Genomic DNA, 72,089 nt, shown 5'->3' with positions numbered 1-72,089 from the left:
TGTCAGCCCTTTGTTCATTGGAATTTACATGCCTAACTTGGATTTGCCCATGTTCAACACACTCACGGATGAAATAAAATCGGGTATCAATATGTTTGCTTCGTGCGTGGTGAACTGGGTTTTTTATCAGATCCATGGCCGATTGATTATCAACAAAAAATGTTGTCTTCAGTGGATGAGACCCGATCATCTCCTTGAGAACGCCCATCAACCAAATAGCCTGACAAGTTGCAGCAGCTGCAGCCATAAGTTCTGCTTCACAAGTGGAAAGGGCGACAGTGCGTTGCTTCTGTGATGACCAAGATACAGGACAATTGTTGAAGTAGAACACCATGCCCCCTGTACTCCTTCTATCATCTAAGTCGCCTGCTAGATCACTATCAGAATAACAACAAAGATGCACACCATGATCTCCTGCTGTGTATTTAAGACCAAAAGATATGGTACCTTTCAAGTACCTCAGTATGTGTTTCACTGCCATGTAATGCGCCTTTGTAGGTCTCTCCATATATCTACTGACCATGCCAACAGCAAAAGAAAGATCTGGTCTTGTATGTAACAGATATCTTAGACACCCAATGATGCGACGATACTCTGTGGCATCAACAAGTTCACCATTAAGATCCTTGTGCAGTCGAAGTTTATGTTCCATAGGATGTTTGGCTGAATTACATTCCAATAGCCCAGTCATTTGTAATATTTTCTTTGCATACTGAGACTGCTTGAGAGTTGTTTCTCCATATCTTTGTTCTACTTCAATGCTAAGATAATGAGTTAGCTTGCCTAGGTCACTCATTTTGAACTTGCACATCATCTCCCTCTTGAATTGTTGGAGTTCATTGGTACACCTTCCAGTGATTATAAGATCATCCACGTATACTCCTATGATGATCTCAGCCTCATCCTTTCCTCGGATATAGAGTGCATACTCTTGTGAGCATCTTCTGAATTTAAGATCCTTTAAGCTCTCATCTAAGTGTGCATTCCAAGCCCGGGGAGCTTGACGCAGCCCATACAGAGCTTTAGACAGTCGATAGACCATATGCTCTTTTCCTTTCACAATAAAACCCTCCGGTTGAGCCACATAAACCTCCTCAGCAATGCTCCCATTCAGAAACGCGGACTTCACATCCATATGATGAACTTCCCACTTGCGATTCACAGCCACTGCGAGTATTAATCTCACTGTATCTAGACGAGCAACAGGAGCAAACACTTCTTCAAAGTCGATCCCCTGGCGCTGTGAGTACCCCTTTGCAACCAGTCTTGCCTTGTGTTTAATCACATTTCCCTTTGAATCCCTCTTCAATTTGTATACCCACTTTAACCCAATGGCTTTATGCTGGGATGGCAAAACAGTAAGAAACCATGTTCTATTCTCTTCTATAGATTTCAATTCTTCTAACATTGCTTTCATCCAGTCACCACTCTCAGCAGCTTCCTGAAAAGTACTAGGCTCATCAGTATCCACCATTAAGAGTTCATCAAATGGTTGCAACTCTTCAGTTTCATCATATAGATCAGTCAAAGTACGGTAGCGGTGAGCAACTTCCCAGTTTGTTGGTGACAGTTCAGTTGATGAAGACTCAGTTGAATTAAATGAAAGTGGTGTGGGTTGTGATATGGGACTATTTCTTATGTCTTCCCTTGAGCCAGTTGCAACATCATTTCCTTCACTTCTAGTACTTGTTGTGCTTTCCTCTAGGTTAGTCGGTGTTGGCATGTCATCATTTGAGGATTCTCCGAGTGTAGTAATGACAGTAAAAGCTGGTGGGGCATGTGCACCTCCTTCACGATCATTACTCCACTTCCACCCTACATTTTCCTGAAAAATGACATCACGACTCACAATAAGCTTACCATGAATTGGATCAAACAGCCGATACCCTTTGCATCCTTCTTCTGAGCCGAGATACACCAGTGTTTTCTGCTCCGGTCGTCAAGCTTTTGTATATGAGGTTCAGTCACTTTTGCATGCGCAATACACCCGAATACTCGGAGATGAGAAAGTTGTGGCTTCCTTCCAGTCCAACACTCGAATGGGGTACAATCCTTAAGAGACTTAGTTGGCAACCGATTGAGTATATATACAGCATGCCTTACAGCTTCTCCCCATAATTCACCAGGCACTTTCATGCTCTTCAACATAGATCGTGCCATCTCCATCACTGTCCGATTCCGTCGTTCAACAATGCCGTTCTGCTGTGGTGTGTAAGGGACAGTCAGTTGTCTTTCAATTCCCCGCTCTTCGCATAAATTTACAAGTTCTTTTGAAAGGAATTCACCTCCACGGTCAGATCTGATCGTCTTAACCCGATGCCCAGATGAGTTCTCCACCCAATTGATAAATTTTCTAAGCTCCAAAAATGTTTGACTCTTTGCTTTCATAATATAAACCCACATCATCCGGCTATGATCATCAACAATTAACATGAAATAAGCATTACCGACAAGTGTCTGGGTGACACGGGTCCGCATAAGTCTACATGCAACAACATCAGTGGCACTTCTGCTCTGTAGTGTGTTTGTCGAGGAAAAGGAAGCCTCGTCTGTTTGGCAGCCAGACAATTTTCACAAACTTCATTTGGATATTCAATGTCTGGTAAGCCTAACACAAGGTCCTTTTTCACACAACAATCTCAAGATATGGAAGCTTGTGTGACCAAGCCTCGCATGCCGGATCTAAAGCTTTGGATTCTCCAAGTTCATCAACGGACATGCGAGCTCACCCCTTTCGAGCTTAATTTTTATATAGCCTGTTCGGTCATGCGCTCAACGAGACATTAGTAACACCCCATTTTCATCATGTACCTTCGAGTATATTACCCACCATTTTTACTTCAACTCCGTCTTCAGTTAACTGACCAAGACTAATGATATTGCTGCTCAGTCGTGGAATGTAATACACCTCTGGTAAGACACGATGATCACCGTTCTTGCACTTAAATATAACCGAACCTCTTCCCGCGATCCCCACTGTAGAACTATCTCCAAATCGCACAGATCCGGTAATATTCTCATTCAACTCTTGAAATAAGGCCCGATTCCGATCATGTGAGTTCTCGGCACCATTGTCCAGATACCACATGTCCGAATGATCATCATGATCTTCAGCTACAAATAGACTTGGAGTTATCCTTTCTTCATTCAATAGCACAACACCTTGCACCATCTGGTCATCGAACTCCTCTTTCAAAGTCTGAGTTAAGAGTAAGGCTGGTTCTTCATCTAAAGTTTGGGTGAGATTAGTCTCTTCATACCGGCGTTGACTCCGAGCACTCGGCGCATAGTGACCTAACTTGTCACAATTAAAGCATTTGATGTGGCTTTTTATCTCTTCCACTCGAGTTACCTCTCCCCTGTATTTGGTGCGGATGAGCTTCCCCCTCCTCGAGCTCCTCTCCCACGTCCAGGATATCTGTCTCGACCTCTCCCATCTACACTTCCAGCGTTTTGCTTGGATTGCCCTCCACTCTCCTTCTTTGTACGTGCAACCCATTCCTCATGAGTGAGGAGAAGTCGCTCGAGTTGCTTCCCATCTCGCTTTTACACGCTCCTCAAAAGCTTTGAGTCGCCCGACTGCTTCTTCAAATGGCATCACATCAATGTCCAGTACCTGTTCAAGAGAGGCAAGCACTGGCAGATAGTTACTTGGCATAGAATTGAATAATTTCTTAACAAGTTCAGCACTGTCAAGTGGAGCACCAAGCTCTCTGAACTTGTTAGACAAAGCTGACATTTTTCCTGCAAACACATCCACAGTGTCAGTTTCCAACATCTTTAGATTTTCAAGTTCACTCTTGAGTGTGAGAACCTTGGCCTTCTTAACCCTATCAACACCAACAAATATTGTTTTTAAACAATCCCACACTTCCTTTGCGGACTTTTTTTCAGCAACTTGAAGCAACACATCCTCAGGAACTGATTGAAAAATGCATGCAATGGCTGCCTTGTCTTTCTTCACATCCACCGCCACTCCGGCAGTTGGTTCCACCACCTCCCACACACCTTGGGCATCCATATTAGCCCGCATCTTGATTGCCCATGTTGTATAGTTTGTGGAGGTTAGCATAGGATACTGAAGGGGAATAACACTGTCTCTCGTCGCCTGCTGCGTTGAGATGGCCATGTCCTCCAGCCGGAGGTACTTAGGCATACAAACACCAACCTGGCTCTGATACCAGGTGATGGAAGCCTCCCCTGGAGCTGGAAGACACTCACTGTTCTTCTTCCTCACAGTTTCGATCACACAGAGAAGAATCGAAAGAAGGAAATATGCTTTCTTTAATTCATTGAAGAAAAACATACATATACTCAACACTATAAAGGAACACGAAAAACAAGGAAAATAAAATAACAAAGATGCTGAAAAACAAGGCAATAAATGCCAGTCAAACACGCCTTTTCAGTCCGGAATCACCGCTAGCTCAGCTGACGCACTGCAGCTGGACAGCCCCACAATAACCTGCTAATACGTACTTAGATAAAGATACATACATATATGTCATCCAGTCAGGATTACAACCAACAAGCTTGGCCATGTACAAGGTGCTATGGGAGGAGGGGCGTTACGCTTCCGATGTTCTTGCCGGCATGGACCAAGCCATTGCTGATGGCGTCGATGTTATCTCTATATCAATGGGTTATGATGGTGTTGAGTTGTATGAAGATCCAATAGCCATAGCTTCCTTTGCAGCAATGGAAAAAGGAATCATTGTTTCCTCTTCAGCTGGGAACTATGGGCCGGACCTTTCAAGCCTACATAATGGAATCCCTTGGGTGTTGACAGTGGCAGCCGGCACGGTCGACCGGAAGTTCTCAGGGACGATGGAACTAGGTAACGGTCAGAGCATCATCGGCACCACTATGTATCCGGAGAACGCATTGATCGTGGACGTTCAACTTGTCTACAATAAAACAATCTCAGCATGCAACTCGTCCTCGTTGTTATCTTCTGCAGCTGAAGGGTCAATTGTTATTTGTGATAACACAGTAGAAGCATGGGAACAGGTTCATTATGTGACTGAATCCACGGCAGGAGGTGCTGTGCTTATAACCAATGACACTGAAAGCGTTTACCACTTCCGATGTCCAGCCATCCTGGTCACCCCTAAAGCAGGTAAGACGTTGATAAAGTATGCTAAAAAGCAACCCCAACGCTACTATTACAATGAAGTTCAGGCAAACATTATTGGGCATAAACCAGCTCCAGCAGTGGCATCATATTCATCAAGAGGGCCATCACCGAATTACCCGGGAGTGCTGAAGCCTGACATACTAGCTCCAGGGAATAACATCCTTGCAGCTTGGTCACCTGTTTCTCCATCTGCTGCAATTGGCAACGCTCTTATAGCTAGTGAGTACAACATCATCTCCGGAACATCAATGGCATGTCCGCACGCATCCGGTGTTGCCGCACTGTTGAAGGCTGCGCACCCGAGTTGGAGCCCAGCTGCTATTCGTTCAGCCATGATGACATCTGCCAGCGTGCTAGATAACACACACAAACCGATCAGAGATATTGGGACCAACTTTGGTTATGCCAGCCCTCTTGCCCTTGGAGCAGGACATGTGGACCCAAACAAGGCTTTGGACCCAGGGCTTGTTTATGATGCTAGCCCACAGGACTACGTGAACATGTTATGTGCTTCCAATTACACTCACAAACAGATGTCAATGATCACGAGGTCGTCCACTGCGTTTCACTGCTCTAAACCTTCTACTGATCTTAATTATCCTTCATTCATTGCCATATTCAATAATTCTATGCATTACTCTCGTACGTTTGGGAGAACAGTGACCAATGTCGGTGATGGGCCGGTGATTTACAAAGTGACTGTGATGGCCCCGGTTGGGATTTCGGTTGTTGTTCAACCAGAATTGCTTGTTTTCAAGGAGAAGTATGAGAAACAGAGTTACAAGGTTTATTTGAAGGCAAGGTCAAAGGGGAAAGAGGCTGCTTATGGATCTCTTGTTTGGGTTGATGATAAGGGAAAGTACACTGTGAGGAGCCCTCTGGTGGTATTGTTTTAGAATTTATTGTTTTATCAAGTGTTTAAATATTAGATCCTCCCTGATGTTCACATCTTAGTCAACTTAAAGATGTCTTATTTTAAATTAATATAATAAAATTCTCATGGACAGAGAAAGTTTTTGTCAAAAAGTGGAGGTTATAAAATTGAGATGCATCATTTTCTTATCACCTTCATCTTTGGTATGATAAGTCTTATTTTCTAAAGGTTAACGATCAAGAAGATCAGTCCTTTCTGATTCTACATTTATCACGGAACCAGCGAACAATACATTGATCTTAAGAAGATGCCAGCCAATTCAAGACACTAGCAGTAGCCGTTCTTAGAGTAAATAAATCAAAACATGACCCTCAACTTTCAAATATTTAGTTTTCAGTCAACAACGTTAAGTTTATGCAAAACATTTGACATACGATGTATAATTACAAATGGGGTAAAAGATCCACAACTTTTAGGTATGTTTCAAAAAACACAGTAAGTTGCAACAAAAATTTTACTTATCAAAAGCTTCCAAGGTACAATAAAACGATATTCATTCTTTTTAATTATATGAATTTATTTTTTAAAAATTTTTAAACCCGGCTCAGGTATTGACCTGGCGAAGCGCAGATATCAAGGGGTCAATCAGATCGACCGCCGGATCAATAAAATATAAAATGTAAATATTATAATAATTAATAAAAACAAAATATGATAAAAATACGATGATGATGATAATAATAATAATAATAATAATAATAATAATAATTAGTTAAATTTAATATTTAAATTTACACCATAATCAAAATAAAAATATGATTAAATTATCTATATTTATAAAATTTATTTTTTATACATGAATTTTTTGTAATATATTTAAATGTTAAATATATTTGTAAAAAAAATATATTTTTGTTGTTTTCAAAATTTATAATAATATTTTGCCAAAAGGAAGTTTTCAAATTGACAAATTTAATTAGGTTTGTTGAAAAATTAATAAATAAAATAGGTTTATAAAATAATTAAAAAAAATCACTATGATCCCTTTCTTGACTCTTGAGACGCTTGTTAAGGAAGCTTATCCTCTTGTACCATAAACAAAGGCCTTCACTACAAAAAACAAAAAAAAAAAAACAAAAAAACAAAAAACCCCTTTTGCCATGAACCCATTTCGTTGCCGAAAGTCCCTTTTTCATTGCTACAACCCATTAGCGCGATAATTTGCGTCACTCCATTTTGTCGCAGTAGGCTCGTCACTAACCTACATACCGCGACGAAAAATTGACTTTGTCGCCAACATTTTGGTGGGATAATAATCATAATTCGTCGCTAAGTTCGTTGCTGACAGTTTCAAGGCTTCGGCTCAAACAAATTTGCGCCAAAATTCATCGCAAAAACTTTCGGCGATGAAAAAGTTTCGTCACTGAAGATATCAGGCGTTACAGGCTTACAACAATTTCAATTTCTGCGACGGAAAAGAGATGCTTTGGTGATGAAATATGTTGTCGCTAAATAAAAAAAACCATTTTTTCAAAATTATTTTTTGTTTGCATATATAATTTCATTTCAATTCTAGCCGTATGCTTCTACCATAAATTCAATTTCATAAACAAAATTATATTAAAATGTATAAATATACACCAGTTTTATAAAACAACATTTTGAAATAAGTATTCCCAAATACTTAAATAACAAAATATGTTAGTCTTGCTATTCCAATATCTAAGAGGTCCCTATCTATCATCAAGGTCCTTATAATATGTTAAGTCTTGATACTCCAATATCTAAGAGCTCCCTATATATCCTTAAGGTCCTCATAAAAATCATCACCACCATCATCACCATCACCATCACCATCACCATCACCATCATCATCATTAGGAGGAGGAAACTTAGCTGCACATCGAGCTGTTATCCTCTTAACAGACCGTAGAAGTTTATTGAGTGTCGCTTGGAACTAATTCACCTGTCCTCGAAGCATCTGCACTTCTTCCCTGGATGCACCGATAGATGTAGCATGTGAGGAACTCCCTACATTCAAGGAGCAGCCAAGGCCCCCACATTTCTTCATCTTATCTATGAAGATACTAATCTGAACTGAAAGAGGAACCTTAATATCTTCTAGTGAAGTCCCTGATGTCTCAGCTAATTTCTGATTGATCTTTAATAACTCTTCATTGTAATATTTCTACAAGAATTAAACAAAAAAGATAATTAGCTGCCATAATTATCCTAACCAAGTTTCAGAAATATTTCAGTGCCTCTATTTATTATACTATAGAAGGCCATAAGTGCAAAATGAGGAAATTTTCTTTCCAAAGCTCTCACCAAACCAGAAATTAAAGATTTGCCTATGATATGGATAGTTCTAATTAAGCTTCAAGGACATTAAAAAATATCTTAACAATAATGAAATTTCATTATTGTTCATGTTAAATTGTAAATCAACCAAATAGAATCAGACGTTATTATTATTCTTACCGCACTTCTCTCCACCTCCGGACTTATGTAAGTGCCTTTACGCTTAGAATAGTGCGTCTTTTCCCAAGCCTCGATAAGATTACCCTAATTTTTATTTGACAAAGAAAAAATATAAAGTGAGTGATAGACATTAGTATCATCAATATAGAAATGACCCAATTTAAACTTTAACTAATTAAGTACCTTGGCATGTTCCACATGTTTGATTGGAGAGCGGGATCCTCCATAGTGAGGAACCACAACCTTCAGCCTATTTGCTGCATTAGCTAGGCATGCTTTCTACAAGATCAATATAGTGAGAATATTTCTAATACTGACTAATATCATGGAAATACAATTAATATACCTTATATTGCTCATTAGTGTACATAGTGTCAACTAGGTAATTCCACTCCTCAATTTTCTTTTTTCCCCGAACAATTATGGTTCTCATCATTTAAATCCACAGCAAACTTGAACTAATATGATTAGACATACACAAAAAAGGGCAAAGAAACATAAGAATTTTAATAAATGGTTAAGAACCAAAATTTATGAGATCATAGAAATAATAAATAACTAACCTTTAACGCATCAGCAACATCCCGCTTCACCGCCTGATCAACCTGGCTCCAATCTCTATCGACACCAATTAATGGAGCTCCACTTCGAGTAACACACCCAATTTCATTGGTGAATGCCTTGTTTACCTCAATAGTTGCAATCGCCTTTTGTTCATAGTCCCACTGAATAGGAATCAATCCAGACCGAGCTCTATCACAATTGGCTAGGCCTACAGATGGGCCATGAACTCTCTGGGAAATGGTAGAACCTGCACAACATTCAGAGCAATAAAGTATAAGAAATGCAATTAAGCAGTCTGAACCATGTATATGCAGTTACAGAGAATTAGAATGTTACAATAATTTCAATTGATTTTCTTCTTAGATACAAGTATATAAACAAACTTCTGTATATTTAATTAATACCTGTCTAGAACAAAGGTGTTAGTCCTCTAGCTAGTTTAGTGTCTTTATCTATTAATTTATACCTATCTAGCTAATAGGAGAGAGAGAGTGCAAGTAAAGTTGGCTAACCTGAATTCTACAATGAACCATCTGCACGTGAACCCTAGGATGAGGTGGAGGCCTACTCATGGATTGGATCCTGTGGTTGCGATTGTGGCTGGGGCTGTGGTTGTGGTTGTGAGTTGTTCTTCTTTTGCTACCGTGGTGCAGTGGGTCGTGGTGTGGTAATGCTGTGATTTGCATGGTTGCTGACTATGGCGAGAGGTGGTTGTGGTTGTGGTTGCGGCTGCTGTTGCCGTGACCATAACCGTGTCAAAGGTGATGGCGGTGCTTGCCGATGTGGGGGTTGGTGTGGTTGTGTTTGGCTCGAACCGTCCTGTTTCTTCTTACTCTTTCCTGGGCTAAATGCTTTCCTCAACATCCTGCACATTACCAAATTGAACAAATATATATCTGCAAAAATAAATATATACATATCATGACGTCATTGAAGTTGTAAATAGATCAAACTCCAATAGTTTAAAGATATTGAAACATTAGAAACTAAGGCACAAGCAGAACAAGCTATCAATCTAAATCACTATAGTTATCACTATGAACACTATTTTCTTCATCTTGAAATGATAAGCCTTCATCATCATATTCATCTTCATCTTCATATTTATCTTCATCTTGATCATTGTTTAAGCCATCATCAGTTTGATTTGAGCGTAGATCAACTTGGTCAATATCAGTGATTTCTTCTAGTTCTGCATTCCACCTATGAAGTTATGGGATTGGTATATCATCTTCTTGTGGTTCATGTGTCTCATGGATCTCATCTACTTCATCCATACAATGAAGATTCATTAGTTTTGCTTCATGAGCATCTTCATTTTCAGAAACATCCCACACATGTATGTGGTGGAGTTTCTGAATCACCTTCCATCCATTACCCACTTTTGGATAATCCAGATAAAAAATCTATTGAGCCTTGGTTTCTAGGATATATGGATCATCATTGTACCATAAACTTGTTGTGTTCACCAATGTAAGATGATAACTACAAACAAGTAGAGTGATTGATTTCTTCCTCGTCGAGGACTCAGTATTGAACCATTCACATTGAAAAAGGAGGACTTTATATCCGAACATGAATCCTACTTGAACAACACAAACCAATCTTCCAAAATTTCTAACTCTTCATCACTGTGAGATCCAGGCACCATAACCCCACTGTTTTGAGTGGTGCGAATGTTGTCCACTGATTCGACATTCCACCGAACTCCATTGACAACACATCCGGTATAGGTGGAGACTCTGTTATCTGTACCATATGATAGTGCATACAATTCTTGGTTCAACAAATTAAGGTTCCTCATCATAAAATGTTTTTGTATGACTCTAAAACCATTATGGAAACAAAAGTCTTTGCCTTTGTCCTATATTCAAGGGACTTTCACTTGATAAATTTTCTTGATGTTCACTACAATAAAAATTATTATAAATTGATAAGTATCTTAGTTTTCTATTCACTAGGAGAAATGATTAATTGAAAAAAAAAATTAAAGAGAAGACTTACAGCATATATGATTCAACTTCTGAACAATTCTCCAATATATACCAATAGATAGGTTTCATTTTCGAGTATGACAAAGGAACCATCTTATATCCACCATAGGGCCTTGCAATTTGAGAGAAAACGGAAAGCTTCGCATTAGTTTCATCACCATCCTTGTTCCTTTCCTGGTAGAAGTACTCTATATCACTATTACGAAGATACGTTGAACAAAAGTTTAACGTCTCTTTCGCAACATATCCCTCAATAATTGAACCTTTTGGTCGAGCTCTATTACAAATAAATCCTTTTAAATTGCCCAAGAATCCCTCTGCTGGGTACATCCATCTATAACCAACAGGTCCTACAATTCTTGCCTCCCGAGGTAAATGCACTGCCAAATTCACCATGACATTGAAGAAAGCTGGTGGAAAAATTTTCTCAACTTTACATAATATCAAGACAATATTCATCTCCAACCTATTTAGATCTTGGACTTTCAGCATTCTGCTACAAATTTACTGGAAGAAGCTTGACAATTCTATTAGTGATTCACATACAAAATCCTTCAAATATAGTCGAATTGCAACCGGGAGAAGTCGTCGTAGCAAAACATGACAATCATGAGTTTTTAATCCCGATAGCTTCCCATCTTGAACACATTTAGCTATATTTGTTGTATACCCATCTGGAAATTTCACGCTCTTTAGAAATTCATAAAATGTACAACGATCTGGTGGATTTAATGTATATTCTGATGGATACTTGGTGATATTGACAACCTTATTAGTCTTTCCGACATCTACCCATAGTGATGATCGTATTTTCATGTCCTTCAAATCCAAATGAGCATTAGGGGTATCTTTTGTTTTGCTTTCTATGCTCAACAATGTCCCAACCACATTATCACAAATATTATTCTCAATGTACATTACATTCAAATTATGTGGATTTTCAATTTGGAGCAGTACTCCAACTCAAAGAAAATACTTTTCTTTGTCCAATTAAGCTCTAAGGGTGTTCATTTCCTTTTTTTGTCCTTCTCTTAGCAGGACTTTTACCTGGCTTACAAAACATTAGGTGTCAAAATTGCTGTAGTATGTCATCACCGGAGAACTCACGAGGGGGATCCCTCATATCAACATTTCCATCAAAGTGGATTCTATCTTTACACCACGAGTGATTCTTTCTCAAGAACCAATGGTGCCCAATGTAATAAATTTTTACGTCTTAATAATACAGGAAGGCGTATACTCACAAAGGCACCACAGGACAGTACCCAAAAGCATCATAGCGGGTGCTCCACTGAGATAAAGTGAGCATACATACTGAGGAAAATCATTAATTGTCCCACCGTAATGCCTTATGTGCCTAAAGGTAAAGCAGCAGTCGATGAACTTATCGCCCGCTAATGTGTACACCATGCACACTAATTCCTTCGGTTCATCAGTGACGACCTTAAATACACATCAATATTATTCGGATGCTGGGCCGAATGAGTGAAGTCAACATGCTATATCTTTTATGCATCGCAGAGTGTGGTAGATTATAAGGAACCAAGATCCACGGGCCATTAACTATGTTTGTTATTCATATTGCCGAAAGGGTTAAATCCGTCAATTGAAAAGCCTAATCTGACGTTTCGTGGCTCCTCACCAAATTGAGGGGACAACATACACTCCAGCTTATTTCCACGCTCTTGCAGTGGGCTGGATGTCTCACTTAACTCCTTTGTCTTCCATCAACTCGCTTGTCCTTGTGCCACCTCATGTCTCTGTAGCCATTTGTCTTTGACATTATTAACAACACTTTGTAGACTCGGCTTAAGGGGTAAATAACGCAATACTTTTGCATGGAATCTTCTTCCGCTTTTTACTAGTCTTGGTCTTGTACCTTGGCTTGCTCGCACTTTGGGCACCTATCTAGAAAGTCATTGCTCTAACCTTGGCCCGAGCGCGATCGTGCCCATGCATCAATCCTAGCTTGAATCTCAAATCTTTCAACATCCTTTTTGCCCAGCATAGAAGAGGATGCGAGGGAATGTTGTTGGGTTTAGGACAAAGAATAATTGAGGGATATCAGCAGGTGTGTCGAGCCTTGTTAGTTGCCCATATGACTTTTAGACAACCAGCACAGTCGTCAACATGACCATAACTATCAAAACTAAACCATTTCTGCACAGGAGAAAACTCACGCTTAGCCTACTGCCATCAACTTTTCATACTTAGCAGCCTCAGCACTATGTTCATAAGTTCTGTTATCGTCCCTGAGACCAAGGTTGTTTTCGAAACTATCATATACTACAACAAATTTGATGATTAATGGCTCATCATTTTGAGTGTATTTTGCCCAAAATGAAGAAATTCACGAAAGAAAATCACATATAATATTATGATGACATTAAACACCCGTCCTGTGATCGATCACCCTTTGCACGTAGCTAAGAGATGTAGTGTGGCGATATGCACATTGTCATCATAAATCTTCCAAAATTCACGTGTGACATACAAATGTCACATTATAGCTATGTTTTGTGACATTTATTTTGTCGTAAAACATATTATAAGGTGTCACAAGAAATAAATAGTGCGTCATAAAATGAGTTGAATATTCAACTAATGGCAACAAAATTACATCTTGTCACACTAATAGATGATGTATATTTAGGTCACCTGTTATTAAATAAATAACGTCTAAGTTGTCGCCAATTGTCACACAATATGAGAAAATATTCAACAATTCATGTGGAAGATGACATCACCAAATTGGTGACATAATTTTTGTCACCGATTATTTAAAAAGCCAATATCACTAGATAACTTATATGTCGTCCAAGAAATGTAAGGAGTAAATGTGCATCTGTTGCCAACCATATGAGCGTCACATGAAAGGTGGCGTGTTTTTATATGATTCGAGAAAATAATGTCATAAAATATTGATATGAAAATTGATCGTAATAGTATATTCGTCCTGCATCAAATGGTGGCATTTATAGACTCACAAATATTTATTAATATTTAACATTTCGTGATGTTTGCTAAATGAAAATATGACATAATTATTTTGTGACCCATTTACCGTACGTCATGAATATTTTTAATATCATTTTCATCCGTCATTTGTTAAATATAATAAATAATATAATAATATAAAGAACACATAATAAATGAATTGATACAATTTCCGCCGTTTCAAACATAAAGTATGTAAATGGAAAAGTGATCCGCGAAAAATATAAAATATCATACATCTTGATAAATTTAAAATTTTTTTTTTAAAAAAACCAACTAATTGACGTAATGTTGTAGCTTATTCTAGCTTTCAATCTGATTCTTCTTATGAAAAGATTAGGTTGATGAAGAACCGGCTCACTTGAGCTGTAATACGTATTCAATAAAAACAAATAAATAATTGATAAAAAATTAAAAGAAATGTAAGTGATAAGTAAATTTTAAAAAATGACATTGCAAAGTGAAATAAAACTAAAACATACTATTACACAAAAATTATGGCATAGGCATGTGTATTTCATAATCAACCATAGCTTGGGTCATTATTTACATTTAAATAACTAATTTAATAAAATAATAAAATAAAATCATATATATATATATATATATCCAAACAGAGAAGCTTTTAGTCAATTGATTCAATAATAAAATAAAGCAATCTTGATTAAAAAACAAAAATTAAATTCACCTAAAACACGCAATAAATATTTTTTCTAAATCAAAATGATATATTTTATACATACCTTATCTTCTTTGTGTGAAGAAGCCTAATAATTGTCTTGAAAGAACTTTATATATTATTTCTCACTCAACGGATAGAAATCAAGAAGATGAACAATGGAGACAAAATTTTCTTTAACGAGTTGTGAGAAAGATTGGTGAAATTTGGAAGAGAGTGATTATCTCCTAATTGGTACAAATTTTTAAAGACTATTTTTGGCGGGGAGTGAAAGAAAATAAAGTAAGAATTAAAAGCGAGATTTGAAGAGATTTGGTGAAAGTTGGAGAGCCAAAAGGTAAATTTTAATTGATACAATTTTTTGGATCTTAATTGACGCTAATTTAGCTACCGTTTTGTTGTCAAGAAGGGAGAAAATATGCATTTAATCAATCTTTTGAACATTGGGGTTAACAATTTATACTTTGCTAAAATTTAAAATTCATAGTTTATAAATTACTTGTTCTTGGATCTACAATGTTGGTTATTGGTTTAACATTATTTATCTTAATTATATATTCTAATAAATAAGCTATATCTAACAAAGTAATTTATACAAGATAATGGGTTAAATGATGTTCATAGTAGTGAGTTAATTAATTAATTAATTTATCCAAATTGTTTTCATTAGCATCCTATTATATTTATAATTTGTAAGATAAGTATTATATATTTTATAATTGTCATATTAAATGATTTAGATTATTTATAACATTTGATTGTTTTAAATTAACTATAAATTTTAATATAAATCTCAAATTAAATTTTATAACATTATTATAATTTAATCATATTCCACTAAACATACAAATATAAAACAAAATAAAAATAAATATAATGAAAAATTTCAAGTATTATTTTTTTTTAAGTATTATTTCCTGAGATTTTCAAACTCACGAAGACCAAAACTTGTTAGTGTACTTGTTGACTCGTGGTGATTTAAGACCCGATCTTGTTCGACTAGAAAACCTGATTTAGAATAACCCTAAATGGTGTTGACCTAGCGAGTTGAGGGCGGTGAACGATGACTTGGTTGATTGGAGCTTTAGGGAGACTCAGGCTATCAACAAATATTTTCCTAAAAATATAATTTTTAATGTTTTATATACTAATTTGCAAAATATAAAATCTTTTGAGATAATATATGTTTGTAAATATTTTTTTTCCAAAAATAAAATTTTTTATACTACAAAAGTAAATTTGCAAAAAATAAAAATAAAAATAAAAGGATGTAATAATATATTTTCCAAAATATTTTTGTTAAAAATATAAAATTTTAAATTATATGCATTAATTTATAAAAACATTTAACATTTTCAAAAAAAATAAATTGAGGGTGTTGTAGCCTTAGTGAACCTTGACTTTTTTTTTTTTTAAAAAGGAAAAATGAGGGAAGGGATGGGGGAGAAATTAAGAACCCCGCGCGTGAGATAATGGGATGTAGAACACCTCTGACCCCTCTTTTCCACCTTTGCCAAAACCATACAAAAATTCATGTGCTCCGGTCAATGTGACCTACATCCACATGTAGAGGACAAATTTACTTTATTCTTTCTTGAAAAAAGCGTCAACCAATCTGGTACATAAAAGCGAAATAATTATACAACCCCCAAAATCGGGTTGGTTACTTTGTAATAAATAAAAAGGGTTAATTTGTACTTACCTTTTAATTTTTTCTTCGTCGTTCTCTAGGAGATACACAGTTTAGGTCGTAATTCAAAGCAAAGCATGAAGAAATAATTCAGGTATCTCAACAATAAATACTCCATTAGAATAAAATGATATCTCTCATTTGTGGGGAAAACTTCCTGTCATAAATTAAACAAATGTGACATTTTGCTTAATTCCTTCCACTAATATATATATATATATATAAATAGGTTGCACAATGAGACTATGCAAAATATACTTATATTTTTAGTGACATACATATATGTCGAAATAGATAAAACATACGTAGCCAAAACCAAATGAATTACTTAAATAATGTACAATGGTATTAGTGACAATAATAGTGTTTAAAAATTCGTTATATAATAAATACATAAAAATACAAAGAAACTTATTGTTAATAAAATGAGGAAAATTACCAATCAATGATAGTGTCCACTAAAAATATTTCCCTCCATCTCGATTGAAGGAGAAATTTGGCGCCACATTGTGTGTGGCGCTTCTATGTGTTGATATCAAGCATTGTCATGTACAATATTCGGTTTGTGGAATTGAGTGACGATATTTAATTTTTGTCACATTATATGTTCTTTTAGTGACATATGAAAAATATGTCATATAGAAAATCGCCACTAATCAAATTTGTTGTAGTCTCGCACCGATTCGTGATCCACGTCTCATGGGAATCGATCATTCAAGATCTCATAGACTGGTGACATGCCTGCTAACGATAAATGCATTCTCGTACAACAATTGAATACATTTATATTTTGACTTGCCGACAAGGACAATAGGCTTTCCATTTTTAGGCATTGAGATGATTTTGTAGCGATTCAGAATGACCAATATAGCGCATACTTTCTACGCAGGAATTTTTTTCTTCTTGAATCAGATGCTACTCATTCTTCCGTATGTTTATGTTGAAGTTAAATAAAACAAAACTTATTTATGAAATGGACAATTAAAAAAGTGTTTAAGTCAATCATGACTTCAACCACTGAAAACCTCTTATGGTTATATAAGATAAGAGTAAGAAAATTTGAATAAAAAATTAGGTCGTTGCTTTCAATTTAGTGGCCAATATCTAAAATTCAAACAAATTAAGCAATTGAAAAGCCTCGAGCTTCGAGAACCAAAACTAAAATATCGAGGAATCAAAGGCGAATTTCATTTAGATTCGAGCAAAACAAATAACCCCAATCGTTGGCCAAAAAAACTTAAATATGATCTTGAATGAAAAATAACGGTCAAAGACAATCCTTACCCGATGATGAAATTCAATTATGAAGATGACGAATCGTGGTGGTTCGGTCTTGGGTTTCGGCAGACCCCGAGGATAGGCGAGGACGAACTAGACGAAACAAGCGACTGCTGGCTGGGCTTCATGGAAGGAGAGGAGATGAGCTAAAGCACGAAGGGGGTGATGAATTTGGGAGACGGGGTTGAGGGAGATGGCTGGTTAAATTAGATTTTCGTTCAAGAAAAACTAATTACCCAACAACTCACTATATTTAAGTGGGCTAGTTAAAATTTAAAATAAATTTTCTTATATTTATATATTTAATAATTTAAATATTATAAAAAAATTACATCTTTTTAATATATTATTTTTAAATAATTATATTAATTTTTATGAATTAAAAAAATTAATTGTATAAAGTTTTAAATATTTAAAAAATTTAAATTCGAAATTATTTATAATAAAGTGTTGTTTACTTACATGATTTAAAAAAGGTTTTATGAATTAAAAAAATTAGTTATTTAAAATTTTAAAGTATTAACAAAATTTATATTCATTATTTATAATATGAGTGTAGGATTTGTGTTTACTTACATCATATTTTCTAAAACCACTTCCAAATATTTTTCAAAAATTATAGAAACATATTTATTAAATTTTTATCTCTTAATAAATTATATTAACCATAGGAGTTTATATATATATATATATATATATATATATATATATATATATATATATATATATATATATATATATGTGTGTGTGTGTAGATATTATTGTGTGTGTGTGTGTGTGTGTGAAATTTATTTATAAAATTAAATTTTAGTATGTAAATTTAGCAAAATAATTTTGGTTAAATTTAGTATGTGAAATTACGCACCATTTTTAGGCGCCACAGTTTGCTACGAAATGAGGATGCAACACCACATGCCAAATAGACTGACAATGCGCTAAAGGATTTGAGGGGTCGCGCCCGATCTTCATGATCACTCGGCGCTTACAGTGATGTAGTCGTTCGTCTTAGAAAGCGACGCTATTTTCGTCGCGGATAGAGACTACATCTCGATTTGCCACGCGACCGTACAGTTAGTGACAAAAGTAATTTCCATGGCATTCAAAATAGCGTCAGAAACCGAGAGTAGGTTTTCAGTGGCACATAATTTCAGTGGCCGAAGGGGTTTTGTAGTGCATTAGCGAGGTTGCTTTTGAGCTGGGTTTCGAAAATATCCAAACAATAGTCTAAATTCAATTGCAGTGTAGTCTAATCTCTCTAGACACTGGCCGGTTCCGCCCGATTCCCGGTCCCAACCAGTCAGATCAAAGCCCTGACTAGTTTTCTCAAATTGGAACCTTAAGGTTGGTTCCTGGTTGAACCAACTAGACTGGTTCGGGTCAAGCTCAATAATCGGACAAACCTCATTGCTAGTTCCTTGTCTAGGTTGAGCAGGCCCAGATTGAGTTCTGTCAACCTTGGTACACACATGTACTATTGAGTGGTGATTTTATAATGCAAGTATGCGCTTCTCGCATGACAAATAATATAATGATAAGAGAGTATGCGTCCGCATGGATTAGGAGTTAATTAATTATCAAAATTACTAACCCTAATTCTACTTTATAGCTTGAGATTGAAGAGATTTAATTTAGAAAATCTAGTGCAGGACTAAAGAAAGAAGATAGTTAGATGAGAAGAAATCATTGTCAAGAGATTCTACAAGATTTCCGAGTTCACTAAGACTAATTCCATCTTGATTACCTAGTTTCAATCAATCAATGTTTATTTTTATGTTGTCATCAAATTTCCCTAAATTACACATGTTGATCTTTCTCAAGAAGTCCAATAGCATATTCCACTAGATAAGTTAACATCATCTACGAGATAGCGTGAACCTATGGAACTCATTAAGTTCTAGAATTTTATAATGGTCCATACAACCTCATAAATATCTCTATCTTATGATGATTGTACGATATTTCAACCAAGACCTAATTCAATTATTACCTCTCGGTCTCAAATCAAATTACTAATCATGCAATTGTTAATCAAGCAATCACAAGCATTAAGTATAGATTAAAATATCCAACATAGTCTTGAAACAAGCATCAATTGAATTAAACAAACATAAATCTAGGTTTTCATAGTCAACAACATCGTAGCCCTAGAAAAAGTATTTAGAACATAATAATTGCAAAGTTCGACATATGAATAAGGTTCATAATCAAATAAACAAAGAAAAACTACTAGCACGGCAATGAATCCACATGAATCTTAAAGCTCCGGCCTCTTGATCTAAAAATTCTCCTCTATCGTCTCAACCCTAGCCCCTTTTATAACTTAAAAATCGGGATGGCGCCTGGGCGCCAAAAGATTGTGCGCCTCAGCGCTATAGTTTTGTTTTCCACCTCTTTATGTTGTGGCGCCTGGCATTGCGCTGGCGCCTATCATCTAGATTTTCTATTTTTAGCTTGTTCCTTCTTTGTTTGAAACTTTGCTCTTCTTTTCTCCAATTTTGTGTACATGTTCTTCCTTCACATCAATCTCTTTCTTTTCTATAATACAATAACAATAAGATTAGGAGTAAAATTGGTTCGATATAATTCAATTTAATTCATAATGAGTTAAAGAAGGTCTATGTATTAAGTGCAAATTATACTCATCAAATACCCGCAAACTTAGAGATTGTTCATCCTCAAACAAAGGAAAGAGAAAAAAAAAAGTTTCATGAAACAATGGAATATGATTAACGGCAACATTAAGTGAAACTTCGGCCTGAAATTTGGATTTTTCAAACCCATAAAAAAGAGATTTTAAGCATGGTCTACAATTTCAACTATAGGGCAAATCTTGCTCCATTTAAGGTTCCATACGTGTGTGTATATCTTGTCTTTGCTACTTCGATATCCTTTAACCTTTGTTCATTTATGCAAGGATAAGAACCCACCTAACCTATAATTGAACCCCCAAACTTATTTACTTATATATATTTCGTTGTTTTCATCAATAGAACATTAGCTTTTCACATCCTTTTAGTAGCCCTTTCTCCGGCGAGAATATACTTAGTATCGAACTTTTCGAAGTGGCTTCACACATCAAAGGTGGTAGCTCTTTTGTTTTTTTGTTTTGTTTTGTTTTGTTTTGTTTTTTTTTTTGAAAATGACTTAACTAACTAACTCTTGGGCCTTTCAAGGCTTTAGTAAGCTCCTAATTTGCATAAATGATCTCTTAGTATTTGGACAACTTAATAAGCATAAATGAGTGTGCTAAGAATATGACTAAACTAAAAATAGAGCAACACATTATAGTCAAAAGAGAGACACATCTATTGTTTTTCATGGATTACAAAGTCACTAGAATTTTTATCATAGTTCATCATTGTTCCACAAACCAAATAACTATTATTTTTCATTTTTTTATAAACACCACCACACCCTCAAACTTAGAATAAAATATTGTCCTCACTGTGAGCAAAGAGAAATAAGTAAATGAATAGAAGGCATAAAATAAGAGTAAAAACTCCCGTAAATGTCCCAACTATCATCCTTTTCACCGTCATCATTTGGTGGTGGGTGTTCTTGGAAGGTTGGGGTTGATAGAAACTGAACAGCATTGGGTCCTGTGTTTAAGCCACATTGATTGAACAAGCGCACAAGACTGAAGTTAAAATGCCACTTGACAGATTGTGTTGACTCTTGTCTTTGGTTTCCTATTTCCTTTGTAAAATTATCAAATTGTTCTTACTGGACTGATGAGTTTAGAGGAAGAGTGTCTCGGTGGGTAAGGTGGCCTAGAAGGCTGCTTTACGTGTTTACTGCAAGTGGTGAATCAACTTTTTAATCTTTCTATAAAATTCTTATGGATGAGACTCTTAGGTTGTAATAACTCTTCATCTTGTTGCCATGTAACACCAGCCTCTCTACATAATGTGCATGACAGCGAGGGTGTCCTCTTGAAGCACCCGCCAGTTGTTGATGCTCGTTTAGAGTGTCTAATGGATTGTTGAATCACTCTTCAGACATCAATTGATTTACTTGTGACAATAGCATATAGCAAAATTGCTATATCTTTATTAACATCACTAAAAATGAGTCATAGGTTTCAATTTGACTGCAATGAAGCTAAGACAAGCTTTGCTAAGGTTATTTAATTTAGAAGTTTGAAATGATAAGGGGTCATCTCCTTGTATAGTCCATTGAGCTCCCTGGTCTCCAGGCCAGTCTCTAACACATGTTCTAGTGAATGGTCATCATTCACATAAGAGCTATATTCATCATCGTCAATATTTGGGAGTTTATAAAATCTATTGATGGTGGAATGATCAAATTTCACTAGTTTTCTCCTTACAATGATACTTAGACTAGTCGTCCATGTTTGCATAAAATTCCCTTACTAAAAGAAAACAATTTGCGGCTTTTGTTTGTTTAACAAAATATTTCCCATCCTCAATCTAATAATTATATTTCACATTGATTAGAACAACATGGTTTTAATCCTCGATTTCAAGAGATTAGAACTTTCTTTTGACTCTTGACTCATGATCTCTTTGATGCTTCACTATCTACAAGCGATGATGATCGGATGGTTCGGATGAAGTGGAAGCTCTATGATCTTTTTAGGAGCCACATGGTGAGGAATATAATTATGTGTCTAGGGTTTACCTGTGGTTAGAGATTCTTGAATAAATAACCACAAACGTAATTCAAATACCAGCAGATTCAAACAATTCCACCACAAACACCGGCAGCTGAAATTAAGCATATCAAAAGCAATTCTACTCACATTGATGATTTTCTATGTTTTTTTTATACCTTGCTTTTATCACTTCACACAAAAACCAAAGAGTTCCTTAATTCGATGCTCCAATCATTGCAATAGAAATCATGATTTTATACAAATTACGCTTGATGTAATGTAGCAAAAGAACACTAAAAAGAAATTACCTTGCTTGGAGAAAAAGAAACATGAATATTACCATAGGAATCCCCTCAAAACTTCCAAGCTCTTCTTGATCGGCACAAAACACCAACAAGATGAAGATCTAACACCAAGATTTCATGGATTTCAAAGGAGTGAAAGTAAATAAGAGAAAAGGCAAAGTGAGGAGGAAGAAGAGAAAATGAAAGCCTAGGGTTTTACTATTTACCTTTCAATTGGTTTAGGATTTCATTAGTTTAGCACATACATATCAATTTTGGGCGCGCCTACAGCGCTAATATCTACAGTAATGGAATTGACAGTCAAAGTGGGCTATAGTGCCCTATAGAGCTCCCGCGAAAGCGCCTAAAGCGGCACCAGAAATACTGACATGACACATGCAAAGTAGCGCACATCAACATCGCCTCCTAAGTTTGGAGTCTTTGAGGGATGCACCTTGTTGGCGGACGACAGGGTCACCACTAAATATTTTTATTTTTTATTTTTATTTAGTTTTATATATAGAAACGGGGTGCTCAGGCGCTGCACATGTGACTCCTGAGTGCCCAACTTTCTGTTTAGACCTTGAGAAGTAGTATATATTTTTATATTTTTAATTATATTTTATTCACTGCATTTGTTATAACACTTTTGACACACCTATAAGATAAATAAAATGGGGACTTAGCACAGTCAAATAAAGTAAAATAATAATAAAATAAATAAATAAAGTTAAATGCTGGGTTGCCTCCCAGCGGTTGGTTTTATTGTCCTCAGTAGGACTGACTTCTCTTTATATATATAGTAAGTTAAAAGATGGTGCTCATTTTTCTTTATCAAAATTCCCCTCAAAAGTAGCGTTAACCTACGTCCACGTGACTTTGAAATCTCCTTTTTCCGGGATGATTGATCCTCCACCGATGCCATAAATTTATCGGAACCACTTTGACTTAAATTTACCACAAGAATAAATCGCAACTTTGAGTTAAATAAAAGTACTGTTGTCTTGGCGAAATTCAACGTGCAAAGATGAGTTGTCATGCCATATAGCTTTTTCATTCCTTATAAATGCATGAGTAGGCTTTCATTTTAGAAGATTTCAAAGCTGAACCTCATTTAATACGCAAATATGTTTCTTTCTTCTTTGCTGCATGCTCCTTATTCAATTTGCATTTCATAGACCGGTGATGTGGGGGACATGGGCATAGTGGTGTTTTAAAAGCAGGTGTGATATACACTGACACATCATCTGAGGTTTCTTAACCTAATTTCTCTGTGTGTGACAGAGTTGTACCATTTTCGCCGAGTACAGTTTTGCCTTCGAGTTAGATGTTTGCAGCATCCCGTTGGTTTTGTGGGTGATATGCTATTAATGATGTTTTATGTTTGACTACGATACTTGACAATAGCCAGGATTGATGGTTTAGTGCAAAAGTAGTGAGACCTCCATCACTTATGTTTCTCATGGAACACCGACCTTGTGAAAATAAACTTTTGAGAAGAAAATTCTGCGCACCACTTTACTGTCATTTGTATGGGTTTGCTCACGACTTCTGCACTTGGATATAGAGTCATTGCCAAACCCAAGATAGTACTTGTTATTGTATGATGAAGAGTTCCCGTAAAATCTATACTTGCGCTTTCAAGCAGTTCTACTTCAAGCATGCTCTTCGAGAGCATTTCATTTCACTTTGAAATATTTCCCCATTCTTTGTGATGATCTACAAGTGATGAAAACATGAGTGTCTTTAAATAAGGTTTTCTAATAAATCCACGATTGAAGAATTTTTACCACTTGATTACGTTACCCCAAAGTGTCCTCCACACTCAAGTATATGCCAATAATGCAACAAATCTTCCATCTCTTCTATAGGAACAATGCCTTATGATTTAATTAATCTGATGCTTGTACTGATATTTGGTTTCCTCCACAATAATAATGCTTCACATCGAGAGGAAGAAAGACTTCTTTCTTTGTTGGTGCGTGACAATTTGGGTGAGAAAAGGAAAATATTTCTTTGCAGGTAATTTGCGTAAGTCAGCATACCAGGAGAGTCGATTATGAGATGCACTAGTATTTGCTCATACGGGAGATTGATTATCGCAGCCAGAGCACGCCGGTGGCAACAGCGTCATCGGCCTGGCTCTCGTTTGAGAAAGATGAAGTTACGCAACGAATTCTGAACCCGAACCTTCTTATGCTGATCTCCAAATCAAACTCTTTGTGAAAATAATAGCGCCACGAACTAGTGCTAGAAGCTTTGCATCCTTCTTAATAGAGCTATTTGAGCATTTGATGATCAATAAAAACATGCCTTTCACGATTCCTAGTTAAGTACGACCAGAATTTAGCCGAAACCCAAAAATGATATGCCAATAATTCTTTTCTATTATGTTGCGCAGTAAGTTATGCCTCATTAAGAGTATGACTTGCATAGTAGATGGCGTGAAACACCCAATCACTATGTTGCCCTAGAACAGCTCCAACGCATAATCACTTGCATCACACATCAGTTCAAATGGTAATTTCTAGTTTGGAGTCACAACAATGGGTTCTAACACGAGTTTGTCCTTCAAAATAAAGAAAGCCCATTTACATTCTTCATCAAACAAAAAAGAAACTCCCTTCTCAAGAAGATAAGATAATGGCTTGGCGATCTTGGAGAAATCTTTGATAAACCTTCTATAAAGCCCCGCATGACCAAGAAAACTGCAAACTCCTTTCACTGATGTTGGGGGTGCTAACTTTTCAATTGTTTCAATCTTTACTCGATCAACTTCAATGCCTTTGGGTGAAATTTTGTGACCCAATACTATACCCTCACGAACCATGAAGTCCTCACGAACCATGAAGTGACACTTTTCCCAATTTAGCACTAAGTTGGTTTCTTCACATCATTTCAGCACCAATTGTCAAATGAGCTTCCAATAACAGAGAAATCATCCATGAAAACTTCAATTATATGTTCCACCATGTCAGAGAAAATTTCCATCATACATCTTTGAAAAGTGCTAGGAGCATTACATAGTCCAAATGGCATCCTTTTGAAAGCAAATGTGCCATATGGACATGTAAAGGTGGTCTTCTCTTGATCTTCGGGAGCAATGGAAATTTGATTATAACCTAAGTAACCATCTAAGAAGCAGTAATATTAATGTCCTACCAATCGATCTAACATTTGATCAATAAAAAGAAGAGGGAAGTGATCTTTTTGTGTGGCTTTATTTAACTTCCTATAATCAATACAAAGCCTCCAGCCAGTTACTATTCTTGTGGGGATCAACTCATTGTTTTTATTCTTGACCACTGTCATACCTCCTTTTTTAAGTACTACTTCACTAGACTCACCCATGAACTGTCTGAAATTGGGTAAATTACCCCGGCATCCAACCACTTTAATATTTCTTTTCTGACTACTTCTTTCATGGCCGGGTTTAACTTTCTTTGTGCTTCTATGGATGGCTTGCTATTATCTTCCAAATAAATTTGATGCATGCACATAGATGGTCGTATTCCTCTAATATCAGCTAATGACCATCCAATCGCTGATTTGTGCTCCTTCAAGACTCTCAATAGCTTGTCTTCTTCTTTAAGAGAAAGTAATGATGAAATAATCACTGGTAGGGTAGTGGGCTTTCCTAAATATGCATATCGGCGATGTGTTGGTAAAGGTTTTAATTCAAGAATTGGTGGTTCGTTAATTGATGGAATGAGACGTATAGAATTTTGTCCCAATGTTTCAAAGTACTTCCTCCTATTTGGCTCAAAAGAATTCATCCAATCTAGATATTCTTTCATCTTCGTCTCTTCTAAATCACCAATACACTCTTGAATCAAGCTGGCCTCCAAGGAATCTTGTAATTTTACTGAGGTAGGTAGTATTACATGCATATCATCAATGCGAAAGTAACAATCACTTGTTTGAGGATATTTTATAGCATCAAAAATGTTGAAAGTCACTTCTTCTTCTTGGACTCGTAGATATAATTCCCCCTTTTACACATCAATAAGCGCTCTCCCAGTAGCTAGAAATGGTCTGCTTAGTAGAATTGGTATATCTTTGTCTTTTTACATGTCAAGTACAATGAAATTAGTTGGAAATATGAACTTATCTATCTTGACAAGAACATCTTCAATTATTCCCCTAGGATGCTTCAATGAACGATTTGCTAATTACAATGTAATTGTAGTAGGCCATGCCTCTCTCAAGTTAAGCTTCTTAAAGATTGATAAGGGCATTAAATTGATACTTGCTCTCAAATTACAAATCGAGCATGGGATGCTGAAACTGTCCAGATCCTTGAGTTTGGGTGGCAACTTCCTTTGCAAGATTACACTGCATTCTTCAGCAAGTGCGAATGTCTCATAAACTCAAAACTCCCATTAATTTGAAAGAATTTATTTCATAAACTTCACATAACTTGGCATTTTGTTCAAGAGCATCAGCAAATGGTATATTAATGTGAAGCTTCTTGAATACATCCAAGAATTTAGCAAACTGCTGGTTAAGCTTATTCTTCTTCAGGAGCTGAGGAAAAGGGATTCTGCGAAATCTATCTTGTGGTAATGATGCTTCAATCTGAGCTTCAGACTTGTTGTGTTCTAGGTTACCTTCATCATGCTTCAGATCTACAGACTTATACTTTTTCTCTGGTATTTTTAATTCCATTCCACTCCTCAAAGTGATTGCACTACATTGTTCATTGCCACTCTTTCTTGGATTTGCCTCAGATGTGCTAGGCAAGTGATAAGTGTTTACGTGATAAGAATGCAAAGTGTTCTTTCTTTATGATGAGCATCACTTTTATCGGGTTTTAACACTAATATGTGTGTATTTATGTTACTTTCATGCATATAGGTTTGTGAAGCCGAATCTTAGAGAAAGAAGCCAATGTAGATTGTGAATGCACTATTTGATGAAATCTTGGAAGAAACAAATGCTGAAGACATAAGTTGGGCTCAAAGATACGTGAATGTGTGCCAACCTCCATGTATTCAAGCAATTATAATGATTTGGAGGGGAACAAGGGCAATCACATTTGCATATCCCGACTTGTGCATTGATAGCAAGATCTTCACCAATGAACCCTTTTATTGAAGAAGCGATGTGATCTACGGAATAAACGTGTGCCCATTTATGTTGCCTCGATGAAAAGTGGATTCAGCAGTGTTTTTTGCGGAGTACCGCAGTAGGTTATTGTAGCAAATCATCGAAACAATTCACTGTAGTAGTTACTGTTCACAACATGCAGAAAATCAGAAATTCAGAGAATCCACACGCCCGTGTGGAACATCCACTGGGCCGTGGGGATGCCCGATTCTAGCTCTTTAAAAGCTGCGATTCAGCCCTAATTTCTTCATCTTTTCCCCTACCTTTTCTTCCACTTTTCCCCATCTTTGGAGGCGCCCACGGCTAGGGTTTGGAGAGGCTTTGGCAAGGCTTTGGAGAGGTTTGATGGCCTTCGACACTACGTTTCCTTCGGAAGAGAGCTATTGGGGGAGCTTTCGTTGGCACCGATCCGGAGTGGTGTGCCCTAGGTTTGACGAGGGGACCTTTGAAGAAGACGCGACCGATCCACAAGACCTTTGACACAAACACAAGGGGGGTTTTCATTCATGGATTGCATCTTTTTGCTTTTGATTTCATTATCTATTGTATTTTGCTCCATGGAGAGCTAAACTCGTGGTGGGTACTTGGATATTTGTGAACTCTAGGATGTATTCATTTCATTGAACCTTTTTATTATGCTTTCAATTAATTGATGTTTTAATTGAGTTCCAATCTTGTATGCTTGATTGAGTGAATACTCCCTTAGAGTGATACTAGGGTTGAGAGTTCTTGTTGGTAACCCTTGTGAGTGAGTGACACACCACGAGAGTTAGACAAAGCTAGATTGGAGAGGGTTGAGAGGGGTGAGTCGAGAGGTAGCGGAGCGTCCCCCTCCCCTCCGGTGTGATTTATTTTACCTCCATTCCTCGAGGGTTCTTTACGGTCATAGGAGTGAATGGGCTAAGGGATGACCATCTGCTTGTGGCTTAGTTGCGAATGCAATGGAGTGAGCGTTGAAGTGATTTTTAGCATCTAGGACTTAATTGTGGCTAGGGACCTTCCACTGGACTAAAGGGTTAGGTCTACATATAGGAAGAGGATTTATCACGTGGAATCCCTAGAACTCATTGCGATTCTATCTGAGTGTGAGGTTGAGAGATTGTTCAATTTCTCCTCCAGGACATGTATAGGGTTAGGCATGGTTGACCTTAGATTTAGGACCATGTATTAAAGGATCTCCACGATTCATTAATGTATTAGTTAAGAAGCATAATAGAGGGTTTCTGCACTTGAAACGATTGTCCTAAGCGGATTAATATCCGAGTACCCCATTTATCGTCGATTGCCTCCCCTATCTTTTACTCGAGCCTCTTTATCTTTTCTTATTTTCATTTGCATTGAGTTTGTTTTCACATCACTATCAACATATTTTCATTCTAGTTAATTAGAAATCTTGGTGGTTCTAAGCACTATTCCCTATGGATTCGACTACCCTCTCACCTGGGTATTATTACTTCGACACCCGTGCACTTGCGGTTTACATGCATATTCGGTCTTGTCAACAAGTTTCCTTGTTGTCTCTCTGTTAGCATACCTGCTATTTGACTTAGCTGAACCTCCAAATTCCTGATTTGTGCAGATTGATTTTGCCGGCTAGTGTGAGTTTTCATTTGTGAATTGCGTTTGAGTTGTAGCCAACTGAGCCATTGCTTCCTCCAAATTTATTTTCTTCTCTTATGGTGGGTTGCTCTGTTCCTGCATGGTTGAGTTATTTTTCTGAGATAGGTTAGGATGATTTCGTTATCCTGGATTGTATCTATTACAGTAGGGGTTATCTTATTACCTGTTGAAATTCTCCACATATTGAGGTTGCTCTTCTGTCATTTGTGAAAAAGAACTACTAGCTGGACATTCAAAGCTTTAATGAGGCCCATTACACATTTCACAAGCCAGAGATGTAGTATTTACTGCATTTGCTGCCAAATTATTGTTTTGTAACTGCTTTGAGAGCGCTACTAATTGGGCTGAAAGGTTGGTAATGGCATCTATCTTATGTACTCCAGCCACCTTTCTTGGCATATTTTGCTCATTAGGCCATTGATAGTTGTTAGCAGCCATATCTTCTAGCAATTCATATGCCTCATCTATAGTTTATTCATTAATGCTCAATCTGCATATGCATCCACTAGTGTTTTGGTGGTGTTGTTCAGACCTTGTTAAAAGTTTTGAATCTGCATCCATTTATGCAATCCATGATGAGGACATTTATTTAATAATTCCTGGTATCTTTACCATGCCTCATATAAAGTTTCGCCTTCATATTAAGCAAAATTATTGATTTCAATCCGCATCTTTGCTGTTTTGGTTGGTGGAAAGAATTTGGCAAGGAATTTCTGAACAAGATCATCCCATGTAACAATGGAATCTGGTGGCAATGAATTCAAACCAATTTCTTGCTTTAAAGGAAATAGACATAGATGAACAGCTTCATCATCCACTCCATTATACTTAACTGTATCACAAACTTCAAGAAAGTTTGCGATTTTGAAGATTGGGGTCTTCATTAGGTAGCCCACTGAACTGAATTGCATGAATCATTTGAAGAGTCACTGGCTTCAGCTCAAAGTTGTTTGCCTAAATTACTGGTCGCCTAATCGCAGGTTGAATGCCAGTTGATGGCATCACATAATCATGCAAAACCATTGGTTGATTGACCACCATTGGATTATTAAATACTTGCTCATTTGCAGGTGCATTGTCCTTAGCTCTTACTTCCTCAGGATTATCCATGGCTTTTGGCGATTGATTATTTGTAAGTCTTTTCTCCTCCCTGTTCCTGCGACACGTACCAAATCTTCGCATTCAATTTTAATAATTTTGATTAAAAGAGAAAAAAAATCAAGAACAATGAATTATGAAGTAAAACTATAGTTTTTTTATCTTGATATTAATAAAGAACACAATCCTTTGCAACGGCGCCAAAAACTTGTTTGTGTGATTTTTATAATGCAAGTATACGCTATCGCAAACAAATAATATAATGATAAGAGAGTATCGTCCCACATGGATTGAGTTAATTAATTATCAAAATTACTAACCCTAATTCTACTTTACTAATGAGATTGAAGAGATTTAATTTAGAAAATCTAATTCAAGGACTAAAGAAAGATAGTTAGATGAGAAGAAATCATTGTCAAGAGATTCTAAGATTTCCGAGTTCACTAAGACTAATTCCATCTTGATTACCTAGTTCAATCAATCAATGTTTATTTTTTATGTTGTCATCAAATTTCCCTAAATTACATATTGATCTTTCTCAAGAATCAATAGCATATTCCACTAGATAAGTTAACATCATCTCTGAGATAACTGTGAACCTATGGAACTCATTAAGCTCTAGAATTTTATAATGATGCATACAACCTCATAAATATCTCTATCTTATGATGATTGTACGATAGTTCAACCAAGACCTAATTCAATTATCAACTCTCGGTCTTAAAAAAAATTACTAATCATTCAATTGGTGATCAAGCAATCACAAGCATTAAGCATAGATTAAAATATCCAACATAGTTTTAAAACAAGCATCAATTGAATTAAACAAACATAAATCTAGGTTTACATAGTCTGGCTACATCGTAGCCCTAGAAAAAGTATTTAGAACATAATAATTGTAAAGTTCGACATATGAATAAGGTTCATAATCAAATAAACAAAGAAAAACTAAAAACTAAAGCCTGGCAATGAATCCACGCCGAATCATCGCTCCCGGCCTCTTTATCTAAAAAATTCTCCCTCTCCTGTTGTCTCAACCCTAGCCCTTTTTATAACTTAAAACCGGGATAGTGCCTAGGTGCCAAAGACTATAGCGCCTAGGCGCTATAGTTTTTGTTTTCCATCTCTTTATGTTGTAGCGCCTAAGTGCTGCATGCTAGCGCGTATGCGCTAGATTTTCTGTTTTGCTTGTTCACTCTTTGTTGGAAACTTTGCTCTTCTTTTATCCAAGTTTGTGTTTTTTTTACATGTTCTTCCTTCACATCATTCTCTTTATTTTCTATAATACAATAACAATAAGATTTGGAGTAAAATTGGTTCAAAATAATTCAATTTAATTCATAATGAGTTAAAGAAGATCTATATATTGAGTGCAAATTATACTCATCACATACATATGTACATACATATATACATGTATGTGTATGTGTATGTGTGGTATTTCATTTTTCTTTCTTGTGTAGAGTGGTGTATTTTGATCTTTTCTTGTGTGTTGATTTGATGTTATAGTCAAGTTCTTCTTGTATTTAGCTTGGTGCGTCTTGCCAAGCTCTTCCAAGTATGTACTTTGGAGTTTTAGAGGTGTGTGGACTATGCACAGGCCGCATAGAGTGTGCGAGTTATGCACAAGTGGGACTGTGCGGGCCGCGCACACACGTGGAGTGCCTTTTTAAGCCTTTTTTATGGTATTTTGCTTGGGTTTCTTCTCCCTTACTCTCTCATCCTCTCCTCCTCTCATCTCTTGCTACTCTTTAGAGATTAGAGGTTTGTTTTGGATGATCTCTTGGCCTTGGTTGTGGAGCTTAAAGATGGATCTATTCTTTGCTCAAAGTAAGTTCTCATTCTCTCCTTCCTTCTTCATTGTTTGGGTGAATGAAGCTAGGGTTAGATTTTGAACTTGAATTATGGCTTGATTCTTATTCTTCTTCTTGCTTTTGTGGTTTGAACTTAAGAATAGTGTTTAGATTGCATTGTATAGTTTAGTTTTGATCAAGTGAAATCCTTCAACCTCTTCTTCCTTGTTTTCAGAGTTACTATAGCACCAATTAATCTTAGTTGTTTCTTTGAATTCTTTGGGTTGGAATGAAGCTCAAACCATTAGGAGTTAATTGATGACCTTGAAACTGAGTGTTGAGCCAACCTTAGGATCGAATTAGGGTTGCATAGCATGCTTAAACCTAGGGTTTCATTCCCATGTTTTCTTTGTTTAGTTCTTATTGTTGTTGTGTGTCTGTGGGGTTGGTTGGTTAGGTGGTGAAGGTTCATCATGAGGTAAGGCGCTGGCGGAGGAGTAGCATGCCCGAGGCTTTCTTGCTTATGTGGTGAGTGGGATTCATGATTGCACAATTCTTTTAGAATATGACTTGATTATTCGTATTGCTTGACTAAAAATGATTCATGGGTTTTATCATATTGAATCGATTCTTCGATCTGTTTAAAAAGGGATTTCTATATTATTAAACTCTACTTGAAAACTCTTGATGTTAGAGTGAATGTGTTTACGATTATGCTTATATTTTGAGTTCAAATTATTTATGAGGTGTTGGTTATGATTTAAAAGTAACTCTTATGTTTATCATATTAAACTGATGATTTAATCAATTTAGAAAGAGTTTCTATGGCCTCAATTTTATAAATGAAACTCATGATATTTGTTGAAAAGGCTTATGGTTACATTGGTATATTAGATTTGAAATGGCATTTGAAACTTATATACATATGTTACTTGTGACATTGATTTATGCAGAATTGATGTTCATTCCTGATATGTGATTATTGTCTTGAACAAGGACCATGTGATATGGCTAATGTGGATGGTATTGATTGTTTTGATGGTGACGGGTATGTAACTCACTTGCTGCAACAGTGGGTTCCCACGAACCAACCTTTAGAGGTGGTGTGGAAGACCCATTTCTTTCCTCTTCATATAGCATGGAGAATCCATGATTTGGATGGTACATCGGGATTCTGAGCCACCATATGGAACTGGTGGATCAACATCAAGGACATGAAGACCTTGACGGCTCTGAACTTAGCTATAGCCACGGCTATAGTTTAGAGGGGTTTCTAGACCATGGATCCAAGGATCAATATGTAAAATTGGTAATTGAGGACTCATGCTTCTTATGTTGTACTTTTCTTGAATTGATCCCTTGCTTACTCTTGAAAAGAAAAGAATGAGTTTTATGAAGAATTTCATAGTTTGATGTTTTATAAACTTATATTATCTCGAAAGATAATTTTTGAAATGGAAAACCCTTATTTGAGGCAAAGGTATCATTTATAATGATTATGGGTTTCATCTATATGTATAGACATGTTATGCAAGTTATTGTATCATTCGAAGTTTATGTATTTATGTAAAAGTGTGATTATTGATGTTTATTTAACTCGGTTTGATATTCTTTTAGAATTGTGCTAACCTACTCATTGAGTGACTTAGATTACTCATTCCTTATCTCTCCCTTCCATGCTCTAATAGTTAGAGGCATTATGGCGGAATGGAGTGCTGAGCATCCTTCCAACTATCTTTTTTTTATTAATTCCAGTCTTACGTATGCTGTTTCTTCAACATTTGACATTTTATTAGAATATGGATCCACTAGTGTATTTGTCACTCTACTTACGTGATTAGTACGTTGTCTATCTTTTCTTGAAAATCTTACGATATTTATGACCAGTACCTTTATTGGACTCTATTATTAGATTTTAATGTTTTTGCTTCATTTGTGCTGTTATTATAAACCTTGCCTTGTGTATTTTTGCATATGTGATTTTTAGTTCAAAAGTGTGAAAACCTAGGATTTGGATAGCCTTGTGGTGACTTGAGGATTGAGTAGTATGGCTATCCCTCCTCGAGTTATCTTGCGGTTGCTACATCCCAGCGCCCTCAGGTCGGGAGTGAGACAGTGTGTGTGTGTGTTCCTTTTTATCTTTCCTTCTATGTTCTGAGGTGCCTCCCTTGGTTTCCTAGGGTTAGTAATAGCCCACCCAGTCTCAATGAACATTGTGAGTCAATGTGGGGTCACATAGACCTTGGGGAGCTAGGTGGGGTTCCATGAGACAAGGGCAAGCTTGGATGGCCTCCGCGAGCCCCTCAAGGATGGGTAAGCTTGTTAGGGCACACCCAATCTTTGGGTGTGCATGTGCATGGCTGCCATAGGGCCAGGACTAGCTTCCCCAGTCATAGTAAACTTCCGAGAGGCTAAGCAAGCATGGGGTGAGCTCGCCAGCGAAAAAAAGGTAGATAAAGAAGGGTAAAATTTGAACTTTAGAAAATATTAATTTTAAAAAATTTTAATTCTCATGGTTTTGTTAGGTAGTTACCTATTTCAAAGGTTTAACAGGTGGTGTGTAAAAAAGGTGTCATAATTACTTTCTTCTTAATATTATATTTTAGGAATATACTAATACCATTTTATCCTCCAGTAGACCAATTTCTATAAATAGATAGCAAGTATACCAAGCTTCTTCAACCTACAAAGTAAATAAAAAATGACATCCGTAACAATTAAGCTTATCCTTGAAAAGGGCCCACAAGGCTGCTTAAGCTTTGAAACAAAAAATGACATCCATAACTATTAAGCTTATTCTTGAAAAGGGCCCAAAAGCCTTGAGATTTTAGAGCTTTGAAGAACCATAAAGTTTATTGATCATTTGAAAGAATAAATAGTTATTTTTTGGGCCTTAATGGACTTCAACTAATAACGAGCCTCAATGACCTTCAAAGCTAGGTTGAACTTGAAATGGCCCTTGAGAGCTCAAAATTTAAAAAGAATCATGAATATTTTGTAATTACTCATTTAAGGGACCATGAAAATTCTTTAAGGGTTCTAAATGGCATGGGATAATTATAATTTTTGATGGGTCGAAAGACCATTTGAGCTTAAGTCTTGAGAGCTCGGAGCTTTGAAGGACCATTAAGGTTCTATAATTTTATTAACCAATGTTCAATTTTGGGTCCTAACAAGCTTGGAACATAATGGGCCTTAATAAGACCAATAGCGTATTTGAGACTAAAATGGATCTCAAAAGCCTCCAACTTTGAAGAGCCATAAAACTTTTATTATTATCATTTGAAGGAATTAAAGTCTTGCTTGGAAATGTGATGGGCTTTTATTGGGTGCCAAACCATAAAGAGCCTTATGGGACCCAAAGCCCATTAGAGGGCATAATTTCTGAGCAAATCCAAAGGTCTAAATTAGCTCTAAATGACCTTAAATTCCCTGTTCCATTGAACTAAGGGACCACTAGAGTCTTGGTGGACTTCAACAAGTTATGGCCTTCGTCAGTCTTTACTGGATCCATTAAACGGACTATATCACCAAAACATAATGAGAATGCTAATTATTATCGAGGTACTTTCAAGGTTCAATTTTTTGAATCCTAATACCTCTAGAGTCCTTATTACATTTAGGGGTTGTTTAGTTGGCAGTTACTCAAATTACATGTAAGTGGATTTACAGTGTAAGTGAAAATGTTGTATTTCAACTTACATCATTGTTGTTTGGTTTGATGTAAGTGAAAATGTTGTATTTATTTTTTGTGTTTGGTTGATATAAGTGTAAGAGTTATGGTGACTATGTAAGTGGTACGGTGAGATTACCTCCATTAGGTTTTATTACTAATTATTTATTACTTGTCATACAAATTAATTTAAATAAAAATAATTAATTAACTTAATACAATATTTATTTAATATAAAAAAATTTGATATTTATTTTTTAAAATTTAACATTAAATTTAATTAACAAATATTTTTTTAACATAAAATTACATTAAAAAATAATAGAATCATATGTGAAAAAAATGAAATCCTTGAACAACATCACAACCCTAACAACCTCCATCCTCTTGAACAGCATCACAACCCATCAATCCCAGAAAGATTGTTAGCTGAGTATTGCCCTTGTGCTTGATTGTCACATGGCACACACTTTGGGCCGGAGCGTGCGCTTGATCTTGAGTGCGTGGTAAAAAACATTTGAGAATTCAAAATTGATGGAGGAGCCAGGGAAGGGCTAGGAATGGAAATCACTAGTGACGACGAGGGAAGGATTAGGGACGAGATCCATGCTGACAGCGGAGGAGACGTCGATAGCAAGAAGGGTTGCGACCTCTTGGGCCATGTGAGCATCGATGCAGAGAGCTTTGGAGGAGTTGGAAAGGAAGGATTGGGATTTGTGATCGGAGAAGAAGAGAAAGAAGATGCGGACCTTGTGATCCCAATCGCCAGTGGTCCAAACACGGCATAGATAGGGGTAGAAGCTCTATTGTGGTGGGTGTTGTCACCGCCAAGGCAATGAAGGTTGGAGATGAAATTCTGTCAAGGCTGAGAATAGGGTGACTGTAAGCTATGGCTGGGAAATGTTTTACAATATTTCAACTCACAGCCATTTTTGCTGTGCGTTGAATCACTGGAAAATAGGGGTAAGAAGTAACTAGTATTACTTGTGAAATGTTCTTTTACTTTAAACCAAACACCAAAAAGTAACTTTCACATGTAAAACTAGTTACTTCTACTTACACCTACTTATTGTCAACTAAACAGCGCCTCAATGGATTTTGGGGTCCACTAGGCCTTATTTTCATTTGAGGCTCATTAAACTTGATATGGGCCACAAAGAAACCGTCTTTCCTTTTCTCCCTCACCAACATATCACATGTAGAAGTATGCTTTGAACCCACTAGAATGAACTTGTGATCAATACAGAGACACTTTGGCAACATTAGTTAAGTTTGAGATCATGCTTGCTCTCTAATTGTACATGGAAAGGGTGAACTCATTATAAGATGACAATATTTCTTGATTATATCTTAGCAAAATGCATGATGTATTGCCAGAATAATCATATCAATCTTACAAAACGTGTTGGAACAGGAAACCATGAGATATTAGATTAGCTATGCTTACTTAAGGTGTTCATGTTATGTCGAGGAAACATGTTTAAACCTCAGCTCATGTAAGATGAGGGTGTATTTGCATTGAGATATTAACTTCATGTTTGTGAATTGACACATGATTTGTCCACAGTTAGGTACAAAAAAAGACAACTATTTTTTTTTTATAAAAATTTGTGTTGGATTTTTTATTCTCTACTTATTTTTATTTTTAAAAATATTTAATAGTGGATTATAGTACCTGGAATTAATTTTTTTAAAATTAAATACAAATAAAAATATTCTCCACTATTTTCTTTGGCACCCCATATCCTGCTTCTTGTATGCATCATGGTCTCTCCTTATTCTAATTTTATTTCTCATGAATGTTTTGCTCTTCCAGCCCTAATCCTGCTTCTTGTGTGCATCATGGTCTCTCCTTATTCTAATTTTATTTCTCATGAATGTTTTGCTCTTCCAGCCCTAATCCAACTCCTCATGATTAATGCTAAAGTCTCTCAACCAACCTCTCTCTCTCTCTCTCTCTCTCTCTCTCTCTCTCTACACACACACACACACACACACACACACACAATCTCTCTCTCAATCGAGTGCGAGAGGCCCCCAATTGAATACCAATTAGTTAAGCATTACACAATCTCCAAGATAAGAATAAGATCATTTTTTTTAAAAGTGGAATAGATTACTTATTTTTCTACCATATATACTATTTTTACAAGCCGAAATAAAAACAAGATTTCGCAAATTTTGTTTTTATAATTTGTAATAATATTCGTATTTTTTTGTTACTAAAATTTCTTATCATATCCACAATTAGGTATTGTTTGTGGCGACCTAATCATAATAAAGTGCTACCCATCCTAAGGTAGAAATGAGGAAATAAGCTAATCAAAATTTATCACCAACCAGGGTTCTTTAATTCCATATCCTTTCCTCCTTACCCTTTTACGAGTAAGATCTTCATTTGAATTATGATCTATTTTCTCATTGAACAAAGGGTACGAAATAATTCAAATTGAGTTTTATATTGCTCAAGTAGTTAAGTGTATTTCTATACATTATATGCTAACAAGGAAAACAAAACTAACAAATGAAAGTACCAGCAATGAGATGACAAAATAACTGAAAAACTGAAAAAAATAATTACTAAAAGAAAAAACAACATGATAAAACAGAAACTAGGAGGCAATCATCAGAGGTGATGCTTTCCATAGAAATGGATAAACAGAGGAAAAATGAAAGGAAAGACACAGCTGAGTCAGTAAAGTCTACCATGCAGTAACAAGAGGCTTACTTAAGCTGTTAGGGTTGTGTGGCTCACTTTGGGCGCTAGAGGTTGTGAGGTCGTGATGTTGGAGAAATCTTTTGATCTAGTGCTTAGGAAATCTAGTGAGCATTTGAGGTTTTGTAGAGAGTCTCTTATGAAGCTCTATTGCTAGTCTCTTTGGAAGCGCTATTGCGGTTCTCATGCTATAGCGATAGAAGAAAGATGGTTATGAATAATTTCAAAGATGATGAAAACATGGGGAAGCTTATGGAGTCTAAAAATTCTTTGATTTCTTTTTAGCTAGATATTCCATAAAATGGCTCTCAAAAGTAGACCCCATAAAATATGCTATCGAGCTTCTAATGCAGGGAAGCAGGAAGTCTAGATCTCACATAGGGTTTGTGGAAGGATCTACATACCCAGAATTTCTATAGAAGTGCTAGATATGCTCAGAAAAACCACACAATTAAGTTCTTTCATTATTTTTTTTTCTTAATTTCTTCTCACATGTTACTACTGCTTCACAATTCTTTCAATATGTTTTAATTCTAATTACTATTTTGAGTGGAATGTTATGCAAGAATCTTACTACATGTATCAAAAGGCTTCGGTTGAATGATACTGACCCAATTGTGTAAGGTTTGGTTTGTGGGACTTTTATTGTCGAGGTTCGGAAAGGCTCTGAACACAGTGGCGCCAAAGGTCTCCAATTGTGCGAGTGGACTTTCAACCTAATACTGATGTTAACTGATGAGGGCACACATAAGTATTATCATTGCCTTTGTGGGCACGCCAACAACTATATACATGTTTGTTTCATTTGTATTAATAAAAAATCTCCATGTAAAGGAAGTGATTTTGAGAAGGATTATGTATGATGCTTTGTTAAACAACTTGCATTTGAATCAGTTCTTGGTAAATTTAAGTATTAATTTTGTCGAATGAATATAGAAGGCAGCTAGCTGATAAGAAATTGATTTGTATGGAGTGAAAATATTCTTACAACATGGTTATGTATCCACAAGACTTTCATTGTCTAATTTTTTGGATTATCTTGTGGTTGTTTCATTCTAGATTCACACTCACCACTACAATACTACTACGTTTCTCCATCATTCATGCATCTCTTCTTCTCATACTTGCTTATATAATGTTCCTTGCTTCATTTGGCATGCAAGCACCATATTCTAGTGTTAGCCTTCCTGATATTCTCAAATAATCAATGCATTCTCTTTTTCATCCACATTAGATTCTAAATAAGTAAACTTTGAATATGAATTATCTTAGCCTAATGGACACGATTTTGTGCTCAGACTATATGCCAATCAACAATCACATTTACCAAGCAATATTTATCTAAATATCACTTTGATGAGTATAAGAATGACAAGTAAAAGTTACAGAGTATACAACCGAACTTTAGCGAACAAATTAAATGATTGAATTAAAAACTGAATCAAAATCATTACAAACTTTTAGATATATACATATATATATATATATATATAATACAACTTGCACTCTCTAATTGCACCTTTTACTAAAGGATGATTTCTCTGAAATGATTTGTATAAGAAACTATCTATAATTGATTAAAATAACTGCTCTTCTAACAGGCACTTTCCATGTTGGCTGCCACCTGGACCAATGTATGATGGGTTTTGATTAATCCTCAACACTCCCCCTAGAATCAAAACTGCAGACACCTAACATTGATCTAAAATAATACAACCTATTAATAGGAAGTAGATTTGTCAATATATCAGGCAGTTGCTTTTAAGTTTTGCAATACTTCAATAAAATCTTTCCATCTATAACCAACCCTCTTATGAAATGAAATCTAATATCCATATGTTTATTTTTCCCATGCATAATTAGATACCTTTTTATGGAAATTGCTGATCTATTATCACATAGGGTTTCAGTTGCTTCAATTTGAGCTTGGCCCATGTCTTCAAGCAATCTCCTCAGCCAAATTTTCTGGCATGCTGCAAATATAGAAGCTACATACTCTGCCTCCGTTGTTGATAATGTCGTTATCCCTTGCTTCTAAGAACAAGTTATTGTACTTGAACCAAGCATGAATATATTACTTGAAGTGCTTCTTCGATCATCCAAAGATCTTGCCCAATCACTATCAGTAAACCCAATTAGTTTACCAAAGACCAAAGTCAATTGTTCTTGCAATATATCGCAAGATTCTTTTGGCTACAACATACTAAATTCTTGTGGGATACTCATGTATCTTGATACCATACTTACTGAGAATGCAATGTATGGTCTAGTATGAACTGGTAATTTAATCCTCCGATTAAAGCTCTGTATTTCTTTGCATCTATGCTACCACTACCATCTTGCACTTGCATCTTCTCATTTACATTCATTGAGTTAAAACTTTCTTGCACTGTTGCATATTGAATTTGTATAGAAGTCCCTCTACATATTTCCTTTGAGAGATAAACACTCCATCAAGTCATTATCTTACTTCTAGCCTGAGAAAGTAATGCATTAACCCAATATCACTCATTTCAATAGTCTTCATTATTCCAGCTTTAAATTCTGCAATTAAACTTTGTGATGAACTTGTATAAATAATATCATAAATGTATAAACAAACTAGTAATAGAACATTGTTTCCATTCTCCCTCTTCTTGTATAAATTTGGTTCATTTTCACTTCTCTCAAACCCATGATGTAAGAAGTAGTAATCTATTTTACTATACAAAGCTCTTGGAGCTTGTTTTAAATTGTATATATCCTTCCTTAATATGTAGACTTTTTCTTCACTTCCCTCTTTTATAAATCCTCTTGGTTGATGAACAAACACATCCTCTTGAAGTTCTCCATTTAGAAAAAGACTCTTCACATCAACTTGATATATTGGCCATTGTTTTTGGGCTGCTAATGTCACAGCTTGACCCACAGGTCCCACACATGACATACTGCCATGATAACTCAAGGAAGGTCAAACCCTACCTTAACCTTGGATCATCGTAAGGCTGACCTGTTACATGTACAAAACCATTATAACAACTGTGGGAAACTCAATAGTATACTTACATAATAGAGTCTCTAACAATATTAGGATGACAATATGAAGATAAGAAAGACATAAAGGTTTACAAATTAAAATACATGATCATAATAACAACCCCAACTATGAGTATGTCTTCTCATACAACCCCTAGACCACGCCAAATACAAAGGTCTTCTATGGAACATAAATGAATACAAATAAGTTAACAAAAATTTCCCTAATGGACACTACATGTCAAGTATTGGTAACATACACATATATACTCAAAGTAACTACTCTGAAACCAACTCTTGCCAAGCACTGCACATCTGCATCGCCACATTGAGCTAACACCTGGGAAGAAGAAAAAGGGGCTGAGAAACTTGGTTACTCAATGAGGGGATTAGCATGGAACTATAAAATCATACATTTCAAAGATGATATATATATATATATATATATTCAAAATGACAATGGGATATTTTAAAAGATTACCAATGCCCAAAAAATTAAGAAAATAACAAACGTAGCGTAACACTCAAATAAAACATACACCTGTAAAAGCATTTATGCATTAACAATTGGTCAAAGCCAAGTTTTTACTAAATTAACATCATTCAACCAAACAACTCAAGAATTCAAAGATTTGTGAAAATATGAACATACTTAAAATCATTTTTTGTTTCCATAATTTAAGAAGAACCAAGAAATTACATAACACAAGGTTTAATAATTTTAACATGTTAAATGTTTCAAAAGTGCAACCATAACCAAGAATGTATAAGTAACAAGAATTAAAGTTTGCATAAGCAATATACACCATCAATAACCATTTTAAAACATAAATGATTTTAAACCAAATATAGTTCCAAAATCATCCATTCCCTTCAATAAACTCAATAAAATAGGGTTTCAAAAATAAATAAGTCGATGATTGATCACATAATAAATAGCCTCCAAAATCCTCCATCACTAACTGTGGCATCGGTTAGGCCCTGGAGCTTCCAAGACACGAATCTCTTGGCATTAGCCGCTAGGAAGCCCGTGTGGTGACTCCGGACAACCCAAAAATACATCCCTTTTAAGCTTTCTACGCGCCTCCTGAAAGTAGGGTATATACAAAAGGAGTTTTCCACGCCACCTCTTATAGGTCGGCCTGTGGAACTTTAATTCTTATTACAGTAAGTATTGGGGGTCCTTGGGGTGGCAATTTTTGACACGACACGTTTACATGACACGACACGACGCGGCCTTAAGAGGGTTTGGGTTTGGGTTAAACGAGTTAGTGTCATAAACGGGTCGACCCATTTATGACAAGCCTAAATTAAGCGGGTTCGTGTCATAAACGGGTTGACACGTATATGACACGGTTAACCCGTTTAATATGAATAGGTAAACGTGTCGCGTGTCATAAACGGGTCGGGTTAACCGTGTCATAAACGGGTCAACCCGTTTATGACCTCTGAGAATAATTCAATTAATTTATTATTTTTATTTTAAATTCTAAGCAAATCAAAACCCAAGTATTGATAATTTAATATTAGTAAATAATTAATAAATTTGTACACATTAAATATTAAATAAATTTACCGGTAATTATGCATTTTATTGGTGAATATAACATTTTAATAGTATTGATTTTAAATATTTTTAAAAATGTTTTACAAGAGCCTTTGTAAGTATTAATAAATTTTTATGCTTTGATTCAAGTTGGTTATTCAACTATGTTGCACTTCGCTGAGCTGTTCGGGGGTCTATATTAATTACCGTGTCTATTTTAATTTTTAATTTTGTATTTGTGGGTTTAACCGGGCCTATTTTTGTGTTTAGGCCCAATTAAACTTTTGTATCTAGATCCCATCTCTAGAAGTTGCCCTAACTCATCCCATCTCAATAAGTTGCCCTTTTGGTTCATCCCATCTCCAGAAGCTAAAACCTCTCCGGTACCCACAACCCAATCGTCAGATCTTCATTCTTCCTCCTGCAAGACTACTCCGGCAATACTACTCCAATCCTCCATCCGATTGTAGTTTATTGCCCTCTTTTTCATCTCATTCTTTGCTGGATTTCTTGAGCCAATCAGTGAGCATAAAGACCTATCTTTCATATTTAACTTTTACAGGATATCATGGAAGAAATCATTACTCTTTTAACATGCTTATTTTCTGAAATTTTGTAGGCAAAATGTCTTCAAGTCCATATGTTGGTGAAACTGATGGTTCTCATATAAATATTTATGAGGAGGTCCAGGAGGATGATGATTTGGAGGAAATGCCTCATCCTGGAGAGCCAACAACAACAAAAAAAAAGTGTCTCATAAAAGAAGGTTTACTTCAGCAGTGTTTTGATCTTCTACTAGAGCAATCAGATAAGAAGAAGAGATGCAAATGCAAACATTGTGGAGTAACCTACATTACTGACTCAAAATATGGATCAGGAAACATGAAGCGACACATCTCCACTTGTGTTAGAAAAGATATCCGTGATGTAGGTCAGTTACTAATTAGCTCTGGATCTATGTCTTTATCTGGTAATAAGTTTGATGCTAAAACCTTCAGAGATTTGTTAACGGGTGCCATTATTATGCATGATCTATCTTTTCAATTTTTGGAGTTTGAAGGAATTAGAGCTGTTTTGACATATTTGAAGCTTGATTTGAATATTGTTACCAGAAATACTTGTAAGGCTGATTGTCTAAAGATGTTTAAAAGGGAAAATCAGAATATTAAAAATATGCTAGCGGTGTCACCTGGAAGGATTTGTTTAACTTCAGATTGTTGGTCGTATTTAACTACTGATGGTTACATATGTTTGACTGCTCACTTTCTTGATAAGGATTGGGTATTGCATAAAAGAATTTTGAACTTCTGTTATATGCCATCTCTTATTAATGGGATATCATTATCTGAAAAAAATTTAAGAGTTCTACTTTGTTGAAGACTCAATTACTTAACAAAAATGGACTTGTATATGGTGGAAAGTATTTTCATATGCGTTGTTGGGCTCATATTCTGAATTTAGTGGTTCAAGATGGACTGAAATGCATAGATCTTTGTGTCACTAAAATTCGTGAATGTGTTAAGTATGTGAAAGGCTCTCAAGTTAGGAAGCAAAAGTTTCTTGAATGTGTTGCTCATAGTTTTCTTGATAGCAAGAAAGGATTAAGGCAAGATGTCACTACTCAATGGAACTCAACTTACATCATGCTTGAAAGTGCAATTTATTATCGTCGTGCATTCATGCATTTAGAATTGAGTGATTCAAACTTCAAGCATTGCCCCTCAAGAGATGAATGGGAGAAAGTGGAGATATTAAAAAAAAAATTAGCTCTATTTTATGCCATTACCAATCTATTCTCCGGTTCAAAGTATCCAACTGCAAACATGAATTTTCCTTTAGTTGTGACCGCTTATTTGAAAATGAAAGACGAGGTGGATGGCTTTGATGAGTGCATGAGTTCTATGGTTGTTATGATGCTTGAAAATTTTCAGAAATATTGGGATGATTTCAATAAGTTACTAGTCATGGCTGTAATTATGGATCCTCGATATAAGTTTCATTTTGTGGATTGGAGCTATAAAAAGATATATGGTGTGGAGTTGGGAAAAGCTAAGGTGGAAGAATTGTGAGGGGATCGTAAGTCTCTTTTTGATCATTATGTGGATGTATCTCCGTTGGCATCATTTAGATCAACCAATTTAGCTCCAACAACTCATAATGCTTCAAAAACTTGCTCCGATAATACTTCAGAACATTTGATGAAGGTACTTATTATTTTTTGTACTATATTTTATTTTAATGTGGATGTGAATCTGAATTGTTAAATCTTAATGTCCATGTGAAATCTGAATTTTTTCATATATACTTTTTCATGTCCATGTCTTTAGTTTTCTTCATGACCTCTTAATGTGCATCTCTGTTAAATTTTAATGTCCATTTCTTTAGCTTTCTTCATGGCCACTTAACGTGCATCTTTGTTAAATCTTTATGTCCATGTGAAATCTGAATTTTTTCATATATACTTTTGCATGTCCATGTCTTTAGCTTTCTTCATGACCTCTTAATGTGCATCTTTGTTAAATCTTAATGTCCATGTGAAATCTGAATTAGGAAAGCCATGTGTAGTAACTATGGCCACTTAATGTGCATCTTTGTTAAATCTTAATGTCCATGTGAAATCTGAATTGAGAAAGACACGTATATAAGCAATGAATGCACACAACTAGTCATGACTATGAACTAAAGAGTGAAGGTACTTACTAATATTATTTTCATACTATATTTTATTTGAATTTATATGTGAATGTGAATAGAAATCCGAATTGCTTTTACAAAATTTTTGTAAGATGTTTGATGCTGCTACTAGTGATGAGACTACTCCGCACAAGTGCGAACTTGAACTATACTTAGATAAACCGAGATTGGATAGGAAGATTGAACTTGATGTGTTGAAACATTGGAAAAGGAATGAATTTCGGTATCCTAGTGTTGCATCTATGGCTTGTGATATTCTCATGATTCCTATCACGACTGTTGCTTCTGAAAGCGCATTTAGTACTGGAGGAAGGATTCTTGACCAATATAGAAGTGCACTAAAGCCTGAAGTGGTTGAAGAATTGGTTTGTACTCGAGATTGGATATATGGATTAAAAGGTATTATATTTTTATGTATGTTTTATTTAATTTAGTGTTATTTCAATATAATTTTTATATGTTATCTATTTATTGTTTTGTAGATGTTTTGCAAACTGAAGTGGAGGAATTGGCAACCATGGTAGAGTTTAATCCCAACGACAAAGCAGAATGTCCATCATCTTCTACTTCGGTGCATTTGGATAAATAACTTAGCTTATTATTTTTGTAATGGATTGTTTTAATTTAGACAAGTAAAACAATATATATATATATATATATATATATATATATATATATATATATATATATATATATATATATATATATATATATATATCTTTATATTTCTATGTTTTTATGTTGTTTGGCTATTTTTTTTATCACATATGAATTAATGGATTTGATGATGTTTAAGTATTTTATGTTTAATGTTAGTTTGGATTTTTTTAAAAATTTTTTGATTAAATATTTGTGTCACGTGTCATGTCGTGTGGCGTGTTAAACGTGTCGTGTCGTGTTGTGTTTTAAATAGATAAACAGGTCCTATTGACCTATTTAAGACTTAAACGTGTTAAACGTGTCATGTCATGTCAACACGGGTTTTAGACGTGCCGTGTTCATGTTCTAAAAAATTACCCATTTAATAATCGTGTCGTATTCGTGTCAGGGTTAAACTTGTCAGATTCACACGTCAACCCGTCACAAACACGACCCTCTAACCCATTTTACCAACCCTAGGGGGTCCACCCCATGTCACCATACAAACAAATAAGTAACATACAACCTATAGGCTCAATGTATAGATCAACACAATTGCATAAGTTTCATCAAGATATCACAAGTTTTCACATATACAACTATCACCCGAAGAGTGAGTAAATTGATCATAACATCTTCAATGAAATCCATTTCATCAAGAAAACATCATATAAGATCAATCTTTGAAAATACACTTCAAGTATAACATCATCACAATGAAAATCAACTTAGTTTGCACAACTCATTTAATCACTAAAACAAGAACATCAAGCTTCTTGAAAATGCACTTTGAAACATACAACCCAAAACATAGGGTTTCCAATCACAAGTAACACATACTTTGTAACTATTTTTGAAATTAGTTAATTCATAAACCAACATAGCTTTTAAACACCATAGAAACATTTTAAGAGTTTTAGCAATGATAAATCATCAATCAAGGGCAATGCAACTTAATTATGAGAAAACATGCATGGTTTATAGCCCTTAATTTAGTTAATCCCACTCATAAGTATTTCAACAAGTTCACTAAAAGCCAAATAACACTTTCAAGGGTCGTAGATAACTTTTCAAAGAATAAACATTAATATTAGAATGTGAAAGATAGATCTTCAAAAATACATTTTGACATCCAAGTTCTCAAACTCGAGTAACATAACTTGGCAATCATTTTCATAAACTCATTCAAATTCAAGGTAATGTTTTAAAGAATCATGAATAATATTTCAAGAAACTTTCGACAACTGTAAGGCATGAATCTCAAAAATTTCCTTGAATAGGTAATTTAAGAACCAAGCTTTTGAACACCATTAATATACTCACAAATATTCTCAATAACCCATTCAAAATCAAACATGATTTCAAAGTCATGAAAATGTTCAAAACAAAGAATAAATCAAATATATAGGAAACATGCATGATAATGTAGCCCATGAAATCGGTAAGTCCCACTCACAACTTTGACGATTTTACTTCCTTGAATGCTATTCCTCGGCTAGACCTTTGTTTTGAGCCAAAGCTTCAACTCCTTGCCAAGGCACAACAAAACACCAACAAGAATTAGCACACTAAGCCAAACAAGGAAACCTTAGGTTTCTTCCACCAAACAACCCTAATCAAGTCTAGGGTTTGCTCAAACTAAACCTCAAGCTACTAATGAAGTTCTAAATGTTTAAGTTTCACTCTAACCCAAAGAAACCAAGGAAACAAGAAGAACTCACAGGTGCTACAGTAACTTAGGAATCAAGGGAGAAGAAGATTCAAGGATTACAATAGATTGAAGCCATACAATATCAAGACAACACTCCTCTCAAAATCCACCAACAATAAATAAGAAGGAGAGCAAGAATCAAGATCCAAATCAAACTCACAAACTAACCCTAGCTTCAACCATTCAAATAACAAGGAAGCAAACTCACCTTGAGTCAAGAGGAGATCAACTACAAGATCCACAACCAAGACTAAGAAATCCTCCTAAACCATCCCTTAAACCTAAAGAGAGGTGGAGGAAGAGAGGAGAGGATGAGAGAGTTTGGGAGAAGAAAACTCAAGAAAAAGAGTTAAAACAGGCTTAAAAAGATACAAACCGCGCCTGTGAGGCCTGGTCTGTGGCCTGCACAGTGGCCGCACACCCCACTACCAGGGATGTCTTCCTTGGTGTGCGGCCCACACACCAAGCCGCACACCCCTCTGCTTGGGGTGTGCGGCCTATTGTGCAGTCACACAGGAGGCCGCACAGGCCGAGCACACTTTGTGCGGCTTGTGCACAACCCACGCACCTTTAAGACGCTCAAAAAACACCCCAAAACTCTTGGTAAGAAACCCTAAACTAAAAATAAAAATAATTCCACAAAGACATCGAATGAATAAACCAGGAAAAGCCGAAACAAATTACTCTACACAAGAAAAGAAAAACTGAAAGTCGAATTACCATATGGACACTCAAAGAAACACACACACTTGAGATACACTCGAGAAAATGAATCAAAAGTGAAGCGAGAAATAGGAAAAGTTGAAATACCATAGCCAATTCAATTAAAACTCTCGTAGTTTCCATCCTTACAACTGGTGAGTAAGACTCTTCAAAATCCACTCTTGTACTTGTGAATACCCTTTTACTACAAGCCGTGCCTTGTGTCATTGAACTGGTCCATCTACATTATATTTTGCTTTTTTTTATATTCACTTCAAACCTATTGTTTCTTTTCTATAAGGTGAATTAGACAATTCCCATGGTTTGTTCCTTTGAATGGCCATAATTTCTTGCTTCATTGCTTTTTACCATTCTTTCTTTATAACAGCTTCTTCAAAACTGATTGGATCAACAACAATAAAAGCATAGGAACAAGATTCATATAATTCTTTCAGAGATCTTAACTTTGATGCTGGTGTTTCTGTATAATTATTGCTTGCAATGCTTGGAGAATTATTTGAAGTATTATTCAGTGTATTCCCATCATTATCTAAAATTTTTGCTTGATCATCATTATTTGTCATAACAATTTCATTTGAATTTGGTATAGACACTTGGTCATATGCCATTTCAATTGAAATCTTCTCCTGTTTTTCTGCTTCAATATTCCAATTCCACTTTGCTCCCTCATTGAATATAACAATTCTACTTATTATAACTCTCCCATTCACAAGATTATATTATTTATATTACTTTGATTCATTTGAATACCCAATGAAGATGCATTTCACTGATTTATGATCTAATTTTTGTCGATTTTGAGAATAAATCATTGAATTTGCTATGCAATCAAAACATTTCAAATAACTCACAGTAGGTTTCATAACTTTCCAAGCTTCAAAAAGGAGTTATATCTTTCATAGCGTTTGTTGGCAAAACATTCAGTAAATTCATCTTTGTTACTACTGCTTCTACCCAAAAAAACAATAAGGAAGATCTATTTCTTTTAATAAACTTCGAGCCATCTCAACCACTGTCCAGTTGTCCTCTCTGCAACACCGTTTTGCTCGGGTGAGTAACTTGCAATTATTGTGTATGTATTCCATTTTCTACACAATAAGTCTTGAATTCTTCAGAGAGAAATTAGCCTCCTCTATCTTACTGCAAGACCTTGATACATCTTCCTGACCCTTTCTCAACAGCTTGAATCTCTTGAATTGTTCAAAGACTTGGGACTTATATTTAATGAAATATACCCAACTCATTTGGGTATAATAATCTATAAATAAAAAAAATAATACTTATTACGTCCAAGAGAAGCCGTTTGCATGGGACCACACAAGTTTGCATGAATTAATTCAAGTTGTGATGAAGCTTATCAACTTGAACTCCTTGGAAATGTCTTCTGGTTTTTTTCCCATAAATACATTAATCAAAAACTTCATGTTGATCATTTTGAGGAAGACCATGCACCATTTTCTTTTTGCCTTAAGTGTTGTAATGTAGAGGTACTCATTTCCTTTGTGACCAGGCCAAAATTTTAAATTTGTGTAATATCAAGTTGAAAAAGTTTGTTTGCAGCCATATGAACTTTAACCACCAATTTCCTACTTTCTGCATCTTTGATGTAGCAGGCTTCATTTGAGAATTAAACTGTATATCCACTGAGTATTAGTTGACCAACACTCAATAGATTATATGCTAGATTAGAAACATAATGAACTTTATGCAGTAGCTTGACTTTCACTTCTAATGCAGTTATAGCTACAATACCTTCTCTACTCATTAGCATTTCTTTATCAACTCCTAATTTCACTTTCTGTCTTTTAGTTTCATCCAATTCCCTAAAGAGTTCTCTTCTTGTCATATGATTAGAGCATCCACTGTCTATTAACCATGCTCTATCTTCTTTCCTAACTTCTTCACAGTGTACCATAAATAGATTTGAATCTTCATTCCCTTTTATGTTTTCAACCACATTCATTGCTTTATCTTTATGCCAACAATCAGCTTTTACATGCCAAAATTTCCTGAAATGATAACATTGTAAGTTACCTTTGAAATTTCTTTGATCAGTGAACTGTCTTTATTCAGTATACCATCCTCTTTCTCTTCCATGGTTTCTAACTTTGAATGAACCTCTTCCTTGGCCTCTTCCATGCTTTTCATTTTGTTTTGGATTAGATATTGCTTGAAACATCTTCTCCTTTGCCTTTTCTGTATCTTTATTCAACCTCACTTTATGAGCTTGAAGTGATCCATTGAGTTCATCAAGAGTGAGATCCTTGGACTCTTCAATTTCTACAACAACATGATCCTTAGAATCTGTAACCCCTTAGAAACTATAGTTCGATCAGTAATAGGATCTCCAAATGCCTGCATTTGATTAATGATTGTCATCATCCTGGGAATGAACTCGAGCACTGCCTCATTATGTTTCATACTTATTGTATCGAGTTCCTACAGTAATGTCTGCAATTTGACTAAAATCACCATTTAAGATCCTTGGAATTCCTTCAACAAGGTTGCCCATGCTTGCTTGGAAAGAGTTGTTGCTGCAATCCTTGAAAAAATGGTTTCATGGACTGTTTGTTGTATGAAAAATAGAGCTTTCAAATTTTTTTTTTCCTTTCAACCTTGCTTGATCTTCATTTGGTTCTTGATAACCATGCTCCACTGAATCCCATAACTCTTAGGATTTAAACAATATGCAGAAAAAATTCTAACAATTTTCTCCATTTTATTACAAATTTAGTAAAGATTTAGTTTGTGCTACAGATTGAACATGGAAGACGCACTTCAAGTACTATCCAAGTTTGTAACCATTTGAAATCTATAAAGAAAGTAAGTGAATTACCAACCTCCAAAAACTATGAACTATAAATATTTAACTACTAAGAGAAACGTTAAAATTGGGTTTCAACAAAATATACTCAATTATTATTATTATTTTATCTGGTTTGTAAATAAAAATCTATTCTAACTAAAAAAATATTTTTTTATTAACACAATTCGAAAAGATATCATAAATTTAATTTTTTTTTTACCTCATAGATTAGATAATAAAAAATTTTAAGGGGCCATTAGATATTTTTTATTATAAAAAATAACAAAAAAAGTAGTTGCAAAAAAAGAATATTAAAGGGTTTAAAAAACTAATTTCATAAAAATATTACTTTGAAATTCATTGCATTGCATAATATACATACACAAATCTAAAAATCATTTTTATTTAGATAATTAGATAAATGAAGATTCTATACCAATTTTTGTGATGATTCCGAATCTCAAAATGTTATTAAAAAATAAAGTTACTTTGATTTTGATTCACATGATATAAGTGCATTAATAGACAAATCAAATGCCCCTTCCTCACAATCTCAAAGTCTCGGTGTGGAGCATAGGTTATATTAATTAAATCTTCTCATTATCATCCTCTTTCTCGTGAGATCACGACCTTGACCTAAACTGCTACCCTATTCCTTGCAACTGTCTTCTGAGTCTTGTGCCCATAGGAACAAGGGTGTTGTTGAACAAGTGAAGGTCTCATGAGAAAGATGGAGGATGAGGCCACGTTATAGAACCAAGAGAAAAGGGATGGAGGCTGCCATGCTTCGACACTGGGTCAAGAGAGGGGCTTTCTCTTCTAGCAAACTTTGGTTAGGATGGCCTCTCTGGAACTAGGGGGCTGAAACCCCACTAGCCCCTGGTTCCGTCCCTGGTTCTGGTTAAAGTTTTGGTTAGCAAATTCATGAGAGTAACTCATTTCTCCACAACCCTAGTGAATAATCACCTTATGGTCATCGAGGTCGGTGGTGTTGAAGTTAGAGGAGCGGCGGATAAGGCCATGGACCTCGTAGCCCTTGCTAAGGTGGAGCTTGGTGAGGTATTAACTATCTTGGCCGATGATGTTGATAATCAAGGTGACCTTTGGCAGAGGAGAGATTAATGGCAGGATCACTAAGATGGAGTTAGAGATTGCTTGGCGGTTAGGTGAAGACTGCTTAACATGCCAATATTTGGAGGAATGATTCACCATTGCAAGATCTTTAGTAGTATAACTTGGAATAGGGATGTGAATTAATGAATTGAGAAGGGCGAAGATGGTGATGTTGGTGTGTAGTCAAGGTGACATGGTGGGTTTTGAATGATGTGGCACATTTTGGGTGATGTGGATAAGCCAAACTGACTTAATGCAATGTCATGGGGATGCTGACTCAGGCTTTCAGGTGGCTATGTAATTAAATGGGAGTCGGAATCCCACAAGTGATTGCCAGTGAAACCAAATTAAACTTAGATGGTCTCTTTGATTCAAATTGAAGTTCGGTGACCAAAGTGAATATAGACGTAGTTAAAAACCTCCTAAAAAATTTACACAGATCCAGTACCTTCTCAAGAACAAGGTGACTACACATATATGCACAGAAGGAGGGTCTGATAAGTATCCGAAAGAGATGATTATTCAAACTAAGAAATAAATGGGATTACTTAAGAAGGAACTTCTATATATATACTTATGAATGAGTATTTTTATAATAGAATATATATATATATATATATATGTATATATGTGAGTTTACATACATACTGTTCGTGCATGGATATATGTAAGTATCTATGTACATAAATATGTATGTACATATGTAGCATATATACTATTTATACATGCCTATATGTATTTATCAAAGTCTCCCGACATACATCTCTAATTGTAATGATATTTTACTGACAGAGAGTTTATTCAAGAAGAAATATATATTTTTATTTTTTATTCTACACTATGCCCAATTTAACCTCCAAGGCCATGCAACCAAAAAAAAAAAATCAATTTCAAGTTTTGAACAGGAAAATCATCCAAGAAAAGTATATTCATAGGGTTATATCTCATAAACTACACATGTATAAAATCTATAATTTTGCAGCCATGTATTAACGAAATCAACAACATTCTTATTTTGTTCTTCTCAAATTCTGCCACTAAGATGACTAAAATTGAATAAGATTTTTGCTCTTTCATTATCATTAAAACCTTGAAATTTCTCATCCTTACAACTCCTGAGTAAAACATGCAATAATTCATGTATTAAACACCCTTTCAATGACTATATCAAAGAGTTCATGAATCCTTCATTCTCTTGTCAATATAAGCAATGAAATCCAAACTATACACCATCTCCAAAAGTTCCAAAACATCATCAAACAATAGGGAAACAAAAAGGATCCATGAAAGCCTGGAAACTCTGCATGAACCTTATCCACTGCCTATGAAGGATCATGTTGAATGCTTAAATAGTTATGGCATGTAGATTAAAAACATCTACAATGGTAACAACTGATTCCTGTTATATTTCTACAAACAGTTCAATGGCATTACAATGAGATAGAACCATACAGCATGTTGGTTTTCAAAACCTATATCTTTACATGCATCAACATTAACAAAAATATGCAATTCGGGGAATCATTAAATTGATACTAAATATAACTTAGAGTCTTACAACGATAAGCATAGATGAAGACACTAGAGATTTGAAGCTCGCAATCAATATCAAGATACTCATCTAGAATGTCACACACCGAACCTGACTCGCCGGGCTTGGTGTGTCGACAAACAACCGCACACCTATAGTGCAGAACACAGTAGGCCTGCAAGGCCTAAAAACTAGTCTTACAACCAAAAATATAAACTTCAAAATGACAACCTCAAACACAAGTTGAATATAATAGGGTTCAAAAGAAAGAGACTTTCTAAAACAAAATTCACATAGTAACACATACAAAATTATAACTCATTTAAATAGGGAACGCAAGCTCTTGTTAGCCCGCTTAAATGGTCACCGAACTATTTGCTCCTGATATAAAAAAAAAATAAAAACCAGATTATGAGCTTGATAACCCAATAAGTAACCCACTAAAATATAATGATCATGAGAAATTTCAAAAATTCAAAAACATAAACAAATCATATCCGATAGTACAAATATTTATCCAAAATATAGCTCATAAAACCAAAGTGGTTCAACAAAATATAATTTAATAACAAACAATAATATATGTCTCCAAATCACTATGATCGAAACAAAATATCAGAGATCATTAATTTAAACTCAGTGACCTGAGTTAGATTTTCAGAGCTCATTTGTTTACTCTCAGTGACCCAAATCAGATTGTCAAAGGCCGTTATTCTCCGCCGACAGAACAATGTGAAACTATAGTTTCTTAATAGAGTTACATGTTGACATGGTCAGTGTTTAACCTGCAATTACAAGGTTAGTGCATAGTTAATTGGAGACTAAATGTACTTAAGTCAAAATAACTTTATGTCTGAAAACCAAGCAAAATATCATTAATTCATATAGGTCAAAATTTGCAGAATAATTTGCCAAGCAAAAATATCAACATATTCATTATCCCTTTTCTAATAGAAAAATAATCCAATTATATTCAAAACAATTGTCAAACTTAATAGTTCAAAAATTGACAAATATAATCAAGATTTCAAAAGTTAACAAAGTCAGTCAAGATGATGGAGTTTATGTTTCAGTGAAAGAAAACAATTCAAAAATTTAATAAATATTTAATAACAGAACCTGAATAAAAGGCCAACAAACGATATAGTATTATATAAGCAAACTTTGAAAAAACAAAGAATTTATATAAGTAAATGAATAAATTCATAATTATCGGTAATTGGAAATTATATATATATATATATATATATATATATATATATATATACATATATACATTTATATATGGTGTTACTTACCAAATTAACGCCCAAAAACTCCGAATCCCAAATCGAACAAATTTTTTGAGAATACCATATATTTGAGAGTAATTTCCAAGGATATCAAAACCTCGTTAACACAAGCAAGAAAATTAAAAGGAGTGCTAAGATAATATAACTTCTAAAGCTTGTAACAACATCAGAAAGTCATGCATAACACGGGATTTCTAGACACCTAACTAGGGTGATCAATTCTCCCTATTTGAACAATCAAACATTCTGTACATTAACAAAGGAAACTCACCAGAATAAAAAATATATGTAAAAAGATTAACAAATGCATGATTCAAGTAGGACTCGTACCATTGAGAATTGAATCTAGAATAACTTTGTGTATACTTTTCCAAATCACAAAATTGAAGATTTTAGAAATGTAGACACCTAAGACTATAACATAGCCAGAATTCATATTGTTTAGTGCATAACTCAATTGATAGCATTCATTTGAATTTCCAGCTATTTTTGTAGACTTGTAATTCAGATATATTCCTTTTCAAACATGTATATATCTCATCCTAAAACTCCAAAATCAATCATATTTTATTGACAATCTAATCACTTAATAAAGAACAACTTTTTTATTTTTCACCTTACCCAATTCAATCTTCATGACAATCAAAAATATCCATCAATCTTCTTGTTCTGCACTAACATACCATCTGAGATAGTTTACTAATATAATTATATCACATAAACTACATGTGTATAAAATTTAAAATTTTGCAAGTATTAAGCTAACATCAAACTCTACAAGTTTTTTATTTTGTTCTCCTCCAAATTCTACCTCTAAGATCCCTTAAATTGAAGAGATTTTTCTGCTAATTCAAAATCATGAATCTAAAATTTATCAAATGAAATCAATTAATAATTTCTCTGACCTAACAACATAAAAGATTTTTAAGACATAATAGGAATTTCACCAGAGGTTAGGAGACCAATAAACAAGGCATCAAAAATATAAGATTTGGGAGGGGTAACAATGGAAAAAGGCAAGATTTCATAGTTCACAAGCAATTCAATTTTACAGAAAAGTTTCCTAGCTCTAATAATGATCAGGATGTGAACACAACATATCCCCAAAATGCATAGAAGATCTATTATCAAAACAAAAGGCTAAAGAGAATAAAAAATGATAAACATGATCTGAAAATTATGTTTCAACTCCAACAAATGATGATAATCTGACAAGACCTAATAGCTATAATTGAGAATTTAAAATTTCAGAATAACTCATATTACAAAAGGAAGAAGATAACATAATGCAAATCTGGTTTAAGGTTTAAATATTCTATGATCACCTATCTACAATAGCGCTCGCTAGACAAAATCCCTACAAAGGGTTCCGAATCTTAGTATCATCTCCACTAGGCAATCCAACAACGAGAAAGGGAGACATGTTCTTTCATTTCCTATTAAGTTGAATTTGGATAGACATGGAAGAAATGCAACCATGCACATGAATTCATGACGGAATAAGATGGGATCGAGTAATTCATTTGTTTAGATGGTGGTTTAAAAATTAAAGAAAAAAAGGTATAAAACAATAAGTTAATATTATAATGTGTGGTCCCAACCAAAGTCAAACTTTCAACCTTTGCTTTCTCACCTTCTTTCCTTTGTAGCCGGTGAAGACTAGCACCTCTCTCCTTTTTCCTTGTGTAGACTTAGGTGAGATTTCTGTGAAAAGTTTCTTGGTGTGCATGAGAGCTAGGAAAAGCTTCAAGGGAGAATTGTCAGCTTAATTACTGTAGCCAATCAGATAAGGCCCCTTGTTTTATATTTCTTGCAAGTGAGGTTGCAAGTTTGCGGACTTGATTTTGTGGTTGTTGATTAGCTTGTGGTTTTAGTTTAACACATGATTACTTCTTCCTTATCCTGATGTGGAATGCTTAATGTTGTATATGTAGCGTGGATGGGTTTGTCAAGTTGTGTAACTATTTGTTTTTGGTCTTGCACTTAAGATGATTTGGCAGGCCCCGAACTTGGTCTAACGAGCTTGGCACACTGACAAATGGCTGTATACCCACAAGGCCGAAACCAAGTGAGCATGTAAGGCCTTAGAACCTGTCTCAAAATAGTAGATACATCTAATAGAAGAACCAATTTAAAGCAAAACTACCACATCTGGACATAAGAAAAAGTCAAACTAATAAGGTTCACAAAAAGCAACAAAATACAATGCTAGTGCTTAGGTCTACTAGAAGATAGAACATTATTAACTTGAAAGAAAGGTAGACGATGCTACGCTCAACGGTCCTCGCTAAGCTATCTGTCAATAGACCCTACACCTGATTTGGAAAATTTGATGAAACACATTTATGAGCTCAGAAGTCCAGTAAGATATCACTAAAATATTGGGATCATGACAATTTCAAAAAATTCAGAATTTAAGTTCAAATAATACAACATAACAAAAAATTTATTAAAATACAAACCACATGAAATAATTGAACAAAATACAAATTTGGTTAGATAATCAAGAATATACGTCTTCCAATACACTATTGCCAAAATAAAATATCATAGTTCATTTATTTAAACTCAATGACCCGAGTCAAAGGTTCAAAATTCATTTGTTTAACCTCGATGACCTGATCTAGATTGTCAGAGACCGTTATTCTTCACAGCAAGAACGGTGGGAACTATAGTTTCTTGACAAAGATACAGGTCGACACGATCAGTGTTTAACCCCCAATGACAGAGTTAATGCATAGTTAATTGGAGACTAGACGTATTTATGTCAAATTAATTTTGATATCCAAGAGTTAATCAGAATATCCGAATTTTAAAATAGAGGTTTTCCAAATAATCAGATAAAAAAATCCCAACAATCGCATAATCCCATTTTATATATTAAAATAATCTAGTTATTTTCAATCAAACTTACACAATAATTAAACACCTAAATATTGTAGAAAAATGCAAATAACTTGGAATTCAAAAGAAATAATCAGCAAATTCAGTAAAACATAATATACATAAATTTAATAAATAATTAAATTATTAAATAATTCAGGAAAATATATAATTGTCAGAATTTTGTTTTCTTTGATAATTCAGGATAAACATATGATTAACCAGAATAAACAAAAGAATTATCAAATAAATCAAAAATTATTAACTTTTGAATTAATTATGAAAATAAAATAATACTCAGAAATGAATCAATAGATAATTTTAAAAATAATGTTAATTAAAAAAACAATAATTTACTAATAAAATAACCAAGTAACCAAATAATAAATGAAATAATTTAACTTAAAATTTAGCAAGTGTCAAGAATTCATACATATATTAATATTGTAATTTACTTACCTGCACTAACGTATAGAAATTCCAAACCTAAACAAGTCCAGCCTCTGTGGTATGTCTTGCTATAATCAAAAAAATAAAATTCTATTAGCCTCAGTGTGCCCTGGCTAATATAGCACAAAGAGTAATAACTTTTGCAAACAATTCTATTGGAAGGAGATACTCACTACAAGAAAACATGGGCATTAGAGACGGAATTTTTCCAACGGAATTTTTCCGTTGGTGAAAGTCAATATCTACCAACGGATTTTGTGACGGAATTCGAACGAAAAAGATTTTATAATTTAAAACATATTAGTGACGGAAATTCATATTATCACCAACGGAATATTCCGTTGGTGATAGTTTCTGTTGGAAATTCCGTTGGAAAAACATAGAGATGAAATTTTAGGGTATTACCAACCAAATTTGATAGTATCACCAACGGAATTCAATACAATCACCAACGGAATTTTGTAGTATCACCAAGGGAATTCTATACTATTACTAACAGAATTTTATATTATCACCAACAGAATTCTCTACCACCACCAACGGAATTTTATAGTATCACCAACGGAATGTTATAGTATCACCAACGGAATTCTATACTATTACTACTGCAATTTTTGTATTATCACCAACGGAATTCTCTACCATCACCAACGGAATTTTATAGTATCACCAACGGTATTTTGTGTTATTACCAACGAAATTTTGTATTATCACCAACCGAATTTTTAACACGCACACTACTGTGACATTCTCGTATAACTCATACTGCCAATATTGTATGCATCCAATTAACCTCCTTTAATCTCCAATCTTACCTGGAAAAAGATAACACCAAACTATTGTTTTTAGAGTTATAAAAACACTCTAAATATACTATTTTGTCCTAAAAAAACACTCATTTCAAAAATTAAGTGATTTTTTTATAAAAAGAAATAAATCCAAACGTGTTTTAATTATATTCACACTGTTATTCCTTCTTTACAGAACCAAGAAAGGAAACAGGTTATTTTTTAGATAAGTATTTATAAATAAATGAAAAGAAAGATATATGCACAATGATGAGTAAAACAATTGGTGCCTACCACACAGGATTTAAAAGCTACAAATTTTTCTATAACTTGTCTGTACTCATCCTCTCGGGATTTGTTACCTGAGCTTGCTGCGGCAACTACATTAAGTTGCGCAAGGGGTCTGTTTCCAGTTACCTATCTGGGCATCCCGATCTCGGGAAGAAGGCCTAGAAGACAATATTGGGAAGAGCTCGTTACAAAGGTCAGAAGACGACTTGCTTCGTGGAAAGTGCAACATCTTTTGTTAGGCGGCCGTCTTACTTTGGTCAATTTGGTCCTTTCGGCGATCCCCACGTATTGGATTTCACTATTTAGGCTCCCTTGTTGGGTCTTAAAGAAGATTAATCGGATTCGTAGTGATTTTCTGTGGTAGGGACCGGACATTGAACATCAAAAATGTAGATTAGTTGCTTGGAAAAATCTTTGTCGCCCCCGTGACCTCGGGGAATGGGGTATATTAGATCTTTATAGTTTTAATCAAGCTTTACTTGGTAAATGGTGGTGGAAATTCATGACAAACGCATCTTGGGGTGGTGCGAAAGTGATCCAATTTAACTATGGTTTGAATTGCTGGAACATGTTCCCTAGGCAACCTGGTAGGGTGTCCTTCTTTTGGAAAAGAGTGATGAGCTGTCTCCCTGCTCTTAGAGGAGGGGTTGTGCAAGGTGTCATTTCAGGGACAAAGACTTTTTTGGAAAGATCGATGGGTCAATGGTTGCACTCCGATGTCCATCTGGCCTGCTGAATTCAGCAGGACACGTGCTCCAAATGGTACTTTAAGTGAGTTGGCGGGGCTCCTTAATCAGGCCCCCTTCTCTGCTAATCCTGATATTTAGGCAGTCAGGGCCCATCTTTGTCGGCCCAGTAGTCGCTCGGGGGTAGGAAATGGTGGCGATTTTCACGAAATGGAAAATTTACAGTTAAATCTTTCTATATTTTTCTGATGGATGGGGGTTTGCGGTGTACAGTCGCTCGATTTTTTTGGCGTAACCTTTGTCCTAAAAAAAATTTTCCGTGTTCAATTGGCTTGCATGGCAAGACAGGATCCTTAGCCTGGATAACTTGATAAAACATAGATGTAATAACCTTCCAACTGCTACCTGCGTTTTGTGTCATGCTGAGTTGGAGTCGACTGATCATCTGTTCCTTCAGTGCTCTTTTGCTAAACAGGTGTGGGGTCACTATATGGGGATCCTGCGTCTCCCAGAACCCCCTATTTCTATGTCTTTAGTTTGGGGATCATGGAGATCTTCTGTTAGACCCGCGTGTAGAGACATGGGGGATTTAGTTGTGAAAGCTATTGTATGGAATATCTGGCTTGCTCGAAGTGATTGCATTTACAATGCTAACTGCTTAACGGTGCTAGAGCGAAGCTGGGGGATTCCTACAACGCCATCCGTCGGAGTCTGGATTTTGCTGGCCATCAGGTAGTGGAGATAGGAGGTGTTATTTCCTCCGATGAGGCAGGAAGAGACGTTCCTTCTGAGGAGACACAGATCCTGACCATGGCCTAGTCTTCTATTCGCTCCAGGTGCTGAGTGGCGGCCTGTGTCTTCGTTGTCTTCTTCTATTCCTGTTTGCTTTGTGTTCTCTTGTTTGTTGTACCACTTCTTGTGGCTTGATCTGTAGTCCTGTTTTCTGTCTTGTGTTTGGCATTGTTGTTGTCTGTATTGGGTCCTTTTTTTAATTGAAGTGGTTTATCCAATTTTTTTTTAATAAAAAGGAGCTAAATAGCATACCATGAAGACATTTTACATTTTATTTTTTAAAAAACAAAGTTATGTAGTGGTAATGGTGATTATGTTGACCAAAACATTTGTGTCAAGTACCATGTTTATGATTTAATTATACATGACTCTGGTTTTTATGGTCCCATTCCCTATGGACGGCTCTAATTTTGACGCATATTTAATTTTTTAATAATTTTTTTAAATGAAACTTAGTAAAAATTTTTTAAAATACATTTCAGATATCAATGAGCCCATGATTGAGTAATTGGAAAAATTCTATGGTATTAATTAACTATAAATTATCACTAGAATTTCAAAATCAACCACAAAAATCTCTTTTATTAATTATTAACTATTAAATCCAATATATATATATATATATATATATATAATCCTAATTAGAAAGAAAACTTCAACCCATGAAATAACTAGTTTTTCTGATTTTTTTAATTTAATTTAATAATAATAAAATAAAAATTAACAGATGTATTAACATATTAATTTGTGCATATTTTTGAGTTAAAATTTTTGTAAAAAATAATAATAATTTTTTTTAAAAAAATTAATGTTATTTTAATGTGAGTAAAGCCCATCACTTCAAAGAACACAGAGCCTATTTTAAAAAAATAATAATAATTTTAGTATTTTAAAATATTATATTTGTTCTCATTTATCCATCTTTATAATTAAAAAAATCAGACTAGCCCAGGTTAAAGCAGGGGCATTATGGGAAGACTGGTTTCATGATAAAATTCCCACCCATTCAGCCATCAACCAGCTCTTTTTTTTTAAAAAAATAAATAGATTTCTTTTTTTAAAATTTAAATATTAAATTTGTTCTCATTTATCCATCTTTATAATTAAAAAAAGTTCAGACTAGTCAAATTTAAAGCAGGGGCATTATGGGAAACCTAGTTTCATGAGAAAAAACAAAAGGAGAGAAAAAATTCAGGATCAAAGCAAGACAAACAAACAAAGGATTCATTTATCAACCTGAGCTGATAATATGCTTAAATTCAAGCTCAAAAATCAAGGCACTAATCAGAGGTTGTGGGAAAACATAAATCATACCCAATGGGAATGGTCATTCCTATTCTTCAAGCACAGGACATATCAGCTTTGAGCACTGGAAATTGCTCAAAAAATTGCAAAGGCCTGCATGAGTGTTTGACAAAGACAAGCAGATATCATCTGCAGCAGGGACTAATGTGTCTCAAGGATGGACATTTTTCAATCTTTCATGTCTTTGAACTAAAATGTGAACGAAGGACATAACTTTGACCAAGAATGCCACAAGTGTCATTCAGTGCTCCTCTATTCAACTAAGCCACAGACAAAGAGTTAAATACACAAAAAAATAGATAAATAAAAACAAATAAAAAATAAAAAATTGCAACTTTAATTAATTTGTTATTTATTTCTCTATGCTTTTTGCCTGACCATTATTTATTGCTCTCTTTGTACTTTTGGCCTCCATTTCTTTATATGGAAAATGACACATTCTTTATACAATAAAATGACAGCTATTTAAAGTAATAATCCAAAAAAATTTCAATAGTACTGTTCTATCAGAATAATTAAGAGTAAAGTAAAGCAATAATGTAACAAAGATAAAACTAAAAATAATGTATATATATATATTTTACAACACATCACTTAAGTTAGGCACCACATATTCTTTATTTTTTTTACATGAGGAAAATAAATCATATCAAAAATATATACACACAATTTACTTTGCTTGAACTTAAATTCAAATATATTTTTTACTAAAATATAAATATTTTATGTAAAAAAATCAGTGTTAATATATCAAAAGTTGTTTGCTCTTTAAAACCTGTTCACACTTAACACATACACACACGTATATGTGCATGTATTTGAGTTAGTGAGTAAAAATAAATAAATAAGTAAATAATATCTGAGAATATAATATGGCATCACAAGGAAAAGGTATCTGAGAATATAATATGTGCATGTATTTGAGTTAGTGAGTATTTTAATATCTGAGAATAAATAAGTAAATAAGTCTCTCTCTCCACACTCCATGCAAACTCTACCAATGGTCTAAAAAATAAATTAAATTAGAAAAAATATACATATATTGATATGTATATATATAAAAGTAACTTGCAGTAATTGGTTGCAATAATATGGCTGGGTTGTTAAGAATTCAAAAGCATGATTAAAATAAACTAATATTTAATAATATTAGAATACAAATAAGCATGAACGACGTACTTCCTCATCAGGCCAGCCCAACCATAGCCCAACACCTGTCAACGAGAGAGAAGAAGAACCCTAATCCGAATCTCAAAGACCTGGGTGGTAACAATGAGGATCCAGGCGGCGATGAAGGCGATGAAGGAGATGATATCCATGATGCAGACGGCATAGGCGGGGTGAAGATCGTGATCAAGACGTGCGCCTTCATATTGAACGGCCCCGGATTCAGTGAGAACTCCCTGTCTCTGAAACCCGGGATCTTGAATATAGTGGTTGGAAGTGCCGAGGCGAGGAAACGACCGACGGGGAGAGACGCCAACTGAATGGTGATATGGGTGATGATCAGAGGGTTGGTGCGGTAAGCGAAGAACTGGTTGAGAAACGATAGGAGAGAAAGCAAGGCGCCGGCGACGCTAGACGCAGCGAGCTGCTGCTGCTGCTTAGAAGAAGATGGACGCTAGAAACATTCTGTGTTAGCATCAGGTATATGGCCTTGAACTTAGTTAATTAGTGGTTTTTATTGTGTTCTGTTTCATGATTTTTAGGCATCTTTTTGAAGTATGTGATTCAATGAAGTTTATTCAGTCTAATCCTATTATGATTGCTTCATATTAGCCTTATATATTTTCCCATTGAAGATTATGATAAGAAATAATTTAGAAATGTTTATGCGTTTATAGATCATTTGGTACATTACAAAAGGGAAATGTTCCCAAGGTTTCAAAATAGTATTAACAGAACTGTAAGACATTTGTATTTGTCCAGGGTCTGGAAATGAAAACCATGAATAACTATTGACTAAATTAGAAATTTTAGTAGCAAGTTTCACAAATATAAAGATAAATAATTTAGAAAATCCTGTTACCAATTATAGCCAACTATCCAGACAAAGTGTTTAATGGTAAATGAAGTTCTATGAGCTATTCTACCACTCATCATTTAATAATAAGGTTATTGTTTTTCTTTCTAAATCAATTGGTGACTGTATGTCCGGAATGTGAGGAAGGTCCTGCTGACAATCCAGCAAAGTTTTTTTTTTTAATATTTAAGAAAAGGCTCATAAGATTGAGACCCTTACAACTAAGTAAAGAAAATTTGAGATGCAAACTTGTCAGGTCAATCAGGGGCCAATATTGAACTAACAAAATAGATCACCAAAGAAGAATCTAGAACAATTCATATTGTTATTCAAACAAGTATGCAAAACAATTTAATGAAAATATTTCATACATGTAAAGACCTAACTTAACTGTGTGAGTCACCAAGGATTGCTTCTACCTATTTATTGATGCTAGTTAAGCGGCGTAAGGAAGCTTATATTTTCTCATTGAAGATTAAAAACTGAAAATATAAATCTTTGGTCTCATAGCATCAATTTATTGATGCTGAAGAAGTAGTCTATGCCCTGCTTATGGGTGAAGTAGAAACATGCAAGATTAGTCTATGTCCTGTGAGATTTCAAATAACTTTGAAAGACATTAGAATTTTTATTATAAATTAGCAGGAAGTATTAAGTAAAAGTAAAATGTTTCTTATTTCTTCTATATCTTATGAGATTGATGAAGGGCCTTAGGTTGGATGTGTGATTTTTATTCTGTTCTTGCACTAATTGGAATGAACTTGCACTAATTGGCTTTGTTGTTGTTTCTAGTGACCAATCTTTTTATGTGCAAAAGCTGATCTCTCATTATGACCAATCTTTTTATATGAAGCTCTCATGCAATGAACTTGTTGCTGATTACCTGGTTTTGTTTGTCAAACTCCTAGATTTCAAAGCTGTTTGGGTCTGAATTTCTATTGAAATTGTACTTAGCAGGAGCATTTGTACTTAGCAGGAGCATCGGGTGGATCAGAGGTAAAATATGCAACCACGGAACATTATCAATATACTCTCTTTGGTTTTTAATGAGATTTTTCGAATAAAATGTGTGTGTGTATGAGTGTCTCATAATATATTAGAAAATGGATATGTTTATCTATCTATATATGTGTGTATGTTACCATGTCTGTATCACACTAGTTAAAGTACAAGTAAAAGTGTCTGTTGAACAAACTAGTATTGCTGCAAATATATATGTTATTGATTCATTGTTATTAGGAGCTATATAATTATGATAATTAATTTATAATCTCTGCTTTTGCTCAAACACCTTGTCTTCCAATGCTGATACTTAGATTTGTAGCTTGTGTGAAAATCATATTGGCTTATGATTGGATGGGAACTAAAGTTTGTCACAAATGATTTTTATATTTTTGGTAATATATATAAATATATATATATTTTAAATAGGACTCAAAAACACATATTACTCTCTTAGCAAGATAAAGGCATTATGGAAGTGGAAATTTTGAGAGGAGGATAGTTCTTACTTGCATGCCTTTTTTCTTCTTTGGTTTTTTTAAATAATAATTTTGGCTTTTTAATTTTTTTTTTTTTTTTGACAAAGCTCTTTAATCTATGTGCTTCTATGATGTATTGTCCTTTTATTTATTTATTTTAATTATTGATGGTGGATTTTCCTGAAATATAAGAGGTAATCATAATACTTGTTGTATACTAGACGTGCACTTCATTTGCACTATTTAGATCTGGATATATAGTCTGTTAATTAAATAGGAATAGTTTTAGTTGATTATTTTTTTAATTATGATATTTCAATAGTATTTGATTTTTATTTAATTGTAAATTTATATATGAGGTTGAGCAATTATGTTCAAATTGGTTTAGATGTATATTATGTATTGTTTTGTTGTATTTCAAGTAGAATAGAGTGGTAGAAATTAATTGAATTTTGGAGAAACATATCATTTGATTATACACACCAAGTATTTATTATAACTAAATAAAAATTTAAGTGGGATTAGAGATGCTTTTTTAGATCGTTAATCCTCATAATGTCAATGTGAATAGGGAATCAACCGGCATGAATACTTAAATTATAAATATATATTCACTATGCTTTTAATTTAGATTTAATTAATCCAAATGGCATTAATGTATATGTTCTTGATTTCTTTTGGTGTTGTTCTTCTTCATCAATGATTAAATATTGTTAGAAAAAAATAAAAGATTAGTGATTTGACTAATATATAATCTTAATCCATTTGGAAACCCATGAACCAAAAGGCATGTGGTCGAGTCCCTTGATAGGTCCGACACGTGCGGGCACGGATGCTGAGACTCATGCAGTGTTTTGCCTTAATGCATGCAGAGCATGCACATGAAGATACCACTAATGATGAAGTTTGAATCATGAGAGAGTGACTTATAGAACTTGGGTGCTTCATAGCTAGTTTCATTGACATATGATTTCTATTATTCATGTTTTACTTGTGTATGAATATGTTTTAGATATTATGAAAGATTGACCTTACTTGCTTTGAATGCTATTGAACTTGTGTTTTATTATTAATAAATGATTTTGTTTATTATATAGAGTTTGTGAAATGATATTGATTACATGTAATATAGGGAAATGAACCAAGAAAAAAAAAATAATATCAATATATAAAAAATACTATCACAAACGGAATTTCATTGGTAACAAAGACTTTTAGGGACGGAATTTCGTGGGTGATAAAAACTATTAGTGACGAAATTCCGTTGGTAATAAACACATTCAATGATGGAATTCCGTGGGTGATGAAGACTATCATAGACGGAATTCCGTTGGAAATAAACACTTTCAGTGACGTAAATTCTATTGGTAATAAAACCTTTAGTGACAAAAAATTCCGTTGATAATAAATACCTTTAGAAATGGAATTTCCATTAGTAATAAACACTTCAGTGATGGAAATTCCGTTGGTAATAAATATTTTCAGTGACGGAATTTTCGTTGGTAATAAATGCTTTCAGTGACAAATAATTCCGTTGCTAATAAACACCTTCAGGGACAAAATTTCCGTTACTAATAAACATCTTCAGGAACGGAAAATTCCGTTGGTAATATTTTAATATCACCAACGGAATTAATTTTTCCAACGGAATAGCATTATCCACTTGCTTTTCAGCGACGGAAATTTCCAACGAAATATTCCGTTGGTAAAAGTTATCACCAACGGGATTTTACCTATTAGTGACGGAATTTTCCGTCTCTAATGCCCATGTTTTCTTGTAGTGACTCTCTTTAAACCCCCTAGCCATAATTACAAGCCACAAAGCTCAAACATATCTGGCCGAAATGACAGATAAATTAGACACAGAAATTTCTCATTACTAGACTTGTGGCTCCACTAAAAAAGGTAATTAAGAATAATGAAAAAGAAAGCCATACAAACTTCCAACCTGAAAAACAAAGACTTGGATCCAGCATGGCAACAATGTGAATCAAAATTTCAGCCAATTCAACACTTATCTTTATCTTTTTTTTTTCTTAAGCAATAAAATCTGACGCTAACTACCAAACAAAACCAAAAAATAAAAGATAAACGCTAGAAGATAGAAAACACTTGAAGATCCAAAGACTTGGACGTGGAATTGAGATTTAAAGGCAAACATACCTAGTATATAAAGGTGTTAAGGATGAACTGAGTGCAGAATAAAACAAGGGTGAAGAACACAACAATCAAGAAATTGCATCTAACGAATGGAATTTGGGGGAAGTTGAAGATCATCATAGTTTTTGTGAGGATTTTACTCGAATCAAAGCAGTGTCAACGAAATTGAAATAAACTGATCGACGAATTACAGCAACAAATAGAAGCCAATCAACAGTGAAGCGCTCAAAATCATCAACTTGTGGTGCAGATCTCTTGATAATGGTGCCCACTGCCGATAGTGACGACGATGAAGGTCTTGATGTCGACAGCGATGATGGTGTCAACGGCTAACGGAGAGGATGAGGGAGAAAGAAGAGATGCAACCCCACTTCTAAAGAGTTCCAACTAGTTGGGGGAATGGGGAGGAAGTCAATATTTATATTAGATCCACTTCAGCCACTTCAGTTGCAAAGAGTCTGAAGTGGATCTAATATAATTTTCACTTTCGGGAGAAGTGGGGAAGTGTCACTTCCCCATTTCATGACAAAAGAACAACTGAAGGTGGGAGGCAACCCACTTCAGCCCAAACGAACAATCCTTAACATTCTAAACCTACTCATACCATGAGTAATATAAAATACAAGTGGGTAAGGAAACACTCCACTTCCACAACATTGAAAGTGAACTTATAAACGGATCATAGATTCTGAAAACAAAAAAAAAACTTATCTCAAACACCTACACACAAGTTCTGAGGACTATCAGAAACACTCTTCTTTGAAAATAATATGCCAATAATAGCATCTCTAATCCAAAGCAAACAAACTTCATAGCAAAACGACAACTAAAGTTGGTATCTTTTTAACATCTAATCATGATTAGTGGACTAATAAGGGTTTCAGATTCATATGATACAAGATTTCAACAAGAAGATTACATACTTTACTAACTTAAGATCATAAACATCCATGATCACCTAATTGCAAGGTGTTTTCCTAGTGTCTGCAGGTTTGCATATAGTTCCGAATTTTTTTTTTACATTTTCGGTTCCGTAACCCACACACACACACATATATGTACTCAAATAAAAATTTCCTCATGCAATGAAAGTAAACTAGATATTCTCATAACTCAAATAACCCTTGCAACCTTACAGTTATACAGATCCAAGAAAGCAAGAAATCCCATACCATCAAGAGCTTAAACAACCATGCATGAAACACGACAAATGCCTATGAAGGATATAGATCAATTACTGCCTAAACTAACATGAAACAAATCCGTAAACACATTCCTAAAAAACAATCAGAAGCCACCTACCTTCTTCCCTTTGCAGCTATGCTTCTAATCACGATGACCTTGAATCTTGCCACTAAGCCCACTTGCCACAAAAATTTGGGTAAAGAACTCTCAAATCCCCAGATCTCTTAATGCCACAATCAAAAATTCAAAATGGACACGTTGGCGCACAATAAAAGATTTGTGGAACACATGAAACAACTAAAAAGGGTAGTTATTTAAGGTATAAGGAAAGATCTTATCCAATTGTAAACCAAATAAAAAAAAAATTAAACTAACTTAAATAAACTTCCTAATTAAAAAAAATATGGGGCCCACATGTTTGATGAAATGGTAAACTAAAATTGTAGGTTGAAAGCCATGCCTTTGAACTTGGATTTAAATATGTTTTTGGTTCCAATGGTATTATGTTATCATAGTTGGGTTAATGTATTATGTGATGCTTTATTTTGTTGAGTTGATTCGATTCATAGTTGCATAAGAAATTCCTTACTTACATTTCTTCATGTTTTCATTCTTGGGGTAATTAGAGGTCTTCCGCATGAGCTATGCTAGAAGGATTTAGACATCCTATAGTATGAACTTCTTATGCTTGTATTGATTTTAACTTTAGTGTGTAGTTTTAATATTCTTAGAAATCAATTCCCATTATAGGACATCCTAAAGAAGCTTGATCTAGTTTTGGGCTTGGAATTGTTTAAACATTAGCTAGGTAAGTAACCCACATACAACTATTTAACTATTTTTTTAATAAAATCTCAGCTATTTGTAAATTTATTTATCTCCTTGAGTATTTAGTCATTTGTTTACTTGGAAGATAGTTGATATACTACTTTGAAAAATGAAATCATGGAAACATTTAGGGTTTATATGTTCATAGTACATTTTCTTTACTTAAATGAGAACTTAGAAAATTTATGTTATAATTTCTGTGATATTATTCAGTTTTATGATTGAAAACCTTGCAACATTCTTTGATGATTATAGGAATCTAGTTTCTTTAAATATATTGATATTTTTGAAACTTTGGAAAAATTGTTTTGTTATAATTACTTTTAGTTTTAAAATAAATTATGCCCTAACCCGGTTAATGGAGGTCAACATTAACCATGTCGACATGAGCTTCTGAGATTGAGACTATAATTTCAAGCCAGGTTGTTAGTGAAACAATAATGGTTTGATATTCTAACTTGGCTGTCGAGGTAAAATAAATAGGTTTTGATAATTCTTACTCAAGCGCCATTAAGGCAAAACAAATTATTGCTAACATTCTGACTCGGGTGTTACCAAGGTAAAATAAATAGCAATATTAAGTTCGAGAGACATAATTTTCGAATACTGTTATGTTATGAATTTGTACCTTTGTTAAATTATTTTGGTTTTGAGAATTGTATTTTGATGATCATTGTACTCTAATATGCAATACAAATATTTCCAATTATCTTAGATTTTTCTAAAGGACTTTGCATAGGTTTGTTATATATTTTTACTCTTACATCTTAACTCATAAACTTGGCGTGTTTTTAATAATTTTTAGTTGACTCTTCACTGGCCTTTTAAACTCAATATTATTGATTTTCGCTTTCAAATTTTTTAGTAGACAACTTAGCAGTAGTCACCGAGTAGCAGGCATAGCCTAGGCATTGACTATATTACACTACGTCTTCATTTTGCTCTTATTATAGTTCGTGAAAACTTTTGTATCTTTATTTTGTTCTTGTTTAAATCTATGGGACCACGTGATTTGTAATCCATTAGGCACCAAGTTATTTAGTGATTTTGTTAAACTATTCTCTAGTATGTTCGATTCTAAGCAGGTTATTAAGACCTTGCATGCCCACTTGATTTTCACCTTATGGGTGTGCAGTCGTTTGTCAGCGCTCTTAGTCTGTTCAATTAGGTTTGAATGCGTGAAATGAAGCATTATTATATACTTGGAAGGATGTGACCAGCTTCAGTGATGGGCCAGTGACTTACAAAGTCACAATGATGGTATCAATGGGGATTTCAAATGTTGCTCAAACAATTATGCTTATTTTCAAGAGGCAAGGCCAACCTTAGGCATAGGCAACCAAGGCCTATGCCTGGGGCCCCAAGATTTCTAAGGGCACATAATTTATATATATATATATTCTGTCATGCCCTGAACCCGGCTCAGTGGACTCAGGGCGCCGACAAACGGCACCTACAAGTCCAAAACCTAGACATACAAGGCCTCAAAAACTTGATCCAAAATAGAAAAAAGAAACAGACTAAGTGTTTTGCAAAAACAATACA

General features: G+C 34.7%; 2 protein-coding genes and 1 non-coding gene across 4 annotated transcripts in view; all 3 read left to right on the top strand.

The window, feature by feature from the left end:
• The window catches only part of LOC120254193 (subtilisin-like protease SBT3), a 7,573-nt gene extending 1,410 nt beyond the window's left edge, over positions 1-6,163 (top strand). Inside the window, exon 2 of one of the 2 annotated variants that reach the window (XM_039262342.1) lies at positions 4,531-6,163. In XM_039262342.1, the coding sequence (XP_039118276.1) occupies positions 4,531-6,033 (1,503 nt within the window). In that variant the 3' untranslated portion in view covers positions 6,034-6,163. The remainder of the gene's footprint in view (positions 1-4,530) is intronic. The other variant, XM_039262341.1, reaches the window with a different exon arrangement.
• Positions 6,164-29,889: 23,726 nt separating this feature from the next.
• LOC120254195 lies at positions 29,890-29,996 on the top strand. The gene has a single exon (XR_005534544.1). It is a non-coding gene; the product is annotated as a small nucleolar RNA R71 (small nucleolar RNA).
• A 6,450-nt stretch (positions 29,997-36,446) lies between these two features.
• Positions 36,447-45,232, top strand: LOC120254185 (zinc finger BED domain-containing protein RICESLEEPER 2-like). Its single transcript, XM_039262331.1, has 3 exons — positions 36,447-36,657; positions 43,783-44,444; positions 44,543-45,232. The coding sequence occupies exons 1-3, from the start codon at positions 36,447-36,449 to the stop codon at positions 45,230-45,232; spliced, it is 1,563 nt and encodes a 520-aa protein (XP_039118265.1).
• The last annotated feature ends 26,857 nt before the right edge of the window (positions 45,233-72,089 follow it).

Source organism: Dioscorea cayenensis, unplaced genomic scaffold (assembly GCF_009730915.1).
Source record: "Dioscorea cayenensis subsp. rotundata cultivar TDr96_F1 unplaced genomic scaffold, TDr96_F1_v2_PseudoChromosome.rev07_lg8_w22 25.fasta BLBR01000375.1, whole genome shotgun sequence".
Taxonomy (NCBI): Eukaryota; Viridiplantae; Streptophyta; class Magnoliopsida; order Dioscoreales; family Dioscoreaceae; genus Dioscorea; species Dioscorea cayenensis.
The sequence above is the reverse complement of the archived record's forward strand: the minus strand, read 5'-3'. Positions and strand labels throughout refer to the sequence as shown.

Bases quoted from the DNA above. Each gene is read 5' to 3' on its own strand.
- LOC120254185 (XM_039262331.1), top strand. From the start codon at position 36,447: ATGGAAATCACTAGTGACGACGAGGGAAGGATTAGGGACGAGATCCAT. The intron at 36,658-43,782 runs GTCCAAACACGG...GAAATTTTGTAG, and splicing joins TGTGATCCCAATCGCCAGTG to GCAAAATGTCTTCAAGTCCA. The intron at 44,445-44,542 runs GTATTGCATAAA...ACTTTGTTGAAG, and splicing joins ACTTTCTTGATAAGGATTGG to ACTCAATTACTTAACAAAAA.